The sequence below is a fragment of the Ixodes scapularis genome, unplaced genomic scaffold (genome assembly GCF_016920785.2).
Source record: "Ixodes scapularis isolate PalLabHiFi unplaced genomic scaffold, ASM1692078v2 PGA_scaffold6__148_contigs__length_123643588, whole genome shotgun sequence".
Classification (NCBI taxonomy): Eukaryota; Metazoa; Arthropoda; class Arachnida; order Ixodida; family Ixodidae; genus Ixodes; species Ixodes scapularis.
The window spans coordinates 103,553,018-103,625,106 of NW_024609881.1; the positions used below are offsets into that span (position 1 = coordinate 103,553,018).

General features: G+C 44.3%; 2 protein-coding genes across 2 annotated transcripts; both read right to left on the bottom strand.

Moving 5' to 3' along the window:
• Positions 1-15,710: 15,710 nt before the first annotated feature.
• LOC8050676 lies at positions 15,711-16,757 on the bottom strand. Its single transcript, XM_002434762.5, has one exon. It carries the CDS (start codon positions 16,755-16,757, stop codon positions 15,711-15,713), a length of 1,047 nt encoding a protein of 348 aa, XP_002434807.4.
• A 9,605-nt stretch (positions 16,758-26,362) lies between these two features.
• On the bottom strand, positions 26,363-42,250 carry LOC115309322. Its single transcript, XM_029967557.4, has 2 exons — positions 41,948-42,250; positions 26,363-27,801 (listed from the first exon to the last, which is right to left on the bottom strand). Exon 2 carries the CDS (start codon positions 27,667-27,669, stop codon positions 26,566-26,568), a length of 1,104 nt encoding a protein of 367 aa, XP_029823417.1. The 5' UTR covers positions 27,670-27,801; positions 41,948-42,250; the 3' UTR covers positions 26,363-26,565.
• Between the last annotated feature and the right edge of the window lie 29,839 nt (positions 42,251-72,089).

Consider the following 72,089-nt stretch of genomic DNA (forward strand, 5'->3'; position numbering starts at 1 on the left):
GTCAACAGGTGACCTGTCTCTTAGCTGTAGATGAGAACTTTAGCAAGTGTAGTACAACCGCTAACCTGGGGCTTTTAACGAGCATCACGCTGTAGTGATTACATGAACGCGTTCCGGTACGAAACTCATAGTTCAGAGGGTAAAAGCGCTAGAGAAACTACAGTCAAGTGAAAGAGACCAACACCACAGAGCGCTGCTTGCAACTGAAATTTACTCATGAAAAAAACATACATATACACACCGTCAAATCTAGGCATGTGATAAAAGAAATGCGAAGTAATCAAACCAAAGCTTATCTATGTGCTATTTACTTTGAAAGATTTTAAAAACGCCACCTCAGAGCCAAGCAGGGCTATCGATGGAGCGCTGACGCACGTGCCTTCAACGCACTCTGTTATGAAGAACGCTTCGGGTATCTCCCTTGTCGTTTTGTTTCGGTTTCTGGCTAAGATAACGGTGTTGTCAAACTTCAGGGCACACCCACATCTGTTAGAGTGCGTTGCCAGATTTCCAGAAAATGAGGATCTTACCGGGAAGTGCATGTTTCCCGAGCCTGTCAATTTATACAACGACCAGGTTGGCCTCCGTATACTCTGTCGCATGATAACCGAATATTGTACACCATGCCCTCGCTGCACTCCACATATCTGGTCTTATGTTTTTTCTGACATACTCCGAGGCGTAGCGCCCCTTCGTCCTACTTTTCCACATAGTCTGCCAACTTTTCGAGGAGCTGAGAGTAGTATAGCAGATAGATAAGCTTTGGTTTGATGATGTCACATTTCTGTCATCACTTGTCTTGATTTCACGGTGTGTATATATGTTTTTCCGTGAGTAAACTTCAGTTGCAAGTTGCTCTGTGGTTTTGGTCTCTTTCACTTGACCGTTTTTTTTTTTTTAGCACTTTTACCTTCTGAACTATGAATTACCAAGGATGTTCTGCAGCGCAAGCTTTCAGTCCACGCTCCGAGCTGAGACGCGTTAGCCCACTCGGCCCGAGAGAACGAGCGCGATTGAGGGGCAAACTTTACCTCATAACTGCGCATTCTAAATAGGGGCGTCTGCTGCTCTGAAGGGTGCAAAAGGCGAAGTTTTTCCTCACTCTCTGATTGGAGGTGGTAAAAATCGCTTGTTGCTCCCTTTTGGTACCCTTTTTACAAAGAGTGCAAGCTAGCCTAAAATTCACTCACATATACCACACAGTGCAAGCTAGCCTAAAATTCACTCACATATACTACACGTTACTCAAAAAAAGTAATAGATTACAATTACTATTACCCTTGGCTAAAAAGCATTTGATTAGATTACTTGATTACTCGACGGCAAAAGTAATTGGACATTACTGAAAGAAGTAATCGTCACTTTATTGTGTGAAGACACATCTTTAGCGCTCATTACAATGAACTACTTCCAACCAATATTTCACATTTGCACAAGTATTGAAGAAGAAAAACTGGCTCCCTCTTCGTGGTCGTTGCACCTTCACAATGTGACACAAACATAGAATTCGTTTGAAGACGTTTAATGATTTGGGCGTTCGCCAGTGTGTGTGGGAGGGGGAGGGGGGGGGGGAGGCGGAGGGGGTTCTAGATCTTGTTAAGCTTGAGCAAGGGTTGTCGCTCAAAGTTTGCGTCGCTCATTTTATTATTCACATGTGGATGAGCTCGCATGTTATACAAAAGAGCAGCAGCTGCAGGATTTGAAACGGATCATGTGTAGTATCCATTAGCGGAAGAGATCGCCCCGACCACTTCTCATCTGGAAACATTGCTTGTCACAAAGACCACGTAGGGGAAATGGGGAAATATTTCAACTCCCTTTGTTATATTTTGCATCCGCTTTAGGCATTCTTCGGTTCTGGTTCTCCTACGGGCTGCGAGTAAATACCCTAAGCAGGATTTTTTATTTTTTTTTATTTCTGTGTGTGTGTGCGTGAGGGGGCTAGTTTGAACGAAGGACTCACAAAGCTACATTCTGCTTCCTCAAACTTCGCCCTGAATGGCCTTTGTCACGCACTGTGCCTTCCCTGCGGCTTCCCACTCCCAGTTCCAGCTCGAAAAAAAAAAAAAAGAAAAACGGACATTCCAAAGAAACTGTACATAGAAAGAGATTTACCTCGTTTCCTACAGCTCCGCAAAAATCTTTCTTTTTTCCGTTCGAAAAAAAGGCTAATTTTATTTATGTCATTTCATAAAAAAAAGGCGTGTGCCCGGGGGGGGGGGGGGGGGGATTGTCCCGTGGACAAATTGTAACGATTACAAGTAATTTTATTACTTCAAAAGGTAATCAGATTACTCTTGTGATTACTGCCTAGTAAAAGTAATCAACTGATTACAAAATTACCCCAAAGAGTAATCGATTACAAGTAATTTGATTACTTGTAATGCGTACGGTACAAGTCTGATACCACATAGAGGAGTAAATCACTAATGCCTCGCGAGTAGCGGGACTTTCTTTTTCTTCGGTTCTTGAAGTGAATACGAGTATAGGTGGTGTTGGTTTGTTAAAATGTGAAAACCCTGTTGCCAATTGTCTTCAGCGAATGATTTTCCTATCTCTAAGACTAAAATAGCATACCGAATATACTTTATAGTTTTACAAATGCAGGCATACCAAAGTGTGTGATGCCTGATCTCTGAAACCAACGAATTTACAAAATATGTGAGCAGGAAATCTAGCAAAACGCCATTTCTCTTTGATTTCTAAATTAATTGCATAAAAATAAAACTCTATCCTTTGTTTCCTTTAATCTCATGGTTTTCCCAGAAGCACGCGTACATAATGTCCATCGTCATTTCCTTTTTAGGTAGTGCTTTCATTTTCGTAACACTCGATAGTTTTCTGAAAGCGGACTTTAGATTTTTTCGATAGACGATCAAAAGCCAACTATCTATAGTTGGCTACCAATAATACTATTTCACTACCAATAATATTATCGATGTTAGTCTCGATAGTCAACCATCGATAGGACTACCGATAGCCGACTATCGACAGTCCGCTATTAATAGTTTTCGACACTATCGATAGTTTTTGAAAAGTTATCGATAGTATAGATTGTTTTTGGTAGTTTTGCATCACTGAAAGTCTTCCTGTCGTCTGCTTCAAACACTTGTTCTTAAACATTACTCTCGTTGTAAAAAATCCCACTTTGACAGTATCCAGGTGCTACGCATAATGTTGGATGGTTTTAGAAACTTCCGCCGCACTTACCCTCTTGCTTCCCGGATCACCGAGCGGTCGTGGCGGTCCTGAGTGGCATCCACGACAACAACCACGACACGTCGCACGTCCCGTCCCCAGTTAGATGACGGCGCCATTTCGGCCGCATTGTGCCACCGTGCTACAGTTATCGCCTGTACTTGTTCGCACATCGTGAGCGAAAAATACTTCTCCTTCATGTTTCTATGTTCGATGAGATCCGTTTTAGCGCAAATTTCAAACCAGTTAAAAATACATTGGAGGGCCCATTTAAAATGACACTGACCACCACCTCCCTCCCCTTTTGCGCAAGATCCAGTGCGATCTTGCGCAAAAAGGGTATAAAGTCTCATTCCTTCATATTTTCACATTATACCTGCGTCAGCGAGCACGAAGAAGTCCGAAGTCGTCGGAAAGCAGCTGCACATCACGGCTATCGCGCACTGAACAAACTCGCATCCGCCAGCTCTGGGCGCTGCCATCTTACCAGTGATAGGTATATGGTTTAAAAGCGCAAACAGACAGGGACAATAGAAAATAACACAAACGACAGGGACAAGGCGCCTTGTCCCTGTCGTTTGTGTTATTTTCTATTATCCCTGTCTGTTTGCGCTTTTAAACCTTATACCTATCATGGACCAACTAGCCCAAACCCAACGAGGTAGAGGGGCTTAGAGCGATAAACCGGGGTTCCGGTCTGCACTTGAAAGTGACCCCCATAAGGAGGCTGCCATTGTACGCAAATTTGACCACACGTCACATGACCAAACCAAATACGTGACGTCACAGGAAAGATGGCAGCGCCCATGCAGCGGCTGGCCCCAGCTGGGCCGGAGCTTGTCGGATGCTTTGTTGGTTGTCGTTCGTCTCGGCGAGTTGATTTCAGACGCGGAAGCCGTCATATGAGGCCGGTCGAAAGCGAGTTCAGAGTTCAGCGTGGTATTTGACGTAGGTATAACGTGAAAATACGGAGAAACTGTGTGCATTTCGCTGGTGACCGACCGGGATATTGCCACGGAAGAGACAATCTGACCTACGTTGCTCGGACCTCGGATTGATTCGGATACCGCTAGGATAAAATTTAAGGCGACGTTTCTGTGCTCTTGTTGACCATCGGAATCTTCGAGGTTTGCAGTGAAGCGTGTGCAATATATTTGGATACACAGTTTAGCGACGGAAATTGCCTGAGTCGTGCTTGGCGGTGTGCAATCGCGGTGCAGCTTCGATCAAATGACCGAGGGCTCACTTCGGTTGTGCGGCGCACCGGAGGGCTGCCTTGAAGCTGGTAGTTCCCGTGCCGTGCTGAATGATGCTGTGCTGCTTACGAATTGTTCCGGCGTAGAAGTGCACTTTCACGGAGCACAGGTGTTGCAGTTGGTATTGATCCCGCTGGTCTGTCGCACGTTTCGTCAACACAAACGTTTCATCCTCACTCGTTACGCGAATTGCAAGCTGTCCGGACATTTCACCGAGCGTGTTACGTACCCAGCTCACGCCGCTTTGTGGCAACAGTCTGCAGTGGCTCATTACCAGAAAAGTGGTCCCACATCCATTTCAGTTCAGTTCGTCCACGGCAGTCGCCAAACCCTGGAGGAGAGGATTTATTCGGACAGAATGCCACTAAAGCAATGCAGCTTCTTCAGTGGTCAGGATAGATTCTCTTCTGCTAGTTTTGTTATACTCTCACGGATCCTTGTTCCAGTCCTATCTTCTATCAATATTCACTATTCTGGGACACTGCAGGTCATGCTCAGCTGTTATCGTATGTTCAGGTGGAGGTACTGGGCACTTTACCCGTAGCCCTTCACTCTGTGTGAACCCGGCGGCTCTTCAGCCGAGTTACCCGATAATGGGACACGGCTGGCGGACTATTCTGCGTCTTATACCCCTGTCAAGCCGTAGGCAAAGTCCTGACCCGAGCCTGGCAGAACAACCGCAAGACGACCGAGTACCACAAGGAGTAACCTCGGAAATACACCACGAAGCACCTGAAATCCGAGCCAGTTGCTGCTACCAGGAAAAACCACCGGAATTCGGTCTCCTGTCAGAAAATCCGAAACTGACTAAGCCAACAATGACAAACCTGTAGCAGCAAACCGTGTCCCCTCCCACCATTGTTTGCATGCCCGTCGCAAATCACACTCCGACGCTTTTTCACGCAAGCTGTATGAAGACGTCAAGGACTGGATTGAACAATATGACAGTGTCGCCCGCCACATTGGGTGGACAGACAACCAGCTCCTGCAGAACCTATACTTCTCGTGGAAGCAACTGCCGGCGCTGGTCTGAGAACCATGGATCCTCCTTAACGTCATGGGAAGTTTGCAAGATCAAGCTGAAGCGCGCATCCGTCAGCCAACATCAACGAAAGAGAGCCGCATTCTTGATTCTGTCCAGGACATTGCCCCAATGAGAGCGCCACCGCACTCGTGGAGGATGTTTTGCGCTTGATCGAGCGCCCACGCCCACGCCGACCTTGATGCTACAGAAGACAAGAACTTAAGAATCCCATGCGCCTCACGTGAGGAACAACACCTTCGGCAGCCTTGTCCGCAACCCCCCAACAACAGTCGAAGTGTTCATATCACTGAGGCTTCCAACATGGAATGTGCACTGCATGTCCGAGCCTGCCACTATGAACAACTTCCCGGCGTCTCGACACTCGAGTTGTCCAGCTATTACTTCGACGCCAGCCTCCCAGGCATCCACGACATCACCCACGACGTTGTCTGGGAGGAGATCAGGAAGCTACTTCCTGCCATCAGTTGCCCGGCTTTTATTTTGATTGCCGAGATTGTTTCGGAACAAGTTTGACAGGTATTTCAACCGAGACTTCTGCAAGCGAAGCGGCATCTGACAAACCAAGGGCAACTTACGCCACAATGGCACGACGACCGCCACCGGCTGCCCCTTAGTATTCAATGCCAATTCAATGAGACACTCTAACGCTGAAGCATTCCCGACATTGTGTGTAGGACTGTGCTCAACAAAGTACACCAAGGAAAACGTAGGTGATGCGAATGTGCGACCGAAAACCACTTTGCTACCACTGCATGAAGCCTACTATGTCTACCAAAGCAGCCCGTACTAATGAATTGGTCGGCGAGGGTTCGTGCCAAACGACCCTCGATTACGTCTCGAGGAGCGACCACGGGAGATTAAGGATTACCTTCGGCGACCTTTGTCCCTGATGCCGAAGGTGCTGAATCGAAGATTCTGAATCCCTCATTACCCCAAAGCTCCTCATGTCCATCACCTCAACAAGAGGTAAGCACGACAAAGCAGGTGAGCGGCGATGCAGTGACAGTGGATTTGGTGTCGGTTGTCGTCCAAGGACAATACCTAAAAATTTGCTGACACCAATTTTCTGTGTCCACTCCACGAAGCACACAATTTCCAACTTTGAGGGAGAATGCCCCTGAGTGACTTGAAGGAATAGAATGGTTGGTTGCTCTCAAAAGTGAACTGCAAGCATCACCAGACTTGGATAGCAAACAAAAATTGTTGCCAGCTTTCAAGTCAACGGTACAGCAAAAGGCACAGCCACGTAAGCAATACATGCCCGAACTTGCTACATTGATGCCGAAAACTACCAGGAAAATTTTCGGATTAGAAGCCAGCCCTGCAGCTTCAGTGCACATGACGTATGATTACAAGACAGCATCAGTCGGTCAAAGTTACCACTCGACCAAACTGAACACCGACGTGCCAGGAGCGTCATCCGACAACAAGGTCCACAGGTACTACGACTGAACGCCTGACACAAGACTGTCGCAGAAAGAACTCGTTATGGAACCATTTACTAAGAATCAATAATTTTGTAATCAAGTGGAAATAAACATATTTGATACACTAACCAGATAAACATATTTCCGCTTGCCTTCATGCCTTGAGAGTCTACACACCGAGAATTGTGTCCATTGCACGCTCTGGACATTACGAGGACACTCGCTTCTCTGACCCTTCAATATTAATTAAGGGGTCATACCAGACTGGCAGACTTCTTGCAAGGGGCTGCACTCAATCAACCTTTCCTGAACATGTGGTGCATCCGAAAACCAACTCCAGTGATGTGAAAATGTTATTTATTAATTTATTCCTTCCAGGGGCCTTCGTAGGCATTGCAGAGAGGATACTTAAAACTACACACATGATAATAGCATTAAAGCACACTGCTGTAACTTGTTAATTGGAAAAACAAACACACCTCTGAGCATATAGTTTAATAGTATGTGTTGATGCATTGTTATAGAGCATGACACTTCCTATATGTATGACACAATAGACCCTTTGCAGAACCTTATCAAGCAACACAACAGTCACCATTTTTTTCGGCGAAAAGCACACGAATGGGCCCCAGTTCACGTCGAACGCCAATGCAGCATTCGAGTCCAATAGGTGCTGAGCCGAATTCACAGGGATGGCGGACATAACATTCTTGTTGAACAAATACCCAAAGTATGAAAGCCTGGGGTAATTACAGTAGTAGCTACTGTAATTTGTTTCATCAGAATTTGGCAGACGGCAAAGGCTACGGTCTCGGTGAGTCAATACACACATTGGAGAGAGGCACATGACAGCATATCACCAGAGTGCTCGTCTGCACAGATTTGTCACACACCTTCGCTCCGTCTCTCTGATTGGCTCGAGGGGGCTGTGGCGGTTGGCCTTTTCCAAGTTACGGTGATGCGAAGTATAGACAGTCCACACTTTTAAAAAAGAGTCTATTGAAGAGACCGAAAGAAATGGTAGTCAACATTTTTCAACAAGACTGCTCTCCAGGCAAGCGATGAACACAAATATGAATCATCTTATCCAGGTAATTATAACAATTAAATAATTGACCGACTAATACAATGCACTCTTGATGGAAAAGAGTATAGCTGCAATAAATCCTACAAAACAGAAAAAAATGCGCAGTTAATCTATGCATGCACCAAAAACAGTTGTTCTTATAGCAAGTCGAATAGCTTTGAAGCAGGTGCCTGCAACGATTTATTCTTCCCCATACTCAATAAAACGCCAACGTCGTAGCTGAAAATAAGGGTGCACTTCGCACTCACACACACACAAAAAAAAAGGAAGAAAAGCGATCGAATGTAGAATCGTGGATTAGCACAAAAGGTTAAAATCGCAGCAGCTTCCTCGCTAAAAGTTGCTATGGTTGTTCGGTGACGGAGGGCTGAAACAACTTCCTTAGGCCCTAACGCGACGTATACATTTCGCGTAGATTCTTAGATAATTCAACGTTCAAACAAAGCTAAGAGAATGCGAAAATTTCATGTTGAAAGCACTCAAAGTTCTATCGATCCTCGGACACATCCCGGAATCCAAGCACCGGTACGGCGATGCAGAGCTGATGCTGTCTCACAGGCGTTAATATCCAGATGATCCAGAGCGATCTTGCGCAAAAACGGTATAAAGTCTCATTCCTTCATATTTTCACATTATACCTGCGTCAGCGAGCACGAAGAAGCCCGAAGTCGTCGGAAAGCAGCTGCACATCACGGCTACCGCGCACAGAACAAACTCGCATCCGCCAGCTCTGGGCGCTGCCATCTTACCTGTGACGTCACGGCTCTTGGGAGGTCACGTGACGAGTGGTCACATTTGCGTAAAATATGGCGGCAACCGGGGGGGTGCCACTTCCGAACTTCCGGTTTATCACTCTAAGCCCCTCTACCTCGTTGCCCAAACCAAAGTTTTAATGAATACCTGTGACGTCACGGCTCTTAGGAGGTCACATGACGAGTGGTCATATTTGCGTAAAACATGGCGGCCACCGGGGGGGTGCCACTTCCGAACTTCCGGTTTATCACTCTAAGCCCCTCTACCTCGTTGTAGAGATCAGTGTTGGCGACGATATGCTCGCCTATTCAAACCAATGAATGGCCTAACTCTCCCAATACATGGCTCTGAAATCAGCATCTTAGCAGCGCCCTCTGTGAAGGATCAGTGTTGAGGAAAAATGGCGCAAAAATGGCCTTTTTTAATTTGGAAATGTAACGCTATAACGAAACAAAACTAAATGTATAATATGTTGACATACCTAGAAATACGGATGATTAAAAAAAATTTGGCAGATTTAATCAAGCCAATCCAATCAAACTGTTGTGGCTTTGCGGCTTTCCCGCCCATTCGCCCTGTGTCCAGGGCTGGGCAGAGATTTAATTCCCGCATATACTAAGCCCTGTATTACAAAACCGCCTATTCATCTCAGGGCTAGAGAAAAACATATGGACTCTTTTTTTCTCGCAGACTACATTGCGTGGACCAATCAAAACCCTACAATACGCGCAGATTCCGAATGATTTTATTGTAACTCGTTTAGAAGAGAGTCTGGTAAGTACACATTCGGATACTCCTCTTTTTCACCGCGGACGAAGCCATTGCTTGCAACTCGCCGACAAGCTTCATTCGTCGACCACTTCACTCGGAAGAAAATTCTTGCCAAAAAGGTCGTGTCGCGATCTTTGAACACGCTTTTAACGAGCAAATAAGCTACGCACGATTGTGATTTCGGGTTCGTTTGGATGCTTAGAGCGTATAGATTGAGTTGTCACTACAAAAGGACGACCTTAGAATCGATTTCAGTGCGCCCTTAAGGCCCAAATACAGATACTGAGATAGATTTGTCTTTTATGCAACCGGATATCCCTGAGATACGTCTAACGGAAAAAAAGTATTCCGGAATAAAGATACAGATTTTTGCTTATAGAAATACATTTGTTCCGGAACGGTGCTACGTGGGGAGGGTGTAGTTTGTGGTGAATGCGAACGGTAATTTAAGCTTGTTCTCCTTTTTTGTGCTAATTTACAATTTATGCACTACCCCTTTCCTCGAACTCTTTATTTATTACTCATGCCGCTAAAAAACATGTCACCCTCGTTGGACCATTGGCAGCGGTCTTCGCGACAGTGGACTTTGCTGGGCCGCCACGAGTTGTTGACATCTAGCAGTCCGATCTCGAGCGCCTGGCGAGGGCTCCCTGCCTGCCCAGCTTGCAGACGAGCCGGCCGAAGTTTCGAACTAAGATAACCAAATGGGATAGAATCCGAGCAGAACTTGCAGACCTACCCCTTCCTCCTACTAAGAGGGGGTGGACGTTCTCAACTCCACATATTGTAAACACACCGAGCACATAATCAACACCCAGGAATACCCGTACGTAGACTATCACCTCCTCTTCTGTGGGACAAGCGCGACCGTATGATACAACGCTGAAAAAAAAAAAAAAACATTAACCGCCCCTTCAAGAAAGCTGTACAGGCTATCACAGCGGAGGCTAAGGAATACGCGACTACCGAGAATTGGCTCAACACATGCGATCAGTTTAACGAACAGCTACACACACTTCGAGTCTGACAGAATCTCCGCGCCCTCCTTTGACGTGCTAAACCTATAGGCACACACTAATCAAACCCCTTATACTCGCACAAACAGACGCAGAGACTCTTGCATAAAACACACTTTTACCCACACAAATCAAACCCCATAGCATTGCCTCTTCCAGATCCACCTGGTTCTGGAACCACCGGAATTAACTATGTATCTTTTTAGTATGAACGAGCCAAACCAGGTCACTGACCTCCGCCTTATGTCACTCACCTTGTGTGTAGGAAAAGTATTGGAGAAAACGGCTCTAAATCGCCTCCAATGGCCCTTAAAAACCACAGACTCCCTGGCGTACACAATGACCGGCTTCAGGTGCTGTGTTGACACACAAGACGCCATGCTTCGTATTTTCGAAGATGTGCACCCCCACTCCAGCACCGCACAACAACGTAATATAGCCAGCGTTGGCATATATAAAACTCTCGACACAGTAGCACATTACACCTTACTAGTAAAAAAAATCCTTTTGGAGACGACACCCCACTCCAGAATATATAACTACGTTAAACTCTTTCTAACAGACCGAGCAGTACAAATACAAGTAAACGACTTGTATGTATACTGCACTGTAGTATACTTCATATCCCCCAGCCAAACCCTAACCGCCGGAGTAGCGCGGGGGGTTGTGTTCTTTACTACACTTTTTAATCTATAGCCTTAAAGAACCTCCCATCTAAACTTCACACAATCCCTTATCTTCGACACATCCACGCAGACGACATCACTATCTTGTGTTGCACCGGCTCTTCAGCAGACCAAGAAGGATAAGGGTAAGAATACAATTTATTTACAGAAGAAAACGACTAAAACACATCCAGCCTAAACACAATCCACACCCCTATCACCCAACTCTGCTTCACAAGCTCCCCACAGAGACAGAATACATCGTCGTCTCTAACGAGACAGGACGCGGGGCAAAAGACTACAGAGCTCTCGTTCAGCAACACATCGACGGCACACTCATTCATCACCACCGCACAACTCGAGTGCTAGGCTTCCTCCTCCAACAGGAAGGCAAGTCGGACGAGTGGACGCGGCACTCATCACCAAACACATCGACCAAACCAAATACACCCCTTGCCCCCTATAGAGATTCCAAGCGTCACCATGTCCACAAAAGATACGAGATGCGTAAAACGGTCGAAACCCTGGTGTACATCCGTGTCATGTACAATTTCCCTAGCGTCACTATCATCATCGCTCAAAACCGTAAACTTGACACCACGCTACGTAAGTGCACCGAGTGCACGCTGGGGATCCCACGGTTCGCTCCCAACGACCTACAGCACTCTGGACGAACGCATTACCATGCAGCGCCATGCGCAACATGACCGACTAGGCACACCAAAACAAGGCCCCCCAGCCCCCCCTCTCTCCCCCTCCCCCCTTTCCTCCAGCTCCTCCACAATGGGACTGACTACCACACCTCCAGGTTTTTCCCTGCCGCAAAACATATCATCGATCGTGTCAATCGCCTCACCAAGCAAGGGGAACCCCCAATACAGTCGTATATTACACTGATGCAAGGCATCACCCTGGCCGATGCCGCACGGTAATTACGAGCCACACCTGCTCTCATACCACTTTACATGAAAGGGTGCCCTCTTCCACTGCTGCCGGAACACTAGTCATCACCCTCCGCATATACCACCGCAGTTGGATCCTCATCCGCACGGATAATCAAGGAGCCTGTCGAATGTTCGAGACAACAAGCTGCCCCCTCCCGACATACACTCACTCGTCTAACAACATCTAACCACTCACCCCCTCAACACGTCATCATTCAATGGATTCCAGACCATCAGGACACGGGGGGAATTTCAAGAGCGCACGCGCTCTCCCGCGCTGAAGGATATCCGGGGCCTCCCACCCTCTGGCCTGAATCCAATGAACCACGTGAATACCGTAAGCAACTACACAAAGCCCGAACAGTTATTCCTGAAGAACTGAGCAAGACCGCCTCGACTCTCACTTTTACTCCTCCCAACTTCACACGTGAAGAGAATGCCATCTTACGACGTTCACACACACACACACTCTCTCATGACACTTCCCCAACACATACACACACTAGACACATCTCATGCAGGGGCTCTCCAGACGCCCCTTTTGCACGCACAGCGGAGACTTAATTAGTTCCCTTCCATTTACACAAAATGTGGGAATGTTCGCTCACGAGACCACTCATACCTGACGATTGACAATAAATCCCCCCCCCCCCCCCCCCCCCCCCCCAACTTCTACCCTACCTCCTGGGAGAAGTGGCTTGCCCACGCAAAGAACACCAAAACACCAACCCAACGTACTGCCACTCCTGATCCGGAACATTCACAACGTGCTTGGGGAAGAGTGTTAGATCTACTCCTCGAGCGCCAGACCAGGTGTTGTTTTACAATAAATATTTCCTCTCTCTATCTCTCTTCAACTTCCCGAAGGTGCAATCAGGCACCTTTATTTTGAAGCCGATCATCCAGGAGCTAGGGTCCGCGATTCTCACACCACGTACAACCATCGCTGAAAGTGGCGAATAGGTGGCGTTCACTGGTGGCCATAATTGAGACCATTCCTGAGCACTGCGAGCTTACGATCAGCTTCCAGAACGCTTCTGCAACGTGAATTGCACACCACCAATGTTGTAGTTCTTCTCAGAAGGTAAGTGGGGTCTCGTTCCGAGTCCGTGCTGTGAACACCGCGCCTAATCGTGCCGCCTAGTGAATAGCCCCTATAGGGTGTATTCACTGGCGGCCATAGCTGTGTGCTCGATTGCTGGGCACGTGCTGATGGCGAACTTCCACAGTTATTTTGGAACGTGCACTCCACACCGTCAAGGTGGCCGGTCTTAGCAGCCTATTAATGTGAGCTCATTCTGAGCATGCGCTCTAAACAGCACCTACAAATATGGCGTCCAGTGAATAGACCCTATACATCGCGACAAACTCACTTCTCGGCCGGCAATCTGTAATCATATTTGCAACAGACATTTTGATATCTACAAAGCAAAGCAGTAAAAGAGCCGTAGCATCTTACCTGACTGGTCGGAACTGCTCTTACGACTAGGCCATTCGTACGTTTTGCCGTATCGCGCTAGAATCTTTGCGTGACGACACGGCCAGGCCATGTAGCTGATCACGAGGGTTACCGTCTTCTCGAGCCGGTGGTATTGGTTGCGCCGTAAACCGCCAAAAAAAAAAAAAAAAAAAAAAATATTTATTTATCTACACGAGGCATAAAAAAAATACACCTCGTACAACAGGGACACTTCCTGCACTAAAAAGACAGTCGTAACCCTAAATTCAAGACAATGTACCGGAGTCAACCTTTAACTTTTTGTTTAGAGCTGTAAATATTTTAAATTCATTAATAGGTGACATTTTATTAATTTAATGCGGTAGAGTTGTTAATGCATTGGGAAATTAAGCATAGCACAATATACATTTGGGAAAAACAATAGTCCCTTTTTCAAATTCCATCAAGCAACATTGGCTTTGGCCATTTCTTTGGCACGATGAGTGTGATTGGATATGTCTCTTCGCCGAACTTTGACTCAGCACTTGTTTTTGATGCGAGCTGCGCTGAGTTCGCGCGCCGAACGCTGAAGCAGCCCAAACAATGGCGGGGTCCGATAATTGGTGCAGTAGCTGCTAGATGGCGCGCGCACTTTTGAAAAGGGTCTATTGCTTTGATTGACTTTGTGACGCAGGGATAACATGTTTTATTGGAGGCATTCCATTTTCTTATTGGTTTTGCTTCGGTGTGAAATTGAATGTCATAGACTGATGGCAGGGGTAGAGACGACCAGATTCAAATTTATACATACCATACCTCTTGACTGATGCCAAGCTTCCGCCTTCTAAGTACGAAACTAAAAAGGTTTGAGATATGTGTTAGCAACATTGTGTTTTGGTCAGTACTTTTAACACTAACTGGTTGTACGTGCTCCTTATTTTGATGCATGTTTTGACGTAGAAAGATAAAGAAAGAAGTGTGCGTTTGTGTATTTTGAATGCTTGGGAGCACTCATGTTACAGATGTTTTCGACGTCCTTTCGACGTCCTTTCGATGTTTTCTTCACGTTTATATGCTGCCTCGGTAGAAGTCTCTCCAGTAATTAAAATGTTGATGTTTATTGAGTTTGACAGCGAGAAAGATAATATGAGCGTGACAGCCCCAGAAAAAGCACTTTGAACCGGTGAATCGGCAAGAAATTATTCGGCGATCAACGTAGAAATAAGCAATATGTTAATTTCACAGGCCATTATTAAAAAGATTTCGTCTCTTTTGCGACACTGGCAACCATTCTGAGGCTAAGATGGCCGCTTGGTAAAGAGACATGATGATAATGATGGTAATGCCGGTGCATATAGTTGCCAACCCGTCAGAATGACCTAATAAAGTCACTATGTCGGAATTTATGTCACCAGTCAATGTCACTATGCTATTGAGCTGTGGACGTGAACCCCGAAATGTTTGCCTCCATGTTTTTGTAAGTGTCAACGGAAAATAGACCTTGTGGTCCCTCTCCACATAGACGAGGGGATCCGTTCGGAAAATTCATTATCTATAGGAAGAAAATTATTTGACTCGTTCTTTTTCTCAGCCCGTTTTTTGACAAGCCAACTTGCCGTCAGTGGTCACGCAGCAGCAATGTTCCCCAAGCTCAATCAACGAAGCATCGCTGTTACGTGCCATGACACTGTATTTTAGATCAGTGGTTCTCAAATGGGGGTCCGCGGACCTTTTGAGGTCCGCGAAGGCATTCTAGGGGTCCGCGAAGCCCTGCCTCATCATTCAAGCCGGCAATAAAAGCTCTCTTTTTTTAGATCGAGAAGGAATTTGTTCATTTTCGGGCTAGTTTTCTCGTGTCTATGTCAATAAGAGAAGCCTACACCACACCAGCCGTTAGTTAAATTTATTTATTATATCATTAATATATTTAATCTAAACCTTCCCCCTCCCCTCACCACGAACGGGGTCCTCCATAATCTCTGCCGATCCACAAGGGGTTGGCGAAACATCGATGGTTGAGAACCACTGTTTTAGATTATCCACGAGAGCAATCGACATAATAGATCACCCATTCGGCCATCTTTCCTACGGTCAGCCTCGAAACAAGAGATCAGGAGCACCCGTGCTTCGAGTATGTCAGAGGATTCTTGGACAACCAATCCACGCTTTTGATCTCTTTCGCGCCAAGTCTGGTGGTGCCCGAGAGCACCAGACGCGCCATCTGGCCAAAGTTCCTGTCGTAGTTTGGTGTGGTATCTAGAGTCAACGGTCCGTACCGTTCATTGTCCGACGGCACTAACCGGGCCCTATGCCGCCAAAACAGATGGAAAGCAGAGAACTTTCTCCACTCGTCATTGCATTGGCCATAGAGCATATTCCCGACGTCTTCAGTCACGCCAAAGTCGTACGGAACCCTCTTCACAAGGTCCGGCCTCACGGTCAGAAACTTTTTCGTTGGCAGTTGTCCGCCGTTCCAGTACCACAGTTCAGGACGGTAAAGGTGGTAAGACTCGTACCAGAGTCTCAAGTACCGAGCGTCCTTGTGCGCCACGATAATCTGGTTGCCAACGTACTCCCCAGGATACCACCCCATGGAAAGTTCGAACTGACGGTAGGCATCCAGGCTCTTTACCAGGTACGAATCGCTGTCTAGATAGATGCCTCCGTATTTCATAAGCACGAGAGCCCGTAGCACGTCCGACGCATGCTGTACATAACTGAACTCCACACCGAAGATCTTCCTTGGTCTTTGGATACGGTGGAGTGAAAGACCGGGGATGTCTTTGATCAGGTACCACAGAGGGCTGTTGATGGTGGCGCTGCACACGTCGCAGTGTATCATGAAGGCCTCTGGTCGTTGCTGAAGCCAGGCGGCTCTCATGCAGACGGCTTCCACGAACAGCACTGGCGTGTCGCCGAGTCTGATGATGTGAACGATGTTGGGGACAACAAAGGTCACGTTGTCAGGGTAGATGAAGTCTTCGACTTGTCCGTCCCACACTGCGTCTAACTCTAGCTGATGGTAATATGCACTTATTTGAATTAAATAGATGGTTGCTATAATGAAAGCCAGTAAGATTGCCGCGAAAACCGCTCGCTGGTACTTCCAACACGTGTGAAGCGGTCGCCGGCAATGTAAATCCCATATTTTTGGCATCGCAATATTTTTGATTAGATTTGACTCGCGAGCTGTAAAATGTTTTGCTTTGGGTTAAAAACTTTTATATAAGAATATTTAGGACTTTCAATGTCGAACATCGGAGTTGTTTCTTCTCTTGGTGCCTGGAAGAAAATAGAAGATAATTATAGGACACTATATTATTGGGGACCCAAGGCGCGTGATATACTCTTGATCTATGCTACCAAGGGTGATTCATTTAAGTAATTAACAAATTTTTAATTTAATTACATTTACATTTACATTAGAGTAATTAATACCCGAGGGTAATTCTTTTAAAACTAATTAACAACTTTTCCAAATTTTATAGCGAGGAAATCGGAACAGATTGTGAGGCTATTACTCGACTTATATTGGTCTTACGAATGACGAAACGTAGAGATGGCCCTTAAACTTCTTGAGTAAATAAGTGCCGATTTAATATTACTATCACTACTCCTAAACTATTGGGGAGGAGATCAAAGAGTCACCACTCTAGCGGCATATGCTTCAGTGGCCGCTAGAGGCGTGACTGTTCAACAAACCGAATTTTCTTGTTTGTTGTTGATCAGAGAAATCGAAAATGTCGATTTGAAGGCCGTTTTTCGTGCGTCCAAAGCACTGGTCAAAGCAAAGCGCTCCTGTCCAGACCGTGCTAAGCGAGATTCGATTTCTTTGTTCTGCTGTGTTAGTAAGCACCGGGCTGCGTGAACAACAAGCTTTATAAAGCGCCTCCTATAGTTGATCTCCTACCCAAAAGCTACTTATTTTGAGGCACCTGTCATTCTGTCAAACGAAACACACAAGAACATCTTAAAGTCCAAAGGCTCCGCAAAACAAGAGACCTTGACCAACACATAGAAACTAAAGCCTGCGCGCTTCGTTTTGTTACATCAGGTAAGCCACTGCTCCTATGCCAAGCGAAGAGAATCAGCAGAGGGCTTTCACCACCGATCATCTGCGGCGATGCTGACGAAGCATTTTGTTTTCTTATTTTATGCGCCGTTGCCCCCGATGCGTTCGGTTTAAGTGTCGAAGGTGGAAAACTCAACTCACTGACGCCACGCCAGTGCGGTGGCGCTGCTGTCGATACTGCGCATGCGCAGAAGCTTCACTGCTCCCGAATTCGGTTCCTGCGCACGCGCGGCGCCAACACGTGGTGTGGGCAAAGCGGGCTTGTCTGGGAACACTGTGTTGGTGTATAGGTTGCACCAACTAAATCTCATAAAAAAAAGAATATTACGCGACGTGACGTCGTACCTTTATCAGATTGCAAGCGGCTCGCAAGCGATGCACAGCCAGACATTAGGTACCCAATCGGGCAACGTAGACGCCTCCGTATTAGCTGCATCCTTCGGCGGCCAGAATCTCTAGTGTTTTTGTGTGAGTAAATGTGAGAATAGAGGCCTTATAAGTGTTGTGTGCCGGGGTGCCGGGGAAATTATGGTGGAGAACCGAAGATTCACGTAATCTCCTTCCCAACCGACGAGGAACGGCGTATTCAATGGATCACGGCAATTCCGGAAGAAGTTTAAGATGCGATCTAATCAAAGGTATGTCGGTTTGGCAGCTTTATGTTTGATATTTTTATACTCTTACACTTCCGAATTGTCATTACGCCCAGAAGGATGGTAGTATAAAATGCAGATTTGGAACTTAACCCTTTCAAATTGCTTTGAGATATTTTGTTGAATTTAGCACGCGAGTCACCTGCGCAAAGAATTTTGCTTTGTGTTCTAGCATTTGCATTCGATATCACCGACTCTGATTTATCAACTATTTATCCAGTGTTACTATTCCGACCTACGAAGCTGGGTACTCGCCTCTGTGGCTATGAAGATATTCAAGTATGAGTGTCTTGAGATAACCTTTGGTTTCGGAGTATACACCACTTCACTGTGCAGTGGTTCATCATCTAACAGGTGCTCTAAATCAAGGGAGGCTGCACCTTCCAACTCAAAGGTCGTCAGTGTTGTGGTGAACGTTGTATTTGTTGTGAATAAGCTTATGTCGCGCCCTACAACATCGCCAAGTTCTTGCGGTTACATGATTAATAAAAAGTTGTCGGGGGTCTCACATTAAGTACGCTGCCAGAGTTCGAAGAGATCAACACTTGTGCAAGCGACCACACACGCCTCACAACACCCGCCTCACCTTCCCAACAAACGCTCTTCTCAACAAATTGTGTAAGGGGGAAATAATGCCTTAGTGCGGGATGCAACGTCTGCCTCAGCCAAAAAGAAACTGTCTGTGTTTGCAAAAAAAAAAAAAAAAATAGCGTTGTTAAAACAAAAACTGCTAAGGAACCACGACATTTCTGTAGGCTGACATACTAAAACCTGAGAAGGAGGAAAACAAATTTTTTTCATGAGATGAACTATACATTTGGGGACGCTGATTTCTTAGATGATGGACTCCTGACACTTAGTCGATCAGAAAGATTTCGTGTCGGATTCGCTTGTTTCACTCTCTTAAAACTATTTTTAATAAAACAAGTGACCTCCTGCTAAGTAGCGCATCGTCACTAATTTTCGCACAATTTCCTAAATACGAAAGTGGCCGTTGAACTTGTGGTGTAAAAACACAATCTTTTTTTTTAACGCATATCTGGATGGTTCATGACTCAAATACACCATATATGACCTCAGCATTACGTACACTATACTACGAAGCTTCGAGACTTAAGTTTTTTGAACTACGCGACCTCTACCTGTAGTTCAAACGAATACTCGGGGTTTAAATATATGTCAACAACGTGAATGAATAGTAAAATCTAATCGTCATCTTCTTGCTAATCTTATCCGACGGATCTGTTTCCTCGGATGGCGCGCAGTGATAGCTCCTTGGAAGTGCCCACGGAGGAGTCCGGTAAAGCGGTTGCAACCATCGTTTCAGTCACACGAGCGTGCACGAACCTCCTCTGAAAGCCCTCTTGCAGTCGACCGAAGACATGATAGTTTACTCGGCGACGGCCGACATTGCCCGAACCATTACCGAAATATTCTGAGACTCTCGGGGAGCGGTGTTTTTGCGACGATCGGGCAAACGTGTCTTCGATATTTTATGTATCCTGGCGTGACCACCATGACTAAAGTCGCCGGCAGAGTGAGAACGGCCAAGGCGCGTCTTTTCAACGCCCCGCCTCCAGCACGCAATCCTTGCCTTCCGCCGTGCTTTAGCTGCAGCGCACACGATCGAGATGTACAAGGCGCCGAAGCTTTCACGAAGGTAGGAAATTCGCGCTGAAACTGGGACACCTGAAGCTGCTCCCAGCCGTTCTAACTCTGTCTGTGACCGTAGACGCGGCACTGCGGGCCTCTGTGGTACGAGCTTCCGCCTCTCTGCCGTGCTGGGGATTTCCCGAACCATGAAGATAAAGGATAGGGTTAAAGGGGCACTCAAGTGGATTCTGAGATTGTATATTTATGGTGGGGACTGAATCTACGAAATCTGAGCACCCTGCAAAAAACAAAAAGCAAAAAAAAAAAAAACTATTTGAATTTACATTTATGGGCGGCTACTTTCCCTATTAAACATATAATCAAAGAGTGTGAGACTCACTTTTTTTCCCTCCGCAGGGGGCACCGTCGGACGGTGTTTTCAAACAATTATTGTCGTATTACCTCTACGTCTCCAACACCCAAAGATAGGGACTTTTTTTTTTCTCGTCCAAATGTAATGCACAGTGGAACTAAGAAGAGAAATAATAGTAACGTTCGAAATGACCGCGCATTAACTATTTTCATTGGTCAAACTTTATAGAGGTGTTAAGGACCCGAGCATGCCCCCCCCCCCCCCCCCCTTCCTCCCCCCAAGAGGAAATAGTGCCTGCCTATTTCTATTGCTGTGAGTTTCCTGGACGTCTTGCCATCGAGAACTGTCCGTTTTCATTGACTAAAGCCAAACAAACCACGTGTCGTCATAAACATGCTTCTACAGAAAACACTTCACTGAAAACGTTGCAGCTTATCACGCTGTCAGTGAGCGTTACTTTTTTTTTTGTCCAAGTTTTAATCTGTTTTTGAGTCTCGGCGATCAGAAGCATTTTGATGGCTAAGATGAAAAAAATAATATTAGAAAGAAAACGCAGTGAACTTACGTGTGAAGACGACGTGCTTGCCACTTCCCGCCCATTCGACTCAGTATAATTTTTTTGTTGTTGATTATCCGGAAACTCGTTTATACGAACGGATGTCATCCAACCCACGGAAGTGCGTCGCACAAGCGAGACGCAGGGAACTTTCGGCCCGGATGAGGGTGTTTTTGAAGAGGGCGCCTGGTACCGCCCACCATTTGGACAGGTTCCGATAGCGAAGGCAAACTATGACGCGAGACTTGGGATCGCAGATACGGGTGGGGCTAAAGGAACCTCTACGCCTGGCTTGTACCTTGCCGCCAGAGTCATATTGGTCATATCGCGCCGCTCGTTTTCCCTCGACGACTCAAATGGGCAAGGTCCGGGCAGCAGGGAACGTGCTGCGCACGGCTGACAGCGAATGGGCGAACAGTGTAGAAGTTGACTGAACAGATGGAGCAGCCACATGTTTTCTGCTTTTTATCTTTTTTTTTTATGAAGGCAGCCCTGTGCCAACGGTTCTGTGTCGACGGCACCGCCGCTCATTGTACGCGAGCTGCGGAAATGCTGCGCAGTTCACTCTATATACTGGGCTAAGGGCAAGATCTTTCGGTTCGTTCAGTTTACATCGTGCTAGTGTTCTCTTTCTAAGCGAATAGCATTTAATGGGCCAGCTCTTGGTTTTTTTCTTTTTGTGTCTGCGGCATGTTGCCTCCATGGTGACGTCAGGCTGATGACGTCACGGTGTTTACAACAGTTGCTGTCTGAGCGTGGTGCTCGAACGGTGAAATACTCTGGGGAAGCGGACTCTCGGGTAATTTTTTTTTTTTACGCGACACTGGGACATCACGTGAACACAGGGATGTCAAGTGACACCGGCTAGGTGACACCGTGGCATCCTGGCATTATGAACAACGTTATCTAGATTACCTATGTTGTTGAATTCCCGCGGAAGGGGTTACCCCTTCTCAGTCACCTCAGTCCGCCTCCCGTCGTTTGAAGCGCCATCTAGATTTTCGTTTCGTAAGTGTGTGTTCCCTAATGACGGTGGAGCGCCATCTAGATTTTCGTTTCGTAACTGTGTGTTCCCTAATAATGGTGGAGCGCCATCTAGACGCTGTGCTGCGAAACGTGTTTATTCCGGAGAATACACCGTAGTTACCATAGCAGCCGTCCGGCGCGTCGAACGGCGGGAGGCGAGTCGTGGTGAGTGAGGGGGGGGGGGGGGGGGTACTGCTCGTGCACGCCGCGTCTATACGCAGTTCCGAAACCAAGCATTACGGGACACAGTGACGTTATGGGACATCTATATTTATTTTGTGGGAGTATGCGTACTTGTACACGTTACTAAAAAAAAGTGAGGAATTGCATTTAGAATTACACAAGAATAAATTGTAACTAATTGCCTAGTTACTATTACCTTTCCATAAAAGCAAGTGACCGTTGCCAGAAAAAGTATAATCCGTTACTTTCGCTGCTTTACTTTGTACCTTAATGTTCTAGGGTAAGACACAAAACGCAAGTGTGTTGTGGAGGCATTTATTGTTGCCACGAGTCACACTTTTGTGACCTTGAGCTCTTTGCTACAGCCGGCGTTTGATGCTGTAAGAATCCCGAAGCTATAAAATTTTAAGACAGATAATTAAACCTCGAATAAAATGAATGTATATGAATATATTATATAAACATATTTTAGTCGGCAAATATCACCAAACGGTGGTGTGGGAAAATAGCAAGACATGGTAATTAAACGTGACAATTAAATTATAGATTATGTTTTTATATGAATCTTCCACTAGCTCTGAACGGACGTCGTGCCTTGGTCCAGACGTCAGTAAATACGACGATAGAGTTTTTTGTGGATCCTTCCAAAACAAAAATTTAATGTCGATTAAAACGGAAATGTAGACGCAGCTATGTCGTGCCTACCGTTTCTTGATGCTGGTCAGAAGGCATACAGCAGGTAGCATGTAGCACGCATGCAGATTAGGGGCAAAGCAGCACAAAATCAAATAAATATTCCTGCCTCACATAGATTAGAATTGTTGTAATATCTTTTGAGGAGAATGCCAGTTAATGTCACATCCTTTTCAGTCAATCTCTGTGTTGAACCTTAAACAGCGGAAAACGAGGCGTCCCCCCTGTTGTGACATTATGCCAACTGTCGCTGTCACTGTAACCGCGGAGGGCCTTGTTAATTGTCTCGAGCTTTTGGAAGGCGCGCAGTCGACGATCGTTTTGTGTCCTCTCTATGACTTCAAAAAAAAAAAAAAAAAAATGAAGAGCGAAGGGACAAAAAGAACAGGCGGCACAGATCCGCTACACCAATTCGCGTGCACTTTGACCATTTTTTTTCGTTTTAAGGAAACATTTTTGCTTTGAGAGTTTGCCTAATATTGTTTGCACTGCGAGCCCGGTTTCTTGTATCAGTGTGCTTCCCCCTTCGCCGTAGGCGAGCAAGATGACGAGTTATAATTTTGTGGACAACGAAACCAGAAAAAAAAAAAAAAAAAGATTCGAATCTAGGCTTTATGTGATATTAGGTGACATGAAGAAAGGAATTCAACATCTGAGGAACGCCAGGCCTTGCGTTATGTGTGTGCAGGTGGCAGTGTAACACCAATAAACCTTACCCGTAACAAAAAAAAAAAAAAAAAATAGAAACGATATTTTTTTTGTGGTTGGAGTTTTATATACTCGTTTTTCCCCCCGTGTATGAAAACGAAAAGTAACGGATTACAATCAATCCCTTAGTAAATGAGTAAGGAAATTACTTAAGAATTAATTTGTAAGATATGTATTTGTTGCTTTACAAAATTACTGATAAATGTAAGGGATTACCAGTAGTCTCGTTACTTGTAAAGGATTACGTCAGAGAATATGCTACCCACTGTTCACCAGAGGGAGCGAAGGTTGCGTCAGGGACCTCCGTCTTTCTCGTTAGGCGCCCTCTTTGCATCGACTATGTTGCCACACCGTGACAACATTGCCAGTTAATTACAGCGAGGGATGCGGAGGAAGAAGGAAGCACGACAACAATGATTGATTTTATCAGCGTTGTGCAATGCAAGAGAGAAAAAAAAGTTCAAAATATTGCTTGAGTGTTGCATACTTACAAAGGGTCGCCAGCACTATAGTTTCATGACGCAAGTTGCGCCGCGTGGCGTCAAACTAGCAACCGTCTCGATAGTAAAAACAAATGTCGAGAGGTGAGCCTAACTGTCACGTAACAGACGACGGCGTGGCTCCCAAAGATGTCTGATAACAAGTTTCAAGGGGTTTAACCCATTATTTAAAATTTTAGAGGGAAGCAAGTACAGTCTCGTTAAAATAAAACAATTTATGACTCCGTAAAAGCAGGAAACTCATATATGAACCTGAAATGCGAAGGTTTATTTTCTGTCTCGAGGCCACTGGAAGTATACTTTAAGCTTTTCACTTTAAGTGAAATGGTCCGTACGCCTCACTAACACCCATCGTGGGTCGGTTGCGCACATAAATGCATTCATAACTTGTGCTTTCTTTATTTTTATTTGGTGCGTGTGTCACCTGCAATTTCCCTTGAAACGGATCTTAATTTAAGTGATTCAATGAATCGAAACACACAATTTTATTGTTTTAAGCAAAAAAAAAAAAAAAAAAGAAAAAAAAAAGAGAGAAGAAACAACTGTGTGATTTCATCTCAACTCAGGCACGGATTTAGCGTCGAATTTTTAATTTTGACGAAAAAAATACATGTTTTGGGGCAATTCCTATAATAAAAGGAGACGCAAACTGCAATTTCGTCGGATTTTTGTTCTCAAGTTATAGACCGTTGAAGCGGCCAAGGTGGAAACTGACGTTTTTCCGCTTATCGGAGGCGCCATATTTCACTCCACCCCTTTTCTCTACTTTTTACGCTACATCAATATAACTTTTTGGGAACACTCTAGACATAGGCTCTTTCCTGCCAATTAAGCGTCTAAGTCATAACATTCTTAATGATTTTTTTTTTTATTTGTCAAACCGCCTCTCTGCGACGATATTTGACGAAGTTCAGCAAGCTGTGCTGTGTGACCTAATCAACATATTTTTATGATCTTTATATTACCATAAAGCTCCAATTAAGCTATTTGTTTCGAGTATAAATTCAGTATTTTGCAATAAGTGTATATTGCGCTACATGTTCTTGAAAAACGAAAATTTTGAAAATCTGGCAAGTTTGGAGTCGATTTTCTGAAAAACCTAGCTTTTTATTTCTTTTATTTTTTATTTAGAGTTAGTTAATATAGTAGTCTATCAGAAACGACCAACAGGAATTGTAATATATTGTTTGTATGGTCGCTATTAAGACTTGAATCTCGTGCTATGAGCGTTTTGAACGGGACTTCGCACAGGCGCTCTGCTGAGCAGAATTTTGGCCTATGTAAGGTTTTCTATTTATCGTTAGCAGTTACCTCAATATCCAACCATAAACATTAATAAATTTTGGAGTAGTGTACTTAAAAAAATTTACTTCGAAGTCCGTATCCACAAGTGCGGGCAAAGCGCTTACTTCCTCCCAATACTGGGGAATGCAGATCGTCAGAGAATTCCTTGGGGCCTTTTGCTTTCTGCTTTGAGTTTGAAATACCGAACTTGACATGTAATTGTCATATTTTCTTATGTCAAACAGATATGCAGTGCATATACATATGTACGATTTAGTATCTGACGCTTAGGAAGTAAGGTTTATTTTGTGCGCGTAAGGACTCTTTCTTAAAATAACAAGCATTTCGTAGCGTGTAAGGCTGAAAACGTTTAGTCATTTGTTTAGGTTTCATTTCTATTTTCAGTGATTCATGCCGGGTTACTTAAACTTCTTCCTCTTGACTTAAGTTTGTCCGGGAGTCTATATGTTACGTATCTTCTCCGTCAATACATAGGGCGAAGCTCACACACCTTGCAGATCACGCCAGTGCCAAGTAAATAAATATTCTTAGGATAAATATTGTTGCTACACTTGCTTTTACGCTCAGATATTGAGGTAAGTACTAACATTAAATAGAAAACCTTACATAGGTCAAAATTCTGCTCAGCTGAGCGTCTATGCGAAGTCCCGTTCAAAACTCTTACAGCACGAGATTCGAGTCCTAATAGCCGCCATACAAACAATATATTACAATTTCTGTTGGTAGGTCCTGGCAGACCACTCACTATATTACCTAACTAAATAAAAAATAAAAAAAGGTTTTTTTTTTTAGAAAATCGACTTTAAACTTGCAGGTTTTTCTAAAGAAAGACTTGCAAGTTAGAAGTCGATTTTCTAAAAAAACTTTTACCTTTCATTTATTTCATTTTTTATTTACAGTTTATTTACAAACATTTCTCATACAAATGATATTTTTCAATAGGGCGTTCAGTACTGTGGGTGCTTAATGCGCGCCATGCCCTTTGTGAGGCTAAAGTGAGTGATCTAATCACAACCCAGTATAAAGTTGCACTCTAATCATGCCTCGTTAAAAGTTAGACGTAGAATGCTGATTAGCGAATCTTACAGTACGCATATTACTCCTGAAAGACACATTTGCACTTTAATACGTACGGGAATAAAACAACAACGGGTTAGTTGTTGAATTCCTAACGAGCCGTACGTTTTGCTTCGAACTTCATAGTCGGCGTGCTCTATGTAGTCACGGAGTAGTAACACGGTCATAGTGAATTCCACGTGTATGCGCGTAGTCGCAAAATGTCTATCGTTTTGCTGATCACCATTTAGTGTTTGGGTGAGGAGGCCGGTAGCTTGCACCCATATTCCGAATACTCCGGCGGATGTCTCGAGAGCCAATCAATGCTCTTGATCTCACTGGCACCCAACTTCGTGGTACCGTAAAGCACCAGCCGCGCCAGCTGGCCAAAGTTCCTATCGTACTTGGACACGGTGTCAATCGTGATCGGCCCGAACCGTTTAGGTTCTGGCGGTACGTACGTTCCAATGTGCCTAAAGAACAGGTGGAACGCCGAGTAGTTTTTCCAGCTGTCGTCGCACTTGGCGTAAAGTATTTGGGCGTCGCTCTCGGCAACCCCGAAGTCGTGAGGAACGCTATGCACAAGTTCGGGATGTACGCTCAAGAACCTCTCAGTCGGGAGAACTCCAGCGTTCCAGTACCACAGGTCCGGTCGGTATTCGCGGTAGGACTCGTAGCAGAGCTTCAGGTAGCGGGTATCCTTGTGAGCCACGAGGACCTGATTACCCACGTTCGCTCCCGGAGGCCAGCCTATAGACATTTTGTAGCGGCGGTAAGGATCTAAACTCTTGACGATATAGGAGTCGCTGTCCAGGTAGATTCCTCCGTACTTCATGAGGACCTGAAGACGAACGACGTCCGAGGCGTGCTGAATGTAACTGAACTTGATCCCGAAGACCTCTGTCGGCCTCACCGTAGTCTGGAGCTTGAGGACAGGTATGTCCTTGATGAGGTACCACAGGGGACTTTGAACGGTCCTGTTGCACTGGTCGCAGTGAATCATCAGTGTTTCTGGCCGCTGATGCAACCAGGCCGCCCTGATGCAAACCGCTTCCACGAAGGACAGGGGGTTATCGCCGAATTTTATGAAGTGAACAATGTTTGGGACGATGTAAGTGATGCCGTCTTCCAGGGACTTGAAGTTCTCGCTTTCTTCGTACCATAATGTTGATTTGTTGATGGTGTCGAGGTTGCTGAGATTGCTCTTGACGGAAACGCGGGGCGCAATGTCGACCATGACTATGAAGAGATAAACGGTCACTATGATTGCGAAAGAAACAAAAAAAAGCGCTGGGAAGCCAAGGGGGTGCAGATGGCGGGCGCCGAAGCGTAGCACGGGCTGTGCTTTCATTTCAAAGTTAGAGACGTCTCGCGTTCGTTTTTCAGTGTTGATGTTTGACGTGAGCTGACGATCTACTCGCCATCAACGTAAGGCGTTAGGTAGCCTCATTCTGTATCTTTGTTTGCTTGAATTCTTGGGCCTCTGGAAGTAGAAAGAAATAAAAAAACAAGTAAATAACTCAAATTAAAATTTTGGCCTTTTTGATGCATCTTGTAGAACAAGTATTTTTGTGGCTATTTAAACCCAAACCGTGGGCAGGCTAAGAAAATATCTTAAAAGCCTTGCGCATCTTTTATGGAGAAGCATTGAATCGAATTTCTTCTATATGTAGAAGCACTCCACCCATATAACGTAAGCAAGAGTGTGTGGCTTGCATTGATGAGTAAAACATCGTTTTATTTCAAAATGACTTAAAGATGTATATCGTAACCCTATTGAAAATATTTCTAAAGGGCCCGTCAGCCTTGAAGGATTATGGGACCTCACAGGCCTTCAAAGCCCTTCAAAAGTACCCCACAGAAAAACCCTTCAAGGATACCCCATAGAAAAACCCTTTAGCCCCACAGCCCTTTAACCCGTCAGGCCCTTTAGCCCATCAACCCTTTAGACGCCCAAATGACTGTGAACCATAGACAAAAATGCAGGTCAAAACACTTAAAATTTATTGCCGACATTTAGTTTTACATGCATATTATAACTCAAAAAGCAACGCTCGTTCAAACCCGGCGCAAGGAGCTGTAGACGAAAGGGATCACATCAAACAGGGACAACTAACATCCTTATCACAAAGAAAAATACCTTTCAAAGTACTCACAATGCCGCTGGGTATATTCCTGATGTACGGTAGTTCAGCTAATAAAACCGAGCAGGTGCACCTCACGGACACATACACAGTCTCAGTAAGCACGTTTAGCGAAAACCACAAACTCGTAAGCAGCACCCGCCGCCGTTGAGAAATCCCGAGCACAGTCACGGTTTCGTCCATGATGACATCGCGCCGGAGTCTTCGGCGTATTTTTCGCTCGCTGGTCTGAAGTCGGACGGACGAAGAGGCGCAAGGAACAAGTCCGGACAGCGGCCGTCATCCACTGTCTCAACACCCACAGTGCCATAATCCCGGTGCGCAGGCACAACATGCGGTGGGACGCTGACCCCGACTGCCAGGCTTTGCAGCGAGTAAGCCGACACCGGCCACCATCTCCTTGAATGCGCTGAACACAAAGGCGCTCGAGCGGTGCTGAAGGCGGCCTGCGCCGAACTATGGTTCACCTGCGGTACCAAGAAAGAAACTGCACGGATCAAAACAGACTAAGGGGCGAGCCCTCAAAACCATGCATGCTCACCTTCCTGGAGGAAATTGGTCCGCTCCAAACATCCAGGCTCGTGGGATAACCGGAACCGCACACGGGCAGAGAGAAAATGGCTATGGCCTCCCCCGCTTGCACACACCACCCTCCTCCCCCCGAACGCTGGCCTGGCAGCCCTGCACCCTCTCCCCATCGCCGGGCGGAGAGAGGCGATTGCTTTTTGGGGACAGTCCCCCGTGGAAGACCGGTTCCCGGAACGAGTCGCTCCCGCGTACGTCCCTGTTCCTGGAAAGCGCGCACTGCTCTCGGCTTGTTCTTTTTTTTTTTCTTTTCTTTTTTTCTTCTTTTTTTTTGTTTTTTATACATGGTTGCACGTATTTCGCCTCGAGCGGACAGGATTGCGTTCGCCTCAAAACGCCGCTCGGCCAACACCACTCGGCCCGCGGCTCGTCAATTCTCCACATGGGCGGTCGCCCTCAGTAGCTCTTTCGCGACCGAACACCCGGGCAGTGACAGACGGGTCCAGGAGCCCATTCGTATTTGATAGAAGAGCAGTAATAAAAATCTGACCGTACTCACACACGATCGGAATTCTGCAAATACTTTTTTCCCCGTAGCGTACAATAAGCAGCTATGTTCTAATTCTGCGAAATGTGTTTTTTCCACCTGGGCCGTTGCCCACACAGACATATCAAGAGGCCTGAAGGTTTTCCCGACCCCATTAGAAAAGTTCTTGACAGGCTTTCAGACATTTCAAGGCATCGTAAAGGGGACTTTAGACATTTCAGGAGAGCCTCTGACGGGGCCAGTGAACCCACCAGGAAATATCGGTGCCCCCGTCAAACATCTCAGAAATTCCTGAAGTCCCTTTCACACCCTTTAAAAAAATCCTGAAGTTCCATCAGAGCGATTTTCAATAGGGAAACAACACACCCTTCAGCATCTTGTTTTTCACAGCAAATCGAGGTTCTGCCTTTGCAGAACCCTTTCATTGTAGTAGTTTCGTTTTTTAAGGTCGTGGTTACGTATCTAATGAGACAAATGGTACGCGGAGTTTCTAGAACTTATAAAAAACTAGACTAAAACAATTTAAGAAAGAACAAAATTGTGAAACATGTGGATTAACTTTCTTGCAGAACAGAGAGGTAACCAACCATCACTGCGAGCAGCCAAAAAATGACACATCTCAAAAAATGATAAGACCTGAAAAATGCGATTTGCAAAGGAACCATAGGAAAGTGTAAGGTCAGGCTAATTATCCTGTGGAAATAGAAGTTTTCAGGGGGAGGTACTTCGCGAAAGTAAGTTCTTCAGTTAAACACAAACGACGTGTGCATGTTCACACGTATTCCTCAAACACCTGCATGTATTACGTGTGGACAAGACACAACTCATATATACGTATATAAGCTACTTAAAAAAAGGCTTATCATATATTGAAGCATACACTTGGTTGACCAACGCTCTTGTTTACAACTAATTCACCAACACGCTCGTTTTCAGTTAAGGCTTATATAGAAAGCTGCACCATCTTGCTGTTATTTACCTAAATCATATGAAAATATCTGTCAGATTTTCGGCAGCGTAAATATTTTAACTAGGTTATCAGGTTATCAGCAACATAAAATGTAAAAGGCAATAGGATTTATACCACGACTATACCACGACTATGCACTAATCAACTTCACAAACAGTTACTCAAAAAGACTTGCTCAAAAAGATATTTTATAACGTTAAATTAAAACAGTTCAGTGGAAAGTAAATTGTTTTTCCTTATAATCCGCACAAGTGAAGCTTAGCAAAAAGGGGTTTTAAACCGTAAACGCTGCAAAGATCATCTTTGCAGTTGGTTCACAATAAAAAAAGCTTTTCGTCGGATCTTAAATACGACGTAATGTGTCAATCAATCAATCTTTTTCATTGCATCGATACAAGTGCAGCTGCCGGGAGGCATACAAAATGTCAACAGTTGTTGGATTGACAAGGTTTGGTCCCCCGTTTTCTTTGCAAACGAACTATAACAAAACAACAATAGAGAACAACTAGCAGACATGTGTGTCATATAAATCAAGAAACAGTTATATATCGTAGTGCTAAAATAGTTATATAAATATGGAGTTGAAGGTTTATACTATAAAAGAGGGGTTTAGTATGAACATCCCGTGGAACACTTGCAATGATACGGATAGCCTTTTTCCGGAGTATAAGTAGTTTGGTTGTGTTCGTGTTAGTGTGGTTCCCCAGAGCAGTTGGCAGTAATTTAAGATATGTAAAAATGAATGGTAATATAAAAGTAGTTTAATTATTTTTGATAGGTCCAAGGGCAACCTGCTTAGTACCCCTGTTATTTTTTATACTTTAGAAATTATTGTTTCAACTTGTATATTCCATGACATCTGTTCGCTAAATGCAACTCCTCAACTTTTATAATTTGAAGTGAGTTCAATACTAGTGGTACCAAACCGAAGCTCTGAGTATAATTTCATATTTTTGCCTCTAGGTCTGAAGAACATTTCTTTTGTTTTAGTAGCGTTCATGTGCAGATAATTTGCATTACTCAATGATATGACGCGTCCAGTAAGTTATGTGCAATTTGGGAACGTTTTCACGCTGAATCTGTTGTGGAAGATAAACCTGTATCTTCCGCGTAAATAACGAATGTTTAATCTGAACTGATGTTATTAATGACTTCGTTGTAAATATTCAAAAAGAAATGTCATTGTATATTTCAATGGGAAATATCTGCGGTCACTGTTTGAAATTCTGAAAAAATGGTTGCTGTTTTGAACAGTTTTCTGATGACACTTCAAGTAGGTAGCCAATGGCTGGAGTGCTGTTCCCCTAATTCCATAAAATTCAAGCACGGTTAGTAAAGTAGCATGGTTTATGCGATCAGAAGTCTTTAAAAAATGAACAAAAGTTCAAAGAGTTAGCAGTTTCTATTCATACGAATTTAAGATTAATTTCGGGTATTAACGCAAGTTCGGTACACATTCCTTTTCGAAAACCATACTGTGATGGACTGAAAATAAAGAGATGAAAACAAAAATTAGTTATTCGGCTTTGTATAATTTTTTCAAGGCAGTTGGAAAACACCGGTAATATAGAAATCGGTCTAAGTTTGTTTGCTTGTTATTATCCTCACACTTAAAATAATTCACTATAACTTTTGCTATTTGCGTTTTTTACGGAAAATTACCCTTTGATGCTATAGTATCCATACAGCAGCTGCGTTAGAACATCGAAAAAAATATTTTGCAGGCTGTATTTTACTGTTATTTATTTCACTGCACTTGAAATCTTCACTCGAAAAAAAATGGGCTGGCTATCTCAACGTCATTCGCGAGATTAAAGAGGCACTAGACTCCGATTTATTTTTTAGATAGCAGGAGATAACAGAAAAATGGATGCTACAGTCAAGGTTCACAAAAGTTATTAAAATAGTCTGCCTATTCTTTTTAGCTGAGCACTATGCCGTTTATATTAAGCTCATTTAAACTGCCACGAGTTTCTTTTCGATTCAGAACTTTATTATTTATTCGGCAATGCTATCAGTCCTTACCACGGGGACCGTGATGGGGGTGAGCAACAAAATTTAACATAAATAGACGCGCAGAACATGGTGTACAATATAACATTAGTAGCGCACTGTACGGTTATATATCAAGCACAAAGATAACACAGTCACGAAAAAGAAATACAGAAAGCACTGTGAGCAACAGATTTAAAACATGAATTTTACAAGAACTTTTCCAGACATCTCATAATTTCAGAAACAGTGTTGGCTGCAACAATGCATTCGGGCAGCGCATTCTACTCCTTTATCGTTCGGAGAAAAGAATAATTTTTAAACAAATTCTTGGCGTAACGCTATTCTTCAACTGCTCTAGTGTGTTTATTTCTCATAATTCTAGAAATATGAGGTCGTATCAATCTATCGTTGTCAAGCAGAAGTGTCACGTTTAAAATCATGTAAAGCACTTTCAAGCGTTTGTTCCTCCCCCTCTCTTCCAGAAGATTGATTCCTGCCATAGAATACTGTTCCGTGGGTAAATCTAGCCTCCTATACTTTGAAAAAAAACAACAAAAACGTTACGCCATTTTTTGAATTTTTCCAATTTTAATACTAACTTCTTTGTGTACAGGTCCCATACTTGACTGGCATATTCTAGACTGGGTCTTGTCAGCATCTTAAAAGCTAGAGTATAGTCTCCGGACTGGCCATTTTTGACGACCTTCTTAATGACCAAAGTTTACCCGTAGCTTTATTAAATTTATTATTGGCGTGCGTAGACCGTTGGTTAATGTTACCCCTGAAGTATTTAAATTCGTCGTTTAAGTGGTAGTTATGCACTGCAGGAGTTTTCACATGTGTCATTGGCATGCAAATGGTCTTTTCCAGGTTTAAAGATATCTGCCAGCTTTCACACCACTTGCTGTTTTTTTGTGTAAACAACCATTCAACTTGACGTAGTCAGTGTCATCGTTTACATAATTATACAAAATGCTATCATCAATGAAGAGTCTTGGTTTTATAGTAATGCCACCAAGGACTTCAGTGATAAAAACTAAAAATAAGAAGGGTCCGAGTACAGATCGCTGTGGGACTCCTGAGTAAACTTCTTGTAGCATCGAATCATGTGCATCAATACTAACAAACTGTTTTCGAAAAGTCAAAAATGCTTCAATCCATCGCAGGAGTCCTGAATTCTTTAGCAAGCGCTCTAGCTTAAAGAGCAGCTTATTATGGTTCACCTTGTCAAAGGTCTTCTGCAAGTCTGAAAATATTATGCCGGCCTGGCCTCTATTATTAAGAGTCGAAGACAAATCATGAATTAGTGATGTTAATTGTGTTGTTGTAGACAAACCTCTTCGAAACCCGTGATGATTGCTATCAAGTACATGATATCTGAAAACGTTCTTATATGCTTTGAAATGACGTGCTCTAACATGATAGGATGAATGCTTGGGCGAGTTGGTGAACCATACTTGACGGTGACAGCGCAGAGAAAATCAATCTCACACCAGGGTCATTCCATGCCAAAGGGGACGGCAATTTTCGTCATATTTTGGATATGCTTGAAAAAAATAATATGAATAAAGACACATTTGAAAGTAAGGATGGCTAAGTTTGAGGGCTGAATTATGTTTATTTTTGCTGACACAATGCTCCAAAGTGCCGGGAATTCAAGAAAACCTCTTGTATTTAAAAAAAATTGCTGAAAAAAAGATATTCTTACCACATAATTTTACGTTTGCATGCAATGAAGCATAAATATATTCTATCTTATCTTGAAAGGAAAACACCTTACGCCGCCATTTTGGGTCCAGACAGGCACTCCAAACCGAAGTAAATTTTTAAGATTTCTTGATTTTTTTTAGTCAACTTGAAATTAAAATTTGACTAAGAAAATTTTTTTACTTATTTTCATAAACCTTATACTCGACTAGGTTTCATTACAACAGTAAAAAATTATTCGGACAGTTTTTGAATAAAATGGTGAATATGACACTTTCTTCAAAAACTGCCCTATAGAGGGTAAAAAAAAGCCATGTGGGCAACGGTGCTCGCATTTTCTGAAATAGCCAAAAGTTTAACCGACCCCATCTGTTCAACATATCAAAAAATTGTAAAAGTATTTTTGTTATTTTGGAGAAATTATTTTTTTTAAATATGAGGCAGAACGGCATCACCTCCAGGCGTCCACCTCGTCGGGAACGCACGCCGTCGTCTGCTGCGGTCGAGTGAAACACTGCACGGGGTACTTACTTTCGTTAATTATATTTGTATAGCTAAAGCTGAGGATCTTGACATTATGACATGTTTTTTTTTATAGTGACTAGAGAGTGCATATTTTTTTTTCTCTAAACAATATGTCCGGGCGCGCTTGCAAGTTGAATAGCGACAACTCGAAATATTGTTTGGGATACTTTTTATCAAAGCCGGAACAAAGCACATTTGCAGCTCACTGACGTTTTTGTTTCTTATGTAGATAAATATAAAATATAGTGAAGAAATACTATATCACATTTAGAATATCAGTGTTTCATTAGCTTTCAGTTCGTGTCATAGGCTAGAACACTGCGCACGTCTGGAACGTCATGGGTGTGAACCGCCTGCCGCGATGTCTTAAATTCGCATGGAAAACTTCCTGCACGATGGACGTGAGTGTTATTTTAGCCACCACGTAATAATATTCTTTTGGCACGCTAATTTGAAGGCTTTAATTCCACTTTACATATGCTCAGGTGACTGGAGACAAAGCCGTCGTCTACTAACCGAGTTTGTGAACGCAGACGGTTCATCAAAATTGGTTAGCAGACGGCGCGTATTCACTTTTTGGTCATACTGCGTTTTCTTGTAAGAAATGAAATAGTGAACGCTGAAGATCGTCAACGATGCCGAGCGATAACGGTGATTTTCCTCCTTTTCAACGAAAAGGTATTGGGGTGCGAATACATAGTGCAACTGAAATACAGAGAGTGAAACATTAAAAGAAACATATCATTAAGAGCGGATATTCAGGCCAACGGCCATTCGAAGGTTACAACACAACAAAAGCATGTTGCGTGTTTACCACTTGCAAAATATATGTCTCCCCTATATGAAAAAAAGTTCTGTGTTGTGCTCCTATCGAAAACCCCTAAATATGAGTATTCGCCTGCCCTTTCTGGTATATTGATACATTATCTCAGTGACATCTGTACATAGTATTTCTGGACTATATATTACATTTATGTACATAAGAAAAAAAGAAATGTCGATGAACTACAAATGTGCTTTGTTTCGGCTTTGATAAAAAGTATCCCAAACAGTATTCGAGTTGTCGCTATTCAACTTGCAAGCGCACCCAAACATATTGTTTAGACAAAAAAAAATCCCCTTTCTAGTCACTATAAATAGACATGTCATAATGTCAAGATTCTTAGCGTTAGCTATACAAATATAGTTAACGAAATTAAGTTCCCCGTGCAGTGTTTCACTCGACCGTAGCAGACGACGGCGTGCGTTCCCGACGAGGTGGCCGCCTGGAGGCGATGTTGTTCTGCCTCATAATTAAAAAATAATTTCTCAAAAATATCAAAAAGTACTTTTCTAATTTTTTTATATGTTGAACAGATGGGGTCGATTAAACTTTTGGCTATTTCAGAAAATGCGAGCACCGTTGCCCACACGGCTTTTCTTTACCCTCTATAGGGCAGTTTCTGAAGAAAGTGTCATATTCACCATTTAATTAAAAACTGTCCGAATAATTTTTTACTGTTGTAATGAAACCTAGTCGAGTATAAGGTTTATAAAAATAAGTTGAAAAATTTTCTTAGGAAAATTTTAATTTCAAGTTGTCTAAAAAAATCAAGAAATCTTAAAAATTTGCTTCGGTTTGGAGTGCCTGTCTGGACCCAAAATGGCGGCGTAAGGTGTTTTCCTTTCAAGGTAAGATAGAATATATTTATGCTTGATTACATGCAAACGTAAAATTATGTGGTAAGAATAGCTTTTTTTCAGCAATTTTTTGAAATGCAGGAGGTTTTCTCAAATTCCCGGCACTTTGGAGCATGACGTCAGCAAAAATAAACATAATTCAGCCCTCAAACTTAGTCATCCTTGCTTTCAAATGTGTCTTTATTGATATTATTTTTTTCAAGCATATCCAAAATATGACGAAAATTGCCGTCTCCTTTGGCATGGAATGACCCACCAGACAATCAGCGCGTGTGCTTGTCGTCTTGAGTGTCTGGTGTGAGATTGGTTTTCCCTGCGCTGTCACCGTCAAGTGGGCTCTAACAATTTGCAACAGGTAGATGTTAAGCAAATGGGTCTATAGTTTGTAACTAAGGTTGCATTACCATTTTTATGAACAGGTGTTATTTTGGCGATTTTCCAGTCATCTGGGACAGTTGCATCTGTCCCAGATGGAACATCTGTTCTATCTGGGACAGAGGACGATTTTCCAGTCATCTGGGACAGTTCCATCGGTCCCAGATGAAAATATCTCTTAAAGACGAGATTGAGATACTTCGAACACCATGCACTGTAAGGATATAAGAATTCGTTGGTAATATTATCACGACCAGCTGCTTTCTTTGGATCGATACAAGGTAGTAAGGAGAAAATACCTTCTTCTGATATCTTTACGTCATTCATTGGGGGAACATTTTCAAATAAAGAAAACTCTGGGAGGACACAATAATCAGTAGAAAAAACACTGAAAAAATATTAATTGAAAACATTTGCGATTTGTTTCTTGTTTTAAATAACCCTACTTCCTGCTATCACCTTGGTAACTTCTTTTTGACTTGATGTTAGTTGTCGCCAGAACCTCCGTGGTGAATATTTTATGAAGCTTTGCATCTTATCATTAAAAAAGGATAATTTCGTTGCCTTTACTTTTGATTTAAGTTCCGTACTTAGCATCAGTATTTTAGCCTGTAGGAGCCCATCCTTTGGATTCCGTTTTTTTGCGCACATTGGAACGAACATATGAATGCACTCTAGTAAAATGCTTTTAAAATTAAGCCATAGCTCGCCCAATATAATCAAGGGGTTAATATCAAGGTCCTCAAATGAGTCGTAGTTAAAGCCTAGGTGATCAATAATTGAATCATCATCAGCTTTCTTAAAACTTCTGTATGAAGATATTTCCGTTTTCTTAAGTGGAGCCTCCAACGATAGTTCCAAGTATACACTACTGTGATCTGCAATTCCCGGGTGAATCTTGCAATCATGTGTAACTTGAGAGGATCTCACTGACAAATATCAAATCTATTAGGGATCGTGATTCCCCTTGTACCCTAGTATGCTCTTTAACAACCTCTGTCAAGTTGTGCGAAAAAGCCAAATCCAGAAATTCTTCAGAGCACGACACTTCACTGTCCTCAGTTTCTAGTGTGGCCCAGACTATCCTACCGAGGTTGACATCTCCCATCAAAATAATGTTTTTGGAACTTACTTTTAATTTAAAAAGAAACCCATTCAACTCATTAAAATATCCAATGGGCATTTTTGGTGGGTGACACCGACTATTAGTCTACTGTTTTTCCACTTGATCCTGCACCATACATTTTCAATACCTGGAGCACCTTCCATTTCAAAAGCGATTAGGGACAATTCAACTATTAGGGCAACACCTCCTCCTCTACTTCCTTTGTCCTTTCAAAAATATTATAATCAGGGGAACTATCTCATTGTTTGATCACTTTTTTTTATTGTGAAAAGCTTTTTTTGAAGTGTCAGTGCATGATTGCTCTTTTACTTCTTGTATGTATTACCACTCCTGTAAAGGCCTTATAAAGCGCCGACAGTATCAATAAATAAATAAATAAATAATGAATCCAAGCCAGGTTTCAGTAATAGCCACTATACTGGGGTCGTGATCTCTTAAGATGTGTTCTAGCTGAAGCGTTTTATTGATTATACTTCCAGAATTAAGGTTGATTAGTAGGAGGGTTTTTGTTTCTTGTGAACTAGGTTCACGTCATTGTTCATTGTTCATTGGGCGGTACATTGGGTGCAAAAACTTGAACCCTCTGGTCAGCACCTGAGTTCCATCCGTACATTACTCCATTGATGTTTAGCTTGTCGTACGATAGGAACACCTTGTCTACATTTCGTTTATTTCCAGCTGCACTCTCTTAGCTTCCCCCTAATAACTCTTACGTTACTAGAAAAGTCCTCATTAATTAAAAAAAAAACAAGTCCCTTTAAGCTTTTCGGCATTTCTAAGTACGTTTTGTTTTTCGTAATTACTTCCAAAGCTTAATATGACTGGCCTCGGCTTTCTGCTGGGTAGCCTTCCAAAACGGTGAACCCTTTCGACAGACGTTACTTCAACACTAATTTTTGCTTTGAAAACATCTTCAACTACTTGTTTTGTTGGTAAGATTGTTTTTGTAATTTTTTTATGAAAAAAATGCTGATATTTTTTTTTAGTTGTTCAGAGAGTCTTCGAGTAGCTTATTTTGACCCCCTTTGAAGCGTTTTAAATTTTAACTGCTCCGAGTTTGTAAAAAGTGGGCGTACAGTTTAACCTTTAAACACATTAGTTTTAAACAAATTTGGTGACCCACGGTTAAACTAAGTTTCTTGTTCGTTCGCCACTTTAATTTTCGAAAACTTGTTATACGTATCTGTGTACATATAATTAGCAAATATAGTATGCATCAACACGGACAGCACTGTATACTTGGCTCAATTTACATTGCAAATATGTGATCGAAACCTCTCACGTGTATAGGATTAATATTTTTAAATTCAGATATGTTCTCTTGATCGATTTTGTGTACTAAAGTCTGCCTTGTTCACAAACAGGTACATAAGTAAATAATCACTATACTGCGCATTTATAACTCCTGTAGAGGTGGTGCTCACACATTTGTTATAAAATATACATAATGCTACTGAATAAGATGCTACATGAGTTGGGGGAAAATAAAATTTGAACAATTGTTCGACGCGAGACAGTAGCAAATGTCAAGTTCCGTCGATGTCTCCAATCCATAATAATCTTAAACTCCCCGCCGAATGAAATATCGTCTTAACAAATATTTGTACAATAAAAAAAAATTCTTCTATGTAACAAAAAAAAAATTGTCTATATTTTCATTGGGTGATCCAAACAACACGAAACAAAATATTTGTTTTTCACACTTTGAGAGTAAAAATCTCAAAATAGCAAGCACACAATCAAGATTAATGTTGAAACGCCTATTTATTTCCAGAAAATTACTCTAACGAACATCCAGACGAAAGAAAAAAAAAAAAGAAACTACCATGATGTGACTTGACTGGGTAAGGTACCTGCTACACCGAGAAGCTCTCGCCACCCCGTCTGCCATCGCGATTTATAAAGTAAATAAGATGTGTATCCACGAAGCCGGAGCATCTATAATTCAGTTTGATACCAAGTCTCGGTTAAAATTACAATATCAAAGTTGAAATTCAAGTCTCGCAGAAAAACGCGTAGCTCATCTACGATGATAGAAAAAATCGTAAGGGTGCAGGCGAGCTGGTGAATATTAACCATGTTGAAATAACCTGAGACTGGGGTAGAGAAGAAGCATCAAAGCGTAGAAGGGACAGAAAATAGACAGGAGGACGTCTCAAACTCAGCTGAGTTTGAGATGAGCTGAGTTTGAGACGTCGTCCTGTCTATTTTCTGTCCCTTCTACGCTTTGATGCTTCTTCTCTACCCCAGTCTCAGGTTATTTCAACATGGTTCATCTACGATGTTTCGCGCAGATCGGAAGGTTTGAGTGAAGAATTGTAAGTGGTTCCCTTCTGTAAGAACGGTAAATGTTTCTGACTTCGGTAGGAATTATGCGGTGCTCGAACTTCCATGTCAGATGGTAGATATAAATAAAAGACACACACACGCACACACGCACGCACGCATCAAGCATATTTCAGAATTTTTGCCTGGTCATCGACAGGGATGGTTTACAACCTTGCAATGATTAAGCCGCAATTTGATCTCACAGAACCACCTCCAATGCGTAATGCACATCGGAGAACAAAGCGATTACACTGAATTGCTTGGTCGCGGAACCGGCGAGGCAGAGGAGTTGCATATAAAAACGTTCTTATAGCTGCCCTAGAAAAAAACAGTATGGGGAATGTGAGACTAAGGTCGACACTTACTTCGGTTTTGACATCGCGCGCAACGAGCGAGCAATCGCCGATAAGCCCTTCTTCGGAACTGTACCAATGTAACACGTCCCGTTTCCATAGAAACAAGGTAATCGTTATCAGGACGCGGTAGAAGTTATGTGAAAAAAACCATTGCGAAACACGCGACGCCCATTGTGGTAGCAGGAATTAGTTCAGAGTACAATTCGCGCCTAAGAAGTAATCTTCAGAACACAGTGAAACGTAAGCAAGTGGACAAAAAGTGGACAAGTGGACAATCAGAGCCAATCAGAGCTCTGATTGGCTCTGATTGAAGGATAGGGGGTAGACCACGAAGCAAGCTGCCTTGAGGTCTCTACCCACTATCCTTCAGTCAGGGCCAATCGGAGCTCAGCGTTCTCGCGTCACCACAACCCCCTGCGCAAGGAGCAGACGAACTTGCGCTGCGCACAATCACTGAAAACTTAAATAACGCCGGGCGTGGCGAGTCCCAGGCATCTAATTATCGCTCCGCAACCAATCGCGTTGCAGCATCAGTTGATTAAAACTTCGAAGAACCAATCACAAAGCAGCAAGATGTATTATCATAATAGGACACGCACTGCGTTCGTTCAGCTGTTAGCGACTCTAATATGTGGTGAAACGTAAAAAACACAAAGGAGACTCCGCCCACTTTGAAGCCAATGGGGCGTAAGAACTAGAAAGAAGCGTTTGGTCCTGTCTCGTCTTCCTCGTGTCGTCGTTTTTTAGGCGCTTCACAGGTTAAACATGTACAAACTAGCCCACCTATCCATTTTACAGAAAGAAGGCTCCGCCCCCTTTGTAGCCGACTAGTGAGAATCGTCGCAGAAAACATTGAGCGGAAAATTGTCTTTTAATGGCGTCTAAATATATTCTTTACAACTAATTCGCTTTTTTTACCTATACATTTAGGATTATTCTGAGGCTCCCGGATAGTTCTTTTTAAAATTTGCATACTTCCAAGTCTAGCAGAAATTTGAGGACAAAAATGTAGTTCCTTTTCAAATGAACGCTAGATATCCGCAAATTATTGCCTCCCAGTCGACACACGCACGTATACTCGTTACAAATTTTCAGTCGCACTCCGTAACGTGCTATGCAAAACCAAAATTGTGCTCATTCTGAAAAAAAAAAAAAACAGGACTTAAAAAAATAAAAGTGGGGAAAGAGGTTATTATGAACGAGTAATACACTGCGAGTTATCGGTTCTCCAAACACACACACACACAAAAAAAAAATTAAAATTGCTTATGAAATTTGAATTTTTCTTGAGGTATAACAGTTCGAAAAATTAACCGATCGATCGAAGATTGAATAAAACGTGTCCACTTACCGTTCAACTTGCGTTCCTGAATGTCGTGCGGGTATTCGTTACTCCAGTCCAGATATTACGGCCTTCGGTGAAAGAGGAATGAATCGGGATAGAACACCGGTGATAGAAGCTCGGAAGGCAGAGCGATAAAGAGATAGCGACAAGTGGTTGATAAACAAAGCGTTGCGCTCAAGGGAACGCCAAGATAAGAATGTCCGTTCCGACAGGCAGCGAGAGCCATCCTGCGGTTCCCGAGGATACTAGCAATTCTTATCGCTTTGTTTCGCGCACACTTGTAACAGGTTCCACGCAGACTCAGTTATAACTATAGTCGGTGACAGATTAAAAGTCTAGGGTAAGCTCCTCTTATCTCTCTACTCTTAAGCAAAGTGAACGCTCGAGAGAAGGTCGCCCTCTATCAGCGTTCGCTCTGCTGAAGGGGAAAGGGGTGGGAGGAGCTTCCACTAAACTTTAAATCTCTCACCGACTTTAGTTTCACGCAAACTGTTACACGTTACTTCTACATAGCTGCTTTTTTATTTTTTTTTTGGGGGGGGGGGGGGGCGGGGGGGGGGCGAGGGGGGGTAACAAGTAACTCTGTTTAGTTACTTTTGTGGGGAAATGTGTATAAAACAAGTACCCGGCCTAGTTCTCTCACACTGGCTTGCGCTTGTAACTTACAAATCGAGAAGATTCTAAATGTACCAGAAAAGATGTACACAAGGTATGTCTCTATACCCACAGCTATCCCTAAAGAAACGCGCCAAAACGCAAGCAATAATTAACGACGACGAAGATTGAGACACAAAACTTGAAAGTATAAAACAGCGAGGACGAGGACGGGAACGGGGCATCTTTTACTACTACTGTTTCATCAAACGACACATTCAGAGTAACGATCACTGAGGTGGCGTTTTTTCTTTTTTTAAATCGCACTAGCCAGTAACGTACAGTCACTAACGATATGAAAAGCCCAGACGAGCACGTGGCTCCGAGAACCTCTAGTGATATCTAACGGAAGGAAGCTCCAGCTATCATCGGTAACTAACTGTCACGTGGACAAGCGGCATTTCAGCGGCTGTTTGATTTTTGTCGTTATTTTCCACTCGGTCGGCAAATGATTTCAGAGTCAACAGCGATAGTAGTAGTGCTCGGTGAAATAAGATAAAAACCGCTTATCGTCGGTCATCCCGCTAACTTATTATCAAGAGCCCGAAAACTGATAACTGCACCTGTCGACCGGCTGGATCCAGCCACACTTGATTCTGCCTTTTGATTGCGGAACGCCTTTATATTCCGTGGATGTTGTAGAACCAGATTGGACCATTTCAACTGAACAACTGTTTATTAAAGATAGACACTGCAAGTAACATTGCTATAAAGACAATTTCGAACAGAAGACGTGTTAACCGCGTCTTTCCTTTAGGCCAGGGGTCTCAAACACTCGGCCCGCTGGGACGCGGGCCGCAAGCAACCGGCTGCGAGTCCCGGTTCCCATGTCTCGATCGCTGGAAATGGCATGCGCCATATTGATATGATCTCGTCGATTCATTTTCGCTCGAAAACTACCTCTGCTCTTTTAACGTATTCACATGGTTTATACTTACCTGTGTTCATTTTTCCTTTGTTCCGCTTTATTTTTTGCTTTCCAGCTATTTGTAATGTAGAGCAATTCCGCTACTAGGTTGCAGGCGGAAGCTATTCGTTGAAGGATGTATTTCGGCTGCGTAAACTCTCAATCAGCAGGAGCAACTGCCAAAGATATAAAGCGAAAAGCTCGGAATTCTAGTCTTTAAAGGGGCACTGACACATCAAAATCATATTTTTTTTTATTATCTGAAACGGTCGAAAACGGTGCCGGGACATTACCCTCAAAATTTGAAATTTGGGAATTCAGTATTCGTGAAGTAAAAAAACAATTTCCAAATGCCGAATTCGAAGTTCCCGCGCGATCGGCGCCGGTGCCTTGACGTCAAAAATTGCGGAGACCTGAGAGTCCCCTTTCCTGTCACCACTCCCTGCTGTTGCCATGGCGACCCAAAGCGAGGAGGAAAGGAGCGAGCGCCGGCTAGCGCCGGCGTTCCGGCGGACCGGTTTTGAGCGGTGTCGCCTGTTTTCCGTTGGAGGATACAAATCCAGGAGACGGCACCACAACGAACTCCCGATTTTTGGTATTTCAAAAAGAAGGGCCGTAGCGCGTTCGGAATTGCGTTAAAAAACACGTTTTAGGATTGCCGTAATTAAATGTTATAGAGATGTCGCCTACAAAGCTTCTAAATTTCCTGATTTTCGACGTCACCGATCAAAAGAAGCGAGGAGGCGAGAGGCGGGAAAATCAAACGCCAAAAATAAAAAGGGGCGCGTGCGCGCGGGAAAATTTTTTTTCGCGATGCGGTTTTTTTTGCGTGTCTATGGCTGCAACTTGCATCGTTTTAGACAATAAAAATAAATACGACCTTTGGGGTGTCAGTGCCCCTTTAAGAAATATCCCCATTAAAAGACAATCATTTGTTCGAAGTGTTGTAATAAAAATCACCAGAAAAGCAAGAACTGCCAAATTAACTTATTGTTTTTAGAGAAATGTTGAGTTTGGTTAATTGCTGAGTGAACTGAGCAACGGGAACGACAGTGTACTTGTTTTCTTGTTCTATTAAAAATGCCAGCACATTGGCGGGGCTGTGTCATTTTAATTCTTGTTATCACATCCCGCCACGACCCAAAGTAGTCATATAAACAAATCAAATCTAAAGATGTCGCAGTCAAAACTGCGGGTTTACCAAAAGCATAGAGCACGAGGTCTCTTATTTTTTAAAATTTTTTGAACACCCTCCCCACCCCACCCCCGTCTTACGTTGGCCCTTGACCTTTTCGGTGTGGGCTATCTGGCCCCCATACTCAAATGAGTTTGAGACCACTGCTTTAGGGGAACCCAACACAAAGAGACCCTGAGCCCCACACGGGCAACCCAGAGATTACCCCGTTCCTCTCTCTCCTTGTCATAAAACACTACGCCGACCACGTAGACTAAACACACTCCGAAAAACTCCCCGTCCCTGGGTCGGGTTTCCAAACTACGTCACCCCCTCGCCGCGGCTCAAGTGATCTGTGGTATACGAGCCAGTATATAGACCGAGGTGGCACGTGAAACCCTATCCGCAACAGTGGAATCAGCATAAACTCAGCGGCAACCTTTCAAGTGGGGACTGACGACAAAAAACTTGATCAACTACTAAAGCCTTCATAGACCCTTTTCGAAAGTCCGCGCCTATGATTGTACACCATTGCTTGCTCACGCTCTCCGAACAGGCATTGGACACGAATGCTGACGTCCACGTTCCCCGAGGACTCAGGTCCAATCACGCGCTTCCTGTCCAAGCCATGGCGACCGCCAATGTTGCTTGACGGACTTTTGAAAAGGATCGATAATGGTTGAGCTCTCCTGATCTTTTTCATATCGTCCGCTACTGTACTTATCTACTTATTGAGTGAGTGACGTGTAACAACACACTTAGTTGATCTATTTCAATAACACGTACTTCTCTGGTTTCACGTGTCCCAGCTGTGGCGAAATGGTTAATACCTACAGTAACTACTTATTATCTCTAAATTCAATATAGCAATTGAAAAAAAAAAGCGACAAGCGAATGTTAAGTCACAGTTAACATCTAGGTTTTTTTCCGCGCTCTCGAGATAAGTGACCTCGTATGTTGTACGACTAGCAGGCGCATGCGTTTCCCAAGGTTTACGCGTATTTCCCTCCATCAAACTTTATTTTACTCGCCGGAAACTGGTTGTGCTACCAAGGCTACGACATCCGTCGTCATGTTATCGGTGTCGCAGTACAGCCTTTCAGATTGAAAAACAAGAATAAAAACGAGCAAAAAAATGAAAGACGTTTACAAAAAGCTCTGTAATGCGAAATTAGAGCGCAGCTCTTGAGGAGGAGGGGAGGGTACGAAGGGGAGGGTATGCCCCTCCTCCGTACCCTCTCCTCCTCCCGTCCTCCCCCATCCCCTCCTCTCTCCTCCTCCTCCAATTCAGTTTCCCGCTAAATTTAGCGGGGAAAATAACTTCACATGACTTGGTGTCGCGCCACCTATGAACAAATTCGGTTTGTCCGCTAGATTTAGCGGGAAAATTCACGTCACATTACCTCAACGTCAATTCAATTCCCCGCTAAATTTAGTGGGGAATCGCATTGGTGTTGAGGCCACGAGACGTAAATTCTCCAGCTGAATCTACCGGAGAAACTGAATTTGTTCATAGGTGACGTGACACCAAGTCATGTGACGTCACTTTTCCCGCCAAATTTAGCGGGCAAACTGCATTGGAGGAGGAGGGGAGAGAAGGGGATGGAGGAGGAAGAAGAGGGGAGGAAGAGAGGGTATGAAGGGCAGTGTATGCCACTTCTCCTCCTTCGTACTTTCTCCTATTTCCTTCCTCCTCCTCCATCCTCTCCTCCTCTAATTCAGTTTCCCCTCTAAATTTAGCGGGGAAAATGACGTCACATGAATTGGTGTCATGTCACCAATGAACAAATTCAGTTTCTCCGCTAGATTTAGCGGGGAATTGAATTGGTGTTGAGGTCATGTGACGTAAATTCTCCCCCTAAATCTAGCGGAGAAACTGAATTAGTCCACTCAATCTAGCGGAGAAGCTGAACTTCCGTGCTTAGTTTAGCGGGGAATTGAATTGGTGTTAAAATCACGTGACGTCAATTTTCCACCTAAATCTAGCGGAGAAACTGAATGCCCCTGCTAAATTTAGCGGGGAACTGAATTGGTGTTGAGGTCCCGTGACTTCAATCTTTTTGCTAAATTTAGCACGGTTACGCCGACGCCGACGCCGGAAAACACGGAGGGCGCCTAAGACCTGCGCTCCAAAAATTAAAAATTAAACTTTAATGAAAAAAAAACATTTAGAATTTTGCTAAAAAAACAACTAGGTTGACCTCTCATGTGGCTTACTAGTTCAGACGTGTCATATTGAGTTGTTGAAGCAATTTTGAGACAAATTAGTGACCATGAAAATTTTGCCTGGCAGCCCCGAAACTACTTCCGAGTTGTGTTTGTAGCTCAATTGACGGTTCCGCAGTGTGGGCGAGATCAAATCTACGCATGCACTGTTAATGTGAAATAGTCGCTTATCACCTTGTCAGAATCATTTCAAGCCCACTGGGAAAGGATGGTGCTTAAAATATTATAGAAATATATGTGCAGGTTAGATGCGTTCTCGAACTACTCGACAGATGGCGCAAGTGTGCCAGAATGTTCAGTGGTTACAAAATAATACAACGTACTCAATATTAGAAAAGGCAAACTTGTAAACCAGCCTTGAAGGCTGCGGGGTGGCCTTTAGAAAATTGTTGTTCGCTACACTTCAAGCAGGCTGTTTTCAGATTGTTGGATACACCTTATGTATTAAACGGGGCACCGAAATTTCACCATATGTTCTTCTTTTCTCGATTATTTAAGCAACGCTTTAGTAACAGAGTCCCATGCTTCTGTACGCCGTGGCGGTAACTTTGGGCAGCAAAACACCACTTGACCCTACAGCACTCCCCGCTCTGTTACGATTATCTCGCCAGATCGCGCGTCGTTTGCAGAGCAACTCTGAGCGCTAGCGAAAAACTAAAAAGGCGAAATAGACAGTTCGCACCTAGAGAGGTTCACAAATACCCTAACCAGTCTTGCAAGAAAGGAGCGGCCAGGAGTACCGACATCTGTGAGTGCATATATATTACTCAATGTTTAAGTGTCGTTTCGCAGGGAACTAAAAAAAAAAAAAAAGGTACACGCGGATTAGTCTTCTTCGCCTACAGAACAAACAAACAAAACAAACGAGTTAGAAATTAATTTTAGAGTATTTTTATCCCGTAAATCTTAATATGACGTTTGTTCTCTCCGAAAATGTAACTAAACGCAAAAAAAAAAAAATCTTTTGATCAGTCGTTACGTTATAAAATGATATTTCGGGCGCCAAGCGTGTGTCGCTAGTGTGGGCAGCGCGAGCCATTGCAAGCATGCCAGGCATATTGACGACTGACACCAGTCATGACGTCTTTTTCTGACGCAAGAGTGCGCGTGTATCGCTTTGATAGTCACTGAAGATGCGCGAGAACGGAAATTCCGAAAACTCCTTTTATGAGGTAACTTTCCGGAAAGAAGGGGCTTCAAAGGTACCTTGAAAATGATAATTTTGCAGCCTCCGTGTACCAAATTGAAAATAGTTTCGATATTTGCTACTATGGAGGCCAAATGAAGACCATTTAAGTGTGTTAACTCAAATACAAAACCGCTTCAGTTTTCATTTAAGACATATTTTGAATGGTACGCAAAACGTGCTGGCTCACTAAAACTACGCATAGCAAACAAATAAGCTGCTGAACTACTGGCATGAGTTGAGCTAGTTAGTGCATTGTCACTGATGATGAGCGAATAGCTTGAACTCGACACGATTACACAAAGTCAGGAAAAGGTACACACAAACACAAAGCCGACTTTGAACTAGTCTTTGGTATTTCAGCTTCCTCATTCACTCGCATGTTATGAGATTTTATAAATTGGATACGCTTTACACGCACATTAATTACAGCGAGGAATGTATCACAGAAAAAGAAGCAAGACGCAAAAGAATGAAATGAATAAAATAAGCGAAAAAAAAATTGACCTAAGCAAAAAAAAACAAAAACAACAACAACAACAACAACAACAAAAAAAAAAACTTAGTTATTTATTTCCGCTACTAGTAACTGGCCTCCGAACATCACCATTCGCTTCTACTACGCGTCATTCTGCCGGGACTGATATTTTCTGAGGTTGCTTTTTGTCTAACTTCATGTTTTTTTAAGAAAATTACGCATTCGTCATTAAATGTTTAAACTGTCATGTTGAATGCAGAATTTCATAAACACCGTCGGGCTGCTTTCGCAAATTCTACGCATTGTTTTCATTTTTTGTTTTGTTTTGTGAAGCGTGCTCAGAGGACTTGTCCCTACACGAGTCACTGGGTCGCAGCACACCGTAGACATTGTTTTACAGCGATAGCGGGCTCTTCCCACCACTGGAAATAACGTCTGCTGTTCACGTTCTAGTAGTAGTTGACGTTGTAGTTGGCGATGTAGGGCGTCCGATGTCGACGTTACCAAATCCTTGAAAAAGGATAGCCCGCGGCTCACGGGAATCGATCGAGCCTGCGAAGCGGAGGCCTTACCACCGAGCCTACGTCACAGTGTTAATAACCCGCTTTAAATACCTTTCAAAGAAAAAAAAAAAAAGGCTCCTGGCCGGCTTTATTATAAGTGTGCGTGCCTATGGCGCGAAGTTTGCTCGCTTTCCGAAGCGAAGAACATGCGCATGCTGGGCTGAGGAAATCACACGCTGGGCTGAGAAATTGTAAATATTAGTATGGTGTATACTTGGGGTTTTTGTATATTCTTAGAAAAAAGTTCACTAGGACGTTCCTCCTAAAAGGAGGAACGTCCTCGTAACCTATGTTCCTTTAGAAAGAGAGAAACTTTCGTCCCTGAAGCAGAGGAGCAAATAGTTCCTCCGTCGCCTGCATCTCATTATGGCGGCCCCGAATCAAGCAAATCGAGCTCAATAAGGCTTAACGAGGACGCTATGTCTCTTGTACGGGACGAGAAGAGCAGCAATTAAAAACGCAACACGAGCTTTCCGCGAACTGCATTTATTTCTGTAGCCGGGTATTTATTTCCAAAGCCGGCTTCCTCCCACAGGTAAAAAAACTTGCGTTGCGAAAGCAGTCACTCAGTGTTCTCATCATCAGCTCTGCGATGTTAAACGGAGACAGCCGGTGCCCAGTTACTTCGCGCACTTTACGTCTTACCTTTTCCATATTCCTCGACTCACAACTTTCTCGTCAACCGCACATCACGGAGGAGTGATAAACCATTCGCGAAACCAAATGCTGCTCTCAAAAAGAGCAAATTCGGTGCAGCCTACTTGGTTTATTGTTGCAGGGTAACCAGAAAATATGGCGAAGCGTGAAAGAAGGTTAAATCGCTTGCTACCAGATGGCAGGGTCAAGCAGAGTAATTGCAATGGCTAGACTAAGGGAAATAAGCCCCGGAGAAGGGGAACAAAAGGGAGAAAGGAAAAACACAAATCTCTGAACACAGCTAGATGACAGGCGCGTGGCCGAAAAAAACGCGCCTAGTCCGGGTATCGAACCCAGGACCTCTCCATTGGGTTCTCGGGTTTGATGCCCAGACCAGAAGGATTTTTTCGGTCGCGCACCTGTTACCTCGCTGTGTTTGTAGATTTGTGTTTGTCCTTTGTCCCTTTGGTTCTTCTCCAGGGATTATTTTCGTCATTCTTGTCCAGCTCGCTTGCACCTTGGCACCTAATTGCATTATAATCATAAACAAGTAGCTAGGCTAGGTTGCGCTGGGTACGGCCCAATTCATGTGCTACAAAAATATTTTTATTTGCTCACGCCACCACTACGCTTCGGGCCCTTCGGTCACCTTTGTTATACACACATGTAGATGCATTACGCATACCACTAGCCTCAGCTGAACATATGCATTGAGCGCATACGCATACACGTTACATACAAACTGACATACAACAGCACACTAACGCCATAAAGAAATTGGGTGTGTGTATGTTTATACAGTCTAGAACTTAGTCTGCCTCAGCGGGATACTTGTTTCCCAGCTGTAGATGAGAAATGTAGCCAGTGGAGTGCAACCGCTAGCCTGGGGTCTTTAACGTGTACTACGCAGTAGTGATACACGACCGCATACCGGTACGATGCTCATCCAGATCGAAACGGGCAAGGGTAGGGATTGAACCCTGGATCCCTCTGTTCTTCAGCTCAAGCATTCGCTCCACGTGCTCCCAGCTGAGGCTCTAATCTGTACACTTGGCGAAAACGTCGGCGAGAAATCAGGCGGCCGTGATTGGCCAACGCCGCACTTGACGTTAGCGCCGGCCAATCAGAGCCGCCGGATCTTTCGCCGCCTTTTTCGCCAATGTCCAGATTAGGGCCCCTGGTAAGCACAAGCCCACTCGGCCTCCGATCCCCCCATACTGACCCGATCACTACCTCTGAGCTATGCGTTTTCGCCTTTTATAGGCGTTTCTTTTTCCTGTCGTCCTCAGTCACGTGGGTTCCGTATCTGGTATGCGGGACGAAAAATCAATAAAACATTTCAACCCGCAATATGCGAAACTAATAGGTGAGGCAAATAAGATTGTGTGACATTCGCGCATTTTTCGTTAACAACATCTAGGGACGTGGAGAGATCAAAACGATGTTTTACCGCATCCAAGAAGTGACGACATTCAAGATGGCTGCGCCCTTGTGGAAAGAGGTACACTGGTCGTTTGGAAGGTACGAATGCTCTCGGTGACCACCTAATCAATAAATAATAACCCCACCAGGTTGATTTTTTTTTCAGTAATTTCATACCTTTGAGAGTCTTTGAACGGCTCAGGGGATGAAACTCTTAGAAAAAAGTAAACTCCGATGTCGTAATTATTTGAAAGCCAATAAATCAAGCCACTCCACTGCGTTTCCAAGCCTTGCGTTTGCTTTCCCGCACGACACGTCGTAGCCAGTTTGTCTACTGTAGAATTTCTCCTTCTGTTTGTGATGTGTGCGTGCGGCTGCAATCGTCGTCTTGAATTAATCTCTTAAAGGGGGTATTCGCTCAGGTGGAACTTGGAAGCGATGCTTCACGGGCAGAGAGATCGCGTTTCGATCAACTTGAATGCAGTAAAAGCCGCGACTTGCGGCAGGCGTTAAGTGTACGGAGCTACGTCGTGGTGAGCTCGAAAACTTATTGCGCTCATCCCAGCGCGCCACTTGAGTTTCTGCGGGAACCGTAGTATATTTAAACAGCAAAATAAAAAATAGCTTTCTTTTTTTTTTGTCGATCTTACCTACCATCCTCTCTTAATATTAAAATTTCAAACTGTAAATATACGCACTTTCCGTCTTATTTCCATACTGTTCGGTCCTTTCCCCAAAGCGAAATCACTCTCGTGGTGAAGACAGCAGGACATCGCAGAGCACAGTCACATTGGCTACTGTACGATAGGACTAGGAGCTACGGCTCAGGCCAGGGTTCCAACATGACTATCCGCAGGTCGATTGCTTTCACCGTAATCTCTCAAGCGGTCTTAAACTCTTTGATCTAAAACAAAATTTCAACCTGCGGCAACCCCCCCCCCCCCCCCCCCCCCCCCTCTTCGACCACGGCCCGACCACGGCCCGACCAGGCCCGACCAGCGGTATCAATGCCGGACAGTTCACTTCATCTCATCTTGTTACACCACTGATACGCGAACCCACGGTCACATTGGAGTTAATTTCAGTCTTCTGCTCACAACGCACAACAGTGCCATCGCAATGTTCCCGTGATGTTGGTGACACTCAAAAATACAGAACCACGTTGTTTGTCGGTTGGCACTCGGCATCAGACAACAGAACCGAAATCAGCACAGAAGACAACCAGGCACCCGGCAGAAAAACCTGCCTGTTTTTGACGCAGTTTCCGCTGTTTCTATGACGTCGTCAACGTCGAAACGTCGTGCCGCAATTCGGAGGCGGCCAGCTTAGCCTAGTGTACGTAGCGCTGCTGGCGCTGCTCCGGAACTTCGCTGTCTCTAAGCATCTAATGCACGTCCCAGAGAATCTGCATACGAAACGCTGCTGCAGGACTTTCCACCCTTAACTCGTCCTAACAACTTTCAGAACCCAATTAAACATGACGTGACCCACCACATTGTAACTACTGTACTATCAGTGGTCGCTCGCCCTCGTTGACTGAACCCGGATCGCTTGAAAGTAGCACGACGAGAAAGTGCCCACATGCTTGACAGGGAAATCGTATGAGCCTCGTCAAGTTCCTGGGCATCATCTCTACACATGGTGCCAAAAACGACCCCCGATAATTGACGACCTTGTGGGGACTAGCGTGCCTTCGACAACTAAATGGTACCCGATCGCTACCCACCCCCACCCATCGAAGATTCCAAGGCGTTTCTTCATGGCTCTACCATCTTCTCCGAAATCGATCTCGTAAAGGTGTATCATCAGCTATCAGTGCGCCCAGCGTACGCCCCTAAAATTCCATCGCCACTCCAATCGGTTTTTTTAGAGTATGTGAACATGCCTTCTGACCTGCGAAATAAAGTCCAGACATTTCAACACTACGTGGATCATATAACTCGAAACATGCACTCTCCTTTTGATGCATATCTTGGCGGCCTCCTCGCCTACAGTCCTGACCAAGAAACACATCTCGAACATCTAAATTTGTTTTGAAACGCATGGTTAATTACGGTGATATAATCATTAGGGACAAATGCGAGTTTGGTACAACTAAGATGAATTTTCTCGGTCACCGCTTTGACCAGCAAGAACTTCGACCACCCGGCAACAAAGTCAAGTCGTTAACGCTTCACTTGCCCCTTGTCTATCTACAAACTCCGAGATTTTCTTAGCTTAATTAATTTCTATAAGCGCTCCCTTTCCAGCTGTGCTGATGTAATCTTTAGTGTCTATCAGTCGATTCATTTAGAACTGCGATCACCAGTCAGTTTTTTTAAATTCTTGATTATCCATATCTTTACAGCATTTTCCGTACTTGACTTGCTTATATCCCAAGAATTTCTTGTTGTTTTTGCCCCTCCCTCTTGTAATGCCTCCGGGCCCTGAGAGTATTAAATAAATCAACCAACGACATATCTCCTCGAAGGTTTCCACGCCCCTTACACAGCACTCTAGTGGTCGCCAAAACATGGCAGAGCTTTAAAAAAAAAATAGTTAACGCCACTTTGCTATTTTATCAAACGTCATATACCACTTGAATACGACTGTTGGCGAAGTTTTGCAGCAGGCCATCGAAGCATCCTGGCACCCATTTTATATAAAAAAAAAAAAATAAAAAAAAACTGAAACCTGCAGAATGTTGTTACCGCACCTTCTGCCGCGAGCTTCACGCAATCTACCTAGTCATCAAACACTCCAAACACTTCTTGAAATGTCGAATTTTCCTCATACGCACTGACCACAAATCTCTCACACCCGCCTTCAAATCGTCCAGCGGTACGTTTTCTCCCCTGTCTTACATCACTGAATTCATCACAGACGTCCGTTATGTCAAGGAACCCATACAAGCCAGTAGCAGACGCGCTGTCGCGCACTGTATCTGTTATGTCTGCAATAACCGACTTACCGCCGCATCGTAGTTCACTAAACACCACTAAGAATGCACGTGAACTCAGATCCCCCGGAGTTTGAACCTATATTGAGAACTAGAGAGATCGGGTAATCTGAGCCGTCGGGAGGCACAGCAGCGCGCATCACGCAGCTGTGCGTGCCGACGGCTTCAGAGCAATAAAGTAGTTCATACTCAGCCACCGGCTTGTTCAGTCGCTCCTCACGGCAAGGGATAACCAACCCCCCAACATGACAGCCACCTTGCTTTGGAATGCGTTGCCATCTGCCGTTGAGTTCAATGCTCTGGCTGTTAAAACGACGATGACATTTGTTTCCTTGGTTTCCTCTCCAGTCAGCTGCAGCTCATAAACATCACAATACCCCATTGTGATCAGTGTCTCTTTGATGTCCCCACCGGTGTACTGCTGCCCGTCGTCCATTCTTCATTCACCGTCAAATTTTGGACACCCTAATAGAGCTCTCGCAACACGGAATACGTCCGAGACAACGTCAAGTCGCCCAACGTTTTTGTTTTTGGGCATGACAAAGATAAGAATAAACACTAACATGCAGGGGCTGTAAAAAGAATTACAGGGAGATCCATTGGTGGATTCTTAGGGAATGCATTATTAGCATGACCGTTGGAAACGCTACACACGTCCCCCTTTGGGAAACGCTGACGCTGACCACTTCACTTTTCTCTTATGACTTTCTTTTTGCTTCCTCTGTTTTTGTTGCCTTTTTTGGCCTCGTTATGAAGTCAGTGTTATAGTTTCCAAAGGAGGGACGTCCATGGCTTGCCCAGTCATGCTAACAGCTTCTCTAAGAATCCACTAATTGTTTTCACCCCTTTTCTGCACTCTGCCTGTCAGAATACGTGGACGCCCTAGGATACGGTCATCCATACCACTCACGGAAAGAACCACATCTATACCACTCGTGGAAAAAACCACATTCATGTCCATCGTGTCAACTACACATGCACATCATAGCCCACGCACCGCTACTACGGAAACCGAGAGCGAAGAACAACCGGACACGGGAGGGCGGCAACTGAGCACACCCTCATTCCACCACGCTGCGGCGCAGCACCCCCTAGGTAACAAAGCCGTAGTGCTGAATGGGATGGCATCATAAGAGAAGGCCGACTGTGGGCACAGATTGGACACGACGATTGCGTCGACTTTCGGCTCGAACTTGACTCGAAGCCGAGCGCTGATGCAACACTTGTTTCTAATCTGTCCAGGGTTGGCCTTCTCTGATGGCGCCATCTTGTTCAGCACTACGGCTTTGATATCTAGGAGGTGTTGCACGTCGTCGCCTCCTTTCTGGCAACGCGCCAGCTGTGCGCGTGACTGACGAAAACGAAAGGTCTCGTTTGAACGAAAACTGGGCAGCGTCCAGTTTGTCAGCGCCTGGGAGAGAGGGAGAGATAGACACGTGTTGGCTTGAACGCTCCGGACAAATACACGAACGCAACTCTGTGACGCAATGGCGCGGTGGTGGCGCCTCGGTAGCGCTTCCGGTCTGGGGCTGTGGGCAGAAGTCCCCATGCCAGACGTGTTTTCCTGCGTTGTTTTGAAAGGAACCAGACAAACACCTGCCTTCTCGTCAAAACGCCGCGACTGGGGCCGTACCGAAAGTGTCAAGAAAGGTTTGAAGGTCAGTTTTCACGTGCTCGGTTCGTCCGAGAATCTGGATATGTGCCGTGAAAAGGAAAAAGCAGACGCCGTCGGGCAACGATTGCTTGGGCGGGAGGCACTTTGGGTTGAATTCACGGATACTTGTGGTCATCAGATTTATTTGTTTTGTTACAACATGAACGCCGGAAAACCGTAAAGTTGTGCGGACCACCTGCGGGCTACGTTCAGTGCGTATTCAAGTTCGAACGGCCGCCTGAGTGTTCGAACTGTCGTCTGCTCTTTCAAACGTTTCTTGTCGTCTGCTCTCTTAGACGACGCTGGCCCGTAGACCAAATGTTGGCCCGGTACTTGCGATAAGAAGTAAGTGCAGGCCTCAAAAGACTTAAATTTGAAGGTTGGTAAGCAGCCTCGATGTAAACAGCAGATACAAGGAGATGCTGATCATTGTTACCAGTGACCATCACCGACTGCTGGGATGAGCGCAATAAGTTTTCAGTTGCACTCATCCCAGCACCATGAAGGCGTCACTTCCGTGTACTTTTAAAAGGAACATGTACAATGTCGAACCTAGCTATCCAGAGCAACGGGTAACGTTCACGTCGGCTGATGACGTATCTTTGAGCCGTGCAACATTACGGGGGCAGGCGCAGACGCATTCGAATATGTTTTTAACTGTATTGCGTGAGTCATCCTACTATTTCAAGTCAACCAACATCAGGCTCGTGCTGCAACGGACTGTGACTCAGCTTTTCCAGCTGGGTGTACTGTATACGTAAGGCAAGAGAGGCGGTTAGCAGCGGGCATTGGATACCAGCAAACAATGACTCAAGAAATTTCTGCCTAAGTACCTGCGGCAGAAGATGCTCTGACTCCACTCCTGGCACGCCACCCGGTTCGAGTCCCCGACTACGCAACACTTCTCAGAAGGAAGAAAAGGACGCATAGAAAAATAGCATGGAGAACCGAAAGGAACCTTGGTCAGCATAGTAACAATGCCCCAGCATCTCCTTGACCATGATGCCTTCAAAAAAAAAAAAAAAAATATGTGCTCGGATTTGCTTTTTTTTTTTTTTTTTGAGAGGGAGGAGGAGAGTATTTCTCACGAAATGTAACGAAATACATTTCACCCTGATTGTATCGCGATACAAGGAAACATTCCAAACGTATTTCGATACATGAATACAGATACTGGTGAACAAAATGTATCGCGATACAGAAATACAGATACGAAATGTATTTCTATAATACTATCGCGATACATTTGTATCGCGATACTGCCCAACCCTGCCAAGGATGCGCATTGAGGTCCGGTCAAAACAACCTGAACATCATTGCTACCAGTTTCTAAGCCTCTTAGGACAGTTTACAACCGGATGCGCAGCAATGCAACTGGTCGCATAGACCGTACACAAATACTTAAATACTGGTCTTGTTTCAGTAGGTTGTAGTCAAGGACAAGTGTGTGAATGGGCCTTAACCGTTACCTTATTCAAAAGTTACAAGAGATTTTCTAAAAGTTTCAATGAGAAAATGGCAGCCGAAAAAGTTCTTCGCGTACATGGAGCCCCATATGGCGTCAGTTACTGAAAACGGGCAAAAATGGGTCCCATTTTTCCATCGAAGATTTAAGAAAATCACTTGTATAACTTTTGATTAATGTAACGGTGAATGCTGAAATTCTGGCATCGGGCCTCTAGCGCTACACTTGGGGAGAGAATGAGCGTCAAACGATGCAGAGTCGTTTTTTTTAATCTCCATCACGCAATGTTAGTAGTCGCCGTTTTTTGGGCACAAAGCGTGCGATTGGATCCGGTCCTCATCAAACGCCGACGTCACACTAATTTTCAATATGAGCGGAGCCGAGTTCACGCCGAACCTTGACGCAGCCCTCGTGAACCACACATGTTCAAAGAACACGTTCAAACAATTGCGACTTGGATAATTAGAGCAGCAGCTGCTAGACGACGCCCACTTTCCGAAAGGGTCTCTTGGACCATGTTGAACAGTCCGCGGGTGCATTAGGGGGTTGTTGGGGGATCTGCGTATAAATCATTGGGTGATAGCAAATGTATATCAGGATGACAGGGGCTTTGTGTAAAGCGGACTACAGTGTCATCTCTCTCTGGTTTTACAGATTAAGTTCGCATGGATGCACTTAGACGATTTTGTACTGTACCTTTAAGCAACACCATTTCGGATATCCTCGAGATGTTTTAAATGGAGGGAAATGAGAGAACTTACGTTTGACGGAACGTGCGCTTAGTTACATGCAGCAGATTTGCACGATAATCGTCTTTTTTTTTGTCGAACGTTTGCTTGTGTTTGTCCCTCACTTAAAATATTTCGCATATAGCCACAGCCGAGCAGATGGTTCTTAAGGTCTTACCTGGACAATACCCTTCCAGCAGATAGTAAAATTTACGTTGGGGAGTTAAGTAATAAAAACGCAGATGGCGAGACAAGCTTTATGTATACATAGTTAAGAAAAGCAGAATTGTAGTTTTATAAGCCGGCATTTTGGTATTGAAAAGCAAGTGAGAGGCTTAATTCCGTTAGTAACTGCTAGAGAGAGCTTGGAAGCCTTAGGAGCCTATCTGTTAATGGCTTGCCTCTGCTTCTTTTCACACTTCGTCTGCGCGTTGCCGACGATCCGATTGACCGAATGAGACAGCTCCGAACCCGGGTCATCGAGTGGAAAAGGTGGAGCGAAAGACAACGGATGAGAGGAGAGCCACGTGACTGGCGCCCCGCTGTGGCGAGACGCCGAAACACACTTCTCCCGAGCGAACAAGTGTGTTTCGGGTCCTCGCCGCTGCAAAAGCTGTGCGCTGACGTCCAGGTTCCCCGAGAAATGGCCTTTGTGCGTTTGGTTTCACCGGCTGATCCAGGGGTCTCCAAAAGTTTTGGCTAAGGGGCCGGAATAGGGATCCGTCGATGACCGCTTGCTCTTTAATCCAATGCTCGAACCACTGAGCTAATGAGGAGTTCTTTTATATCTTTATTATCAGCTAACGAGGCGGCTCGACGCGTTAGCTGATAAATAGCTGATTCACCCCATAGGGGTAGAGTCGCGCCAATCTAGTCCGTGGATGGCTGCCCCACTTGATCGTTATGGAAGTATGCCGCCTGAAACTCTGATCCCTGATAGCTTCTAACTTTATTTTTCTTCTCGCCATATGCATTCAGGGAATTTGATCTCGGGCGTGTAGACACTTGCCTTATAAGGCAGTCGATCTGTCTTCGAAGATGTCCCCTCAATGTTTATCACATTAGGTGGCTGGCGAAAAAAAGACACTCCCTTTAGAGAACAAATTTGTATCAGGCCGCTATGTTGCGACTTCCGGATTGTTTCAATGAATTGTGAGGTCAAATACAAAAAATAATATGTTTCTTCTGTTGCGCAGAAATGTGCATTGAGGGGGCCCTTCTGCAGATTTAAAAGGAGAAAGAAGGCCGTTCGTACTTTTACTCTTTTTTATTTTTTTTTTATTTTTCAATATTGCTCGCTTTAAGCCAAATATTGTGAGAGGAATCATAAACTCTCGGTTTAACAAAGTACTGCAAATCGGGAGCACGCCTCAGGCTTATAATCGTGTCGATAATCAAGGTCTCGTTTTAGGATAGCGCAACGCGTTGTAGCCCGGACTCGTAAAAATACCGGAGTACAGGTTCTGTTCTGACAATATTGTCAGGAATAAAAACATAAACTTGATTAATAAAACTTGAAAAGATCATTTAATGCGGCGAGCTTGTACCGAGAAACTTAAAGTAGCACCATAGCCTCATATCTACTGACAAAGTCTGGCAGATCGCCACGACAAGCGGCCGCCGAAATGGAAAAGGAGGAGCAGAAGACAACGGACCAGAGGAGAGCCACGTGACTGGCGCCCCGCTGTGGCGAGACGCTGCAACACACTTCTCCCGAGCGAACAAGTGTGTTTCGGGTCCTCACCGCTGCGAAAGCTGTGCGCTGACGTCCAGGTTCTCCGAGAAATGGCCCTTTGATGCTCTGTGCTACCAGATCCTCGCGCTCCAAATTTGCGACCGGACGCTCTATGGCTCCTGCGTCGAACTGCCAGGTTTTGTGAGCACAGAGGAGGCTATGGTAACATATACTTTGACGGGGACGGAAGGACGACTGACTCAAGCAGCCATGAGACGCTCCTTTTGGAAGCGCGTGGGTATCTAAGTTTCCAAGCTCGAACAACAGCAAGATTCTCGAGTCATCTGGAACATTCCAGTCATGGCAAACAATAGAAACATAAAACGGACATGCTCTGGCGGGGATCAAATCCCAGCCAGCGGCTTGGATGTCGGGCACGCTGCTGACTCAGCTATTCGCACACAATAGCAACGAGATGATAGGTTGTGGGAACGCCTCCTCTTATTCTGTCGACTATGAATATCTCGTCCGTGAATGACGGTTCGTACGTCTTCAAAAGCACGTGGCTTTTTTTTTTTTTTTTTAGATGCGCACGTGATTGCCAGCCTAAAATTTAAGTTTATTGACTGTTCTCTGGGAGGGGGGAACATCCGAAGGAAATTTTCGGATCGAATCTTCTTGTTGACGTCGATCGGTCGCGCACCCAGCGTTCTGTGATTGCTGGAATTGTAGGATTTTACGATTTAGGAGGAATCTCGACTATTCGCCTCGTTCTCGCAAGCTCAAAATATTTATAAACCCGAGTCATAATGGTTCCTTGTACACGTTCTACTTTCAAAATCTTTTGCTTTGAATACATGGAATATAGCTTATCACCCTTCTTATCGAAAAACGACTTCACCTATTCGTGCGTAAAATTCAGGACAATGTATGTTCGGTGCATAAAAACTTACTTTTCTTCGTTTTACGAAATACAATTTTAAGCGCTCTCACAGCCTCGTCTCCGGTATTTTAAGAAATGGGAACAGCGGTGAGAAATCGCAATAAAAAAAAAGTGTCGATCACAAACAAAACATACCAATTCCCATCGTTACACTTCGTTTTTTTTTTTTTTTAATTTTTAAAGCCAATTAATTTTTGAATTTTTTAGCAGCAGGAGCAGAGAAGGCCGGCAGCGGTGGTAGTGACGACGACGGCGGCGGCGATGGTGGTGGCCGTGAGGGTGGCGATCACCAGTATTTTGCTGCGGTGAAACTTCAAGAAGACGCTTTAAAGAAGCGGGCGAACAGGATGATTGCAAAAATAGTCCAAAAGCCGGGAGATGTCATGATTAAAATAAGAACACCGACTTCACATAACAAGAAAAACAACTTCATTAAACGTTTCGCCTCCCATGCGGGAGGCATCATCAGTACATACACAGGAATGAGAGAGCTTCGGTCAACGCAGTCCTATTTATCGGGAAGGTCCATATAAGCTTCCGGGAGGGGGCGACGGTTCTTGTTGCACGCCGTCTTATCTCCGCGGATGAACCATGACTCGAGTAGTTTGCGTGGGCCCCACAGGATGATGTTCGCTGAATGCTCGATCGTGCTTTGACCATAATTGACTATGCTCTTTGGGAAATTTTGCTCGAACAAAAGTGTTGTGACATGATCGAATGAGTGGGACCTGGCAACTGTTCTGTTCGCGTTTTGCACCCCCCCCCCCCCCCCCCGCCCCGCCTTTTCATTGTAAAGAAATAGTAAGAGACATTGAATTTAATTGAATAAAACACACGAAGTCAGAATCCAGTAGGGGCTTGAACTCTATGGTAATTCATAAGGTGTGCGGATCCTATGCCAGAACCGCGTTCAGCAACTCTATAGATGCGATCGGCCTTTCTATCTGTACATTTCACTGGGATAATTTGTCACGGGAGTAACATCGCGATCATCACTCCCGTCATCTGTCTGCGACTGTAGGAGAAGTTATAGATATTTTAGGTGTAACTGCATTCTTATCCTGAGTATAGGCCGTTGTAGAGGCTCTTCAATGCCCACTTCAGTGGTTCGGCATATCGGTAAACCGAGAGGACAGCTATGGCGGCTCAATCTGGCGCGTGTTTAAAGCTTCTATAGCGCCAAATGTGCCACTGCACAAAGCCCGTGTCTTGAGCGTCCCTTCGAAGCAAATAACAGCGCAGCACTGAAATGAGCGGCCCTTGAAAGCGAACGGCGGCGGAGCAACCGCTCGTGGCACCTGTCTTGCACGTTTCCACAACAATGGTTTGCGGTACTTGTAAGCGTGAATTCTATCAAGGGACTTTACCTGAGATCGGTTCTCTCCGCGCAGCGTGACGCGCTCCGCCAAATCCACTGTGAATTCTCCGCTAGCGTTGATGATTACGTGCGATTAAGGACCATTGATGACGTGCGAGCAATGACGACTTATCTCGTCGAGCTGAAAATGCAAATAGCACACATAGTTTTTATGGGAGCGTGAACATTTTCCCAGAGATCGCGTTCTGCCATACTTTGAGACGCACAGCATATTTCGGAGCGGTAAAGAAGTGGTGCTTCTCGCCTCTTTTTGACGCTTGTCAGGTGTACCCACTGCGAAAGCCGGGAGCGCAGCAGGTCGGCATGCCTTCTCTTTGATTGCAGCACGACTCAAATTTCTCGGTCCCAGAAAAAAACGCTGACGAGCCTCCGACAAGCCCCCAATGAGACGAGCGAAAGCACGAGGAAGAACAACGAGAGTGAGACTCCGCCGAGAGTCGATTCTAGGGTGACCACAACCCTGCCTTCTGCCAGACATGTACAAGCTACTAAAAAAAAAAAGTTACTGAGTATTGGTTTGAAAACTAATTTGAGTTAAGTAGAAATTACTCGAATGGAAAGTAATTGAGTGCATTACTAACTATAGTAAAAAGTAGCGAATTACTTTTGAAGTTACCTTTAGATTTTTATGGTAACAAAAATATAGACACTATAAACGACTTAATTTTCGCGAATTTCGCGAAACGACTGCCCTTCGCGAAAAATAGGCCTCGCAAACAATTCCGGTAAAATGTGAACACATTGGAATCTATATTCAGATCCCACCGCATCGCGAATTATTCCAAAACTTCAGCTTTTACATAAATTGCGAAATATTGAGTCGTTTACAGTATATGTTTTGATCCGTTAGAGAAATTCTGCTAGCCAAATCTATATTGGCTTGTGTTTTCATAGAAATATTTTAATAGCTCGTTGTGCTTCTGCGTGCCTAATTGTTTTGTACTTTTTCTTGTTTTTTTTTGTCAATGATGTACTGCGGATATATCATTTCTACTCTGAGGCTTAGCACCGCCTGAGCCTGATTTTGCAGACAGTGTTTGCTTGTTTATAGTGATGATGAAAGTACATCTAAAAAGTACTTGAAGTAAAGTACAAAGTAAATCAGAGCTTATGTAGTTCAAGTAAAGTAGTAAAGACACCGGGTGCAATGTACTTAATTAGAATGGCAATCTGGGCTAGTTGGTTCATGATAACTTTCAGGGCGCCGAAAATACACAAGGACAAGATACAAGAAAGGAGACGTGAACAAGGCGCACTCGCAACTAGCGTTTATGAAAAAACCACTCTCTTATATACTCATGGCAAACAACACAGTCATACTACACAGTCATACTACGTCCGGTGTAGCCCCCTTCGTAGAAAAGTGTGCTCTTTTGCCGATAGTGACGCAGACGTGTCACTAATGCAGTCCTTGCCTTTTTCTTTTATTTCGAAGGCCTCATGCAGCTAACTCGATATCCGATCGGCGTATCTGGTCAAAAACCTTGTGTCACTAAATGACGGTGTGCAGGAGCAACGGCTGCAGTGCGTGGCGAGGTGTCCCGACGGGGTAGCCCGTGTAGCCGCGGCATGTTCGCGGGCGCGATCATTAAAGCATCTGCCCGTTTGGCCAATGTACGATGATCCGCATGACATGGGGATTTCGTATATGACACCCGTGGCATATTCCGTGTACTTGTCGCGGTGCTTCGTATTGCAAGGATCTGCGGACTCACGGGGATTGTTGATTCTGCGACACAGTCTCGATAGTTTGTTTGGTGCGGAGAACACAATAGGCACATGGTACCTATCAGCAACCTTTTTAAGATTGTGGGTTAGTGAGTGTACATAGGGGATTACCACCGGCCTCACTGCTGCTCTTTCACGGGGCTGCCTCCGTGTACCTTTAAACTTTTTTATTATAGTGTGCGCTACATCCACCAGAACTCTCTGCGGGCTTTTTGAAACCTCGCTGCTTGTCTCGTGAAGCTCGCTTGAGCGGTGTGTGCACATGATCTTCTTAGTGACGCCTCGAGATAGTTCTCGAGGCGTCACTAAATGACGGTGAAAGCAGGCTACACGCCTCGAGATAGTTCTCGAGGCGTCACTAAGAAGATCATGTGCACACACCGCTCAAGCGAGCTTCACGAGACAAGCAGCGAGGTTGCAAAAAGCGGGCTACCCGCAGAGAGTTTTGGTGGATGTAGCGGACACCCTAATAAAAAAGTTTAAAGGTACACGAAGGCAGCCCCATGAAAGAGCAGCATTGAGGCCGGTGGTAATCCCCTATGTACACTCACTAACCCACAATCTTAAAAAGGTTGCTGATAGGTACGATGTGCCTATTGTGTTTTCCGCACCAAACAAACTATCGAGGTTGTGTCGCAGAATCAACAATCCCCGTGAGTCCGCAGATCCTTGCAATACGAAGCACCGCGACAAGTACACGGAATGTGCCACGGGCGTCATATACGAGATCCCCATGTCATGCGGATCATCGTACATTGGCCAAACGGGCAGATGCTTTAATGATCGCGCCCGCGAACATGCTGCGGCTACACGGGCTACCCCGTCGGGACACCTCGCCACGCACTGCAGCCGTTGCTCCTGCACACCGTCATTTAGTGACACAAGGTTTTTGGCCAGATACGCCGATCGGATATCGAGGGAGCTGCATGAGGCCTTCGAAATAAAAGAAAAAGGCAAGGACTGCATTAGTGACACGTCTGTGTCACTATCGGCAAAAGAGCACACTTTTTTACGAAGGGGGCTACACCGGACGTAGTATGACTGTGTTGTTTGCCATGAGAATATAAGAGAGTGGTTTTTTTCATAAACGCTAGTTGCGAGTGCGCCTTGTTCACGTCTCCTTTCTTGTATCTTGTCCTTGTGTATTTTCGGCGCCCTGAAAGTTAGCAATGTACTTAAATTAAAATACTATAAATACAATTTACTTTCAAATTAAAGCACAAATACTTTTTAACACAATCGTTTATGATGCCCTTTCATCACCTATACAGTGTTTTAACTGGTATGCATTGCTCCTGTAGTAATCGGAGGTGCATCAGTTTTTTTTTTGGAAATGGCGGCAAATATCGGATAAAGTCAAGTCGCCACGGAGTTGTTCTTTTACACTCGTTGACGAACTATTTAACACAATCAACTTATAAGGCCCTTATTTATCGGTCTTATAGCCGCCATTATTTTACTCAGAGAAATGACCAGATGACGCCTCGAAAGACGATAGCGCGTTTTCACACGAGGATACGCTATTTTTTTTTTTTTTTTTTCATATTTGGGGAATGTTTTTTGAAGTCGAGAGTTATACGTTCCTCGAAAAGTACTAGAAAAAATACTTTCGTAAAGTACAAGTACATGCTCGGAGAATGTACTTCAAGTAAAGTACAAGTTTTCTAAACCTACTTGTAGTACATTAAGTACCATGTATAAAAAGCACTTTCCATCACTGCTTGTTTATTTTCTTATTTTTAATGTAAAACTCTGGGGGAATTGCTAGGGTTTCTCGAATAATCTTTGAATCTTGGAAGGCCTATATATTCTGAGTTTCGAGAGGAAAGGCAGCGCAAGGAGGTCACCTTCATTTTGCCCTTTAGGACTCGATTCTTCAAGTACAGCACACACTACGGGAGCGCCAGTTAAGTTTCAAAGCGGGTGCTGAATTTTGTTGCCACCTCTGAGTGAGGATGCAGTGTTTAGAACTGCTGTAGTGGACGAGAGTTCCTAAGCTGGGGAGAAGCGGGGACAAGCCCTTTCTTCAAATGCGTCAAGTCTCCTCGATCTTCGGGACACAAAGAAACGCCCGTCTTCGGCGATAATTTCGCTGTTACTCGGCCTCACTTGCGACGAGTCTGTCCGCTCCCAGCGCTTCGTCGCAGGGTTGTTGCAGGGGGGGGGGGGGGGGGGGAGGGGGGGGGGGGCTTGTGAAAATTTTAGGGGGTTTCGCGCGCTCTACAAAATGACGCCACGCCGGGAACTGAGTTTCCAAACTGACGCCCTCAAGTAACGTTGTCTCCTTATAACTTATAAGGTACGAGATGATTTTTATTTTTTTTTTTATTTTTCAATAGCCTTGGCGATGGCTCTTCCCCCTAGAGTTAAAATGGGGCCTAGCAGAGCCGGAAGGATTCAAGGCAGAAAACCTCCCCTTAAGTATCAACGTTTTTCTTACACTCTTGTGAGCCTTTTTTTCATTGCAAAGCGGAGAAAGTGAATTTCTTCATAGGTGACGTGACACCAAGTCATGTGGCGTAATTTTCCCCGCTAAATTTAGCGGGAAAAATTGAATTGGTGTTGAGGTCACGTGGCGTTAACTTTCAGCTAAATTTAGCTGGGAAACTGGGAGGAGGGGAGGGTAAGCAGGAGGGGGAAGGGAGAATACGGAGGAGCAGGAGGAGGGGAGAGGATGAGTGGAGGGGAGGAGCTAGGAGAAGGAGAAGAGGAGGAGGAGGACGGGGAGCAGAGGAGGACGGGAGGGGAGGGTATGGAGGAGTAGGAGGGGCATACCCTCCCCTCCGTATCCTCCTCTTCTCCTCCTCAAGAGCTGCGCTCTTATTTCGAGTTAGAGAGATTTGTAAACGCTCATTTTTTTTTACTCTCTTTTTACAGCCGTCGTAAGAGCAATGTTTACAGCGCAAAGGTTTAAACAAATTTCCCGAATGCTTTAGTAAGGTACGTTGCTAGGCTTGTTGGTTCTTCTAGGTGTAACATATCAAAGAGCGCAAGAAAAAAACAGGGATATTAAGTAAACAAATCAAGCACTAGGTTTCAAGTAGTTTTACTCAAGAAAAAGTGAAGCATTTATTCATAGACAAAGCGGCAACACATACAGCTATCAAGTCAGTATCCGATTATGCAAAAACTGAAATTAATTTTTCGCTGTTCTTTCTGGCGGCTTTGCTTCGTGCAAAATGCGCAAGAACCCCGCGTGCTTTTTTATCCCATTAATAGGGGCGTGTCGTAGGGTCAGCTCCGGCCCGTCGTTGGGCAAACATTTTGTTCTCACACGGAAATTATCGGGACACGTTTGCAATAGGTCGATCACAGTATAAGTGAACGGCGTTTTGCATGCGTCGGATTATATACGAGCATGAAAGTGTCTTCGTTTTCGCCCAAAGAGCTGTCGCGATAGCACCTGGAGCTAGTTGGCTATTCTGACCTACCGGAATGTAATTAAAAGTCGTGGAGTTGTAGTTGATTTTTCAAGAGTACTAATATCAAAGAAACATGCTCTGAGTGATGAAGGATACGTTGTAGTGGTGAGCAGCTCTTACAAAAAACTCGCAGATAGCTTTCAGCTGTGTTCGATTTGCCAGAAAGGCGTCGAAACTAATGAGCGAGTTTGTTCCGGCGTACAAGTTCTGGGGGATCTACTGGGTAAACACAACGTCCAAATAATCTTTGAAAAAAAAAAAAAAAAAAAGGTTGTTTGTAAACGCCGACGTATCGCACAAGGTCCATCCTTTTATCAAACAATTTTTTTTTCTAAAGCGTTGCACTTTGCGAATCCAGGTGCTATTGCCCGATTTTGAAGAATCAAATATTGTGATGGATGCCGCGCTTGAAATCGAAATTTATCGAAAGCGACCGTCATAACGACGCCAAAATTTTTCGTGCAAAAAAAAAAAAAATATCACAATCTTTTTTTTATTTACATTTTTGTAGAAACGAGAACTGCTTTACGTGTCAGTCGTTCTCCGTTTGCATCAAATCAGGATTTAAAACTATTTTACGACCAGCCTGTAACGAGAGCGGCAAATGTATATCTAAATATACACATATTATTTTTATTACAAGTATGCAAATCCGAGCTTGCCAAACCTAACTTCACTCACATCTTGCACAAATCCGAACGTGCGTCGCGTCCGCGCTGTGAAAGCATGCGCTCAGACAGCGCAAGTGCTACACGCTCTATCAGATAACAGGCTTTTCCGCAGATGACCCATTGCTGACGACATTTGAGTGCATGTCTTGCGCTCATTGCAAACCACATGCGAGCCTCCACGAGCACGTTTGTGCATATCAAGACAAATCCTCTTTACGTCGGGTTGAGTAATCCGGTCGCTATTGACGTTTTGCGATGATAGATTGCCTTCGTCTGATCGGAGTGTCGGCTACGCACAGACGTAGTGTAAAACGAAGTATAATACAAGGGTTGCTAATGTCTATTTAAATACGCAGATAAAATTTAATAAGGATTTCTTTGTAGACCGTGTTTCTCCGTCCGATATTTGCTCCGCAACGAGGGAATCGCTACTGCAGATAAGCGCGTTCGACTTGTCTGGAAAGTTCTGGATCTCGCAGCGGGTTGCGCAGAGCGTTGCGGGATAGCGGAAACTATGTATCCAAACACTCCTCAATGTAATAACTGAGACTCGTATTTCGATAAGACGTAAGATGCCATTGTTTACTCCTTCTTTGGGTTCGTACTACAAGGATAAAGACGGTATAAACGTACTCACCGTTTGCCTTGGTCCCCGCTTCTATAGAGAGGCGCCTCTGTCAAGGGTGCCTTGAGCATGCGTGCGAAAAATGCGGCTAACCGTTGATGTGAGTTAGAACTATTGGATGTGAAGAATTTCTTGGAACGACGTATTTCTCAGGGAACTACACTCAATGTAAGTGTTTATTCGTTGGGTGGACCCAAGGGCCGCCGGCCAAGTTACAACGTTCGCCGGGAGTCCTGACTTGGTGGGTTGAAGTCGCTATAGAGGGTCTATAAATCGCATATACTAAACGCGCAAGTCACCGGGCGTTCTATCTACTTGATTAATACAGTACGTAATGGAACATGTAGAGAAAGATGAAAAACGCCATGGACGGTTTTGTTTTTTTATATTGATTGTTTGGTCACGTAGGCTCTTTGTGTTATACAAGGGTATTCACGTGCGCTAATTGGTGATGATGCCTACTGACGATTAATAGCGCTGAAAAGACGAGGACCAACAAAAGAAGACACACGCCAAAGGCGCACTTGCAACTGAAGTTTAATCTGAATTGATCAAACAGAAATATAAACATGACAATAATAATCCCTGGAGAAAGAGAACAAACGCGACAAACAGGGTGTCGAACCGGAACCGAACCGAACCGAAAACCGGAACCGAACCGGTATTTTTTCCGGAACTGAACCCGAACCGTTATATTGTTATCGCGATGAACCCGAACCGGGACTGAACCGGAAACAAAATAACGGTTACCGGCTCATGTCAAAACGGTTCGGCCACGCGCTGTTGACAATGAATGTGCTATCAATGCCATTTGTTTTTTAAGTGCCGTCAACTGACACATACCTCGCTTACATATTTTTCTTCTCCACTCAGTCTTAGGATTATAAACGCTGCATCCATGAATCTTGACAAACGCTGCATCCATGAATCTTGACATAGGAACCAGTATTGCGCTGGTCGCGGCTTGCAGGGAAGAAAAAAAATTAAAAGACTGTGCAAAAAAAAAAAAAAATCGCGTCACGGGATTTTATTTTCCTACAATCTCGTAAATCCTAAATGCTGCTGTGTGCTCATTTCATAACACGTTTCTAGAACGCGCGAGTTTTTGAAGCTTGCTTCCATGGGAATGAGAAAAGAAAAGGCTGTGGAGTTTGATAATAATGCATCCGGTTTCGTATAGGCACTTAGAAGCTAACATATTTGTGAGACAGTGAACTCTTCTATTTTAATATTTATCCTATTACGTCCTTCTGACGTTGCGTTCGGTGAAGTGTTTTTCATATTCCGTGTCTTGTTTAATGAAAATTTCGTTAAGGGTCTAATTTGAGTTACCGAAGGCTAGTTCAAATAGAGAAAGCTGTATTTTCTCCCCACTGTTCCTTCAATTGCTTACACGCCGAGGTGGCGGGATAGTTAGCAAGTTCTACTTGTAAGTGGGTTTGTAATGAGGTCGCGGATTTTACAGCTACTGCGTCGGACCCAATTAGATGAAGTCCGAATGCGTAAACGTCGGTGAGGTAACCTTTGAGTGCACATAAAGAAACCATTCCTGGTAGAAATCCCTGAGCCTTACACTACGATGTATCCTGTTTCGTATGTGCTGATTTCAGATGTTTTATTTGTAATTTATTTTGATGTTGCAATTTGTCATTTATAATTTCCGAACCGGTTCGCGAACCGGTTCAGCACCCCGAACCGGTTCGCGGATCGAATTAATCGAACCGGAACTGAACCGGAACAAAATAAATTTACCCGAACCTGAACCGTAACCGAACCCGTATTTTTTTCGGTTCGACACACTGGCGACAAAGGACAAACACAAATCTCCAAACACAGCTAGGTGACTGGTGCGCGACCGAAAAAATCCGCCTGGTCCGGGTATCAAACCCGGGACCTCTTCATTACAGGCAGTCTTGTGCACGTTACTAAGAAAAAGTAATCGATTACAATTACTATTACTCTTGGCTAAAAAGTATTCGATTAGATTACTTGATTACTCGACGGCAAAAGTAATTGGAGATTACTTAAAGAAGTAATCGTTACTTTTCCGATTACTTTATTGTGTGAAGACACATCTTTAGCGCTCATAACAATGAACTACTTCCAACCTACATTTCACATTTGCACAAGTATTGAAGAAGAAAAACTGGCTCCCTCTTCATGGTCGTTGCACCTTCACAATGCTGACGCAAGCATAGAAATCGTTTGAAGACGTTTAATGATTTGGGCGCTTGCCAATCTGTGTTTGTAAGGGGGGAGGGGGAAAGGGAGAGCGGAGGGGGTTCTAGATCTTGTTAAGCTTGAGCAAGAATTGTCGCTCAACGTTTGCGTCGCTCATTTTATTATTCACGCGTGGATGAACTCGAATGTTATACAAAAGAGCAGCAGCTCCAGGATTTGAAACGGATAATGTGTAGTATCCATTAACGGAAGAGATCGCCCCGACCACTTCTCAACTCGAAACATTGCTTGTCACAAAGACCAAGTAGGGGAAATGTGGAAATATTTCAACTTCCTTTGTTATATTTTGCATCCGTTTAGGCATTCTTCGGTTCTGGTTCTCCTACGGGCTGCCAGTAGGTACCCTAAGCAGGATTTTTTTTTATTTTTTTTTATTTCTTTGTGTGTGTGTGTGCGTGGAGGGGGCTAGTTTGAACGAAGGACTCACAAAGCTACATTCTGCTTCCTCAAACTTCGTCCTGAATGGCCTTTGTCACGCACTGTGGCTTCGGACATTCCAGAGAAACTGTACATAGAAAGAGATTTACCTCGTTTCCTACATTTTATTTTTGTCATTTCATAAAAAAAAGGCGTGTGCCCCGGGGGGGGGGGGGGGGGGGGGGGGGGGTCCCGTGGTCAAATTGTAACGGTTACAAGTAATTTTATTACTTCAAAAAGTAATCAGATTACTGTTGTGATTACTGCCTAATAAAAGTAATCAACTGATTACAAAATTACTCCAAAAAGTAATCGATTACAAGTAATTTGATTACTTGTAATGCGTACGGTACAAGTCTGATTACAGGTGGAGCGCTCTAAGAAGTAGCTGTGATTGGAGATTTGTGTTTGTCCTTTGTCCCCTTTGTTCCCCTTCTCCAGGGATTATTATTGTCTTTCCTGTCCAGCTCGCTTGCACCTTTGCAGTAATTGCATTATAATCATAACCTTAAAATGCAGGCCGTTCATCCTTCTTGGAGTTCGACTGGTGGCAGATGATAAAACCCGTTTGCTCTACTGACGTCTAACCCCTGGTTAGCTCAGTTGGTAGAGCGCTCCACAGGAAATGAAGAGGTCCCTGGTTCGATACCAGGACCAGGCGGAATTTTTCGCTCGCACACCAGTCACCTAGCTGTGTGTGTCTTTTGTCCCCTTTGCTCTCTTTCTCCAGGGATTATTATTCATTCTTGTCTAGCTCGCTTACACCTTTGCGTTAATTGCATTATAAGCGCAAGAAAAACATACAGGGCGTCACAAAAGAAGATTTACAGGGCTTTTATTTCCGCACAAATAAACTAGGCATCGCCGAACCCTCATTCTCTGCCCAAAGGGTGCGGTAGAGGTCCCAACCAGGTGCCAAAGTTTCTGCCAGATCCAATAACTTAATCAAAAGTTATAAGTGATTTTCTAAAAATTTCATTGGGAAAATGGTGGCCGACGGAGTTTTCGAATACGGGG

Bases quoted from the DNA above. Each gene is read 5' to 3' on its own strand.
- LOC8050676 (XM_002434762.5), bottom strand. From the start codon at position 16,757: ATGCCAAAAATATGGGATTTACATTGCCGGCGACCGCTTCACACGTGT.
- LOC115309322 (XM_029967557.4), bottom strand. From the start codon at position 27,669: ATGAAAGCACAGCCCGTGCTACGCTTCGGCGCCCGCCATCTGCACCCC.